We start from the raw sequence: 72,089 nt of genomic DNA, 5'->3' as shown, positions 1-72,089 counted from the left end.
AAAGGCAGATCTGGGCATGTTTATGTTGATCTCAAGGAATGGCTACGGGTTTTAAGTAGAAACTTCCAGGGAGTGTCAACGGGCTTGTTTAACTAGATCAAAAGACACTATATACATCCAGGCTGTGGAAAAGGCATGTCTTCAAAATCTTAAGAACAGTTAAGGGTTATTAAGTTTGAAAATTCACAGAATGTTGATGGGAGTGTTGAACTTAAGGACACTATGGGTATCCTGATTGTCAAAAGGGAGTACCTGCAATACCTTTGGAAAGGTAAAGGCTATTAAGTTGATGTTTTAAGGAAATATCAACTGGGATGTTGAAGTGAATCAAAGGCACCCCTTTCGCATCCAGATTTGAACCCAAGACATCCTTTTGCAATATCTTAGGAATAGATAGCTGAAAATTTCAAGGAATATTGAGGGGGGATGGTGAACTAAGTCAACAGAATCTGTATGTATTCAGGTTGTTAAAAAAAAGTGTAATGTCTCAGGAACGAGAAGAGTATTAAGTCCAAATTTTCAAGGAATGGTGAGGGGGACACAAAAATAAACCCTAAGATACTACTTGCATCCATGTTGTCAAAAGGTTAATGCATCTGTTACTACCACTGTTGAACAAATCAAAAGGTGTTAAGCACATTTAGGTTGTCAAAAGGGCTTATTTTTGAAACCTCAGGTATTTAAAAAAAAAGAAGAAAAAAGGAGGAAAGTCCCTGCCAGTGGAACAGAAGGAAAAAAAAAGTGAAAATATTTTGGCTGAGACCTCCGCTCAGCTGTCCTAAGTACATAAATAGAAAAATAAGCCTTAAAAAACGGTGAGGGAGCAACTGGTTAAGAAATCCAATATTGAATGACAGTTCAAGGTCGTAGACGTATAATTCTCTGGGAACATTTCAGTTCGTTTTCTTTGAAAATTTTTATGTACGTTTTGTCACTACATGTCCTTTATATTACCTTAAATCGGAGCTTGGAGCAATTTAAAATATAAGGATTTTCCATCCTTGTGATGATCCATGAAAAAAAATTCGTTTGATGTAGATTGTGGCTGTTGATCTAGACTCTTGTGGAGAACTTTACAGGTTCCCAATTGTAAAAAAAACTCCTGGCAGAGCCGTTCTTTATTAAGGTGGGACCTGAACGTGTCAGTTGAAGTCTGCAGAAACTGTTTCCTCAAACAGTTGGTTCCACAGATTGATGACTCTTTGGCTGAAGAAATGACTTCTATGTCTACTCATGGAACGCTGCATGAGAAGCTTCATGAAATGTCCTCTAGTACCATAATGCAGAGGCTGTGCAAAAAGACCGGAAGGGTGATTTTAGAAAAAATTTTTTGGCTTAAAATAATGTCACCCCTTTTCCTTCGGTATGTCAGTGTCGGCAGCTTCAAACGACGTAGTCTTTCTTCGTATGAAAATTTATTCATGCTGCTAACCATCTTTGTGGCACGACGCTGGACATCCTTAGGCAACTTCTCATTTATTTTTTTATGGCACTTGGTATTAACCAAGTGACATATAGCAGTCGCCAATTCTGTCGGTCTGTCTGTCTGTCGGTCCCGGTTTTGCTACTTTAGGCACTTCCAGGCAAGCTAGGACGATGAAATTTGGCAAGCGTATCAGGGACCGGACCAGATTAAATTAAAAATAGTCGTTTTTCCGATTTGACCATCTGGGGGGGAGTGGGGGCCCGGTTAATTCGCAAAAAAATAGAAAAAATGAAGTATTTTTAACTTATCAGCGGGTGATTGGATCTTAATGAAATTTAATGTTTGGAATGATATTGTGCCTTAGAGCTCTTATTTTAAATCCCGACCGGATCTGATGACATTGGGGGGAGTTGGAGGGGGAAAATCTAAAGTCCCGGTTTTTCTACGTTAGGCACTTCCAGGTAAGCTAGGACGATGAAATTTTGCAAGCGTATCAGGGACCGGACCAGATTAAATTAGAAATAGTCGTTTTCCCGATTTGACCATCCGGAGGGGGGGAGTGGGGGCCCGGTTAATTCGCACAAAATAGAAAAAATGAAGTATTTTTAACTTATCAGCGGGTGATTGGATCTTAATGAAATTTAATGTTTGGAATGATATTGTGTCTCAGAGCTCTTATTTTAAATCCCGACCGGATCTGATGACGAGTTGGAGGGGGAAAACCTAAAGTCCCGGTTTTTCTACGTTAGGCACTTCCAGGCAAGCTAGGACGATGAAATTTGGCAAGCGTATCAGGGACCGAACCAGATTAAATTAGAAATAGTCGTTTTCCCGATTTGACCATCTGGGGGGGAGTGGGGGCCGGTTAATTCGGAAAAAATAGAAAAAATGAAGTATTTTTAACTTATGAGCGGGTGATTGGATCTTAATGAAATTTGATGTTTGGAATGATATTGTGTCTCAGAGCTCTTATTTTAAATCCCGACTGGGTCTGATGACATTGGGAGGAGTTGGAGGGGGGGAAACCTAAAATCTTGGAAAACACTTATAGTGGAGGGATCGGGATGAAACTTGATGGGAAAAATAAGCGCAAGTCCCAGATACATGATTGACATAATTGGAACTGATTTGCTCTCTTTGGGGTAGTTGGGGGGGGGGAGTAATTCTTAAAAATTAGAAAAATTAGGTATTTTCAACTTACAAACGGGTTATCGGATCTCAATGAAATTTGATGTTTAGAAGGATATCGTGTCTTAGAGCTCTTATTTTAAATCCCGACCGGATCTGGTGATGGGGGCGGGGAGCTGGGAAGGGGAAACCTAAAACTTGGAAAACACTTAGAGTGGAGGGATCGGGATGAAACATTGTGGGAAAAATAAACAAAAGTCCTAGATAGATGATTGACATAAACGGAACGGATCCGCTCTCTTTTGGGTAGTGGGGGGGGGGGGTATTTCTGAAAAATAAAAAAAATGAGGTATTTTTAACTTACGAACGGGTGATCGGATCTCAATGAAATTTGATATTTAGAAGGATATCGTGGCTCAGAGCTCTTATTTTAAACCCGACCAGATCTGGTGACATAGGGGGGGAGGGAGTTGGGAGGGAGAAACCTAAAAATTGGAAAACACTTAGAGTGGAGGGATCGGGATTAAACTTGGTGGAAAAAAACACGAGTCCTAGATACATGATTGACATAACCAGAACGGATCCGCTCTCTTTGGGGTAGTTGGGGGGGGGGGGTTAATTCTGAAAAATTAGAAAAAATGAGGTATTTTTAACTTACAAACGGGCGATTGGATCTCCATGAAATTTGATTTTTAGAAGGATATCGTGTCTCAGAGCTCTTATTTTAAATCCCGACCGGATCTGGTGACATTGGGGGAAGTTTGGGGTGGGGAAACCTAAAATGATGGAAAACGCTTAGATTGGAGGGATTGGGATGAAACTTGGTTGGAAAAATAACCAGAAGTCTTGCATACGTGATTCACATAATTGGAACGGATCCGCTCAATTGCGGGGGGGGGGGTAATTCTGAAAAATTAGAAAAATGACGTATTTTTAACTTACGAAGGAGTGATCGGATCTCCATGAAACTTCATATTTACAAGGACCTCGTAAGGACCTGAGGTATTTGTAACTTACGAAAGGGTGACCACATCTTAATGAAATTTGATATTTAGAAGGATCTTGTGCTTTAAAGTTCTAATTTTAAATTCTGACCAGATCCTTTGACATTCGGGGGAGTTGGAGGGGGGAATCGGAATTCTTGGAAAACATGAAAATTGGAGTATTTATATCTTACGAATAGATGATCGGATCGTAATGAAATTTGATTTTTAGAAGGAATTCATGTCTCAGAGCTCTTATTTCAAATCCCGACCTGATCTTTTGACATTGTGGGGATTTGGAGAGGGAAATCTTGGGAAAACACTTGGAGTGTAGGAATCGGGATGAAGCTTGGTGGATAGAATAAACAAATGTCCTTGATACGTGATTGACAGAATCGTACTGGGTTCGCTCTCTTTGGGGGAGTTGGGGGGAGGGGTTCAGTGATTTGGCGAGTTCGGTGCTTCTGGACGTGATAGGGCGATGAAAATTGGTTGGCGTGTCAGGGAGCTGCACAATTTGACTTGATAAAGTCGTTTTCCCAGATTCGACCATCTGGGGGGCAAAAGGGAGAGGAAAAATTAGAAAAAATTAGGTATTTATAACTTACGAGTGGGTGATCGGATCTTAATGAATTTTGATATTTAGAAGGACTTTGTGACTCAGAGCTCTTATTTTAAATCTTGGCCGGCATTAAGCCTCTTATTTTCCTTTTTAAATCAATCTATTGATTCATAGAATTTTGTTAGAGCTCATACCATATGATCTCTTGGCTCTTAGCTCTTCTCGCCTCGTCACAAGTGCCATATGAGCTCTTAGCTCTTGTTTTATTTAAAAATTTTAACCTTTTAATCTGTTTAAAACTTTTTAATACGTATATGAAAGGGGCTTTTCCTCCTCAACGCCTCGCTCTTTACGCTAAAGTTTGACTCTTACTCTTAACTCTATTTTTAAAACAGTAAGAAACTTTAGCGTAAAGAGCGGGGCGTTAAGGAGGAAAAGCCCGTTTCATATACGGAGTAATTTCTGTTCGTTTTAAGTTTTAATGTTGCTCATTACATTTATAAAAAAAATCGTTTTTTTATTTAATTTCCGGACGTTTTTGAATTAATGTATGATTTGATTTTGGCTCTCCGCACATAAATAATTAAAACGAAATTTGCATATTAATTAATTGCAACTAATCGGAAGATTTTGAGAAAAAGGAGCGAGGGAGGAGGACTAGTTGCCCTCCGATTTTTGGGTTACTTAAAAAAGCAACTAGAACCTTTAATTTTTTCAAACCTTTTCATTGGTAAAAAATATACGTAACTTGCGAATTAACTTACGTAACGAACTTCTATATTCGTATATTTTTATTTCGTTTATGAAGGGGTTCAACCGTCGTCGATACCTCGCTTTTTACACTAAAGCTGAAATCTTGTCCCAATTCCTTAAGAATGACCTCTAAATCACAAAGGCAGTAGAATAAATAATTGAAATTACTAAAAATACTTTAGCGTAAAGAGTGAGGTATAACGAGGAGGTAAACCCCTCATATGCGTAATAATTTTTGTTCCTTTTAAGTTTTAATGCTGCTCCTTACTTTCAGTAGAAAAAACTTTTCTTATTTTTTCTCCTTGTTTTTTTTTTTAAATAATGCTAGAGTATCCTGTGCCCCCTTCATTAAACTTTTCTTCCCCATGAGATGTTTCTCCATGGAAATATACTCCCACATAACCCCCTCCCTCAACACTTCCCCCTTAACGAAAAAAATACCCCTGAAAACGTCTGTAAACTTCCCAGTAATCATTAGTATATGTAAACACAGGTCAAAGTTTGCAACTTGCAGCCCCTCTCACGGGGACTGCAGGGGAGTAAATCGTCCCTAAAGACATAGTTACTAGGTTTTTCGACTACGGTGAATAAAATGAATATCCCAGAATTTTGATCCGGTGACTTTTGGAAAAAAAATGAACGTAGGAGGCGCCCTAGGTGCCCTCCAACTTTTTAGTCACTTAAAAGGGGCACTAGAACTATTAATTTCCGTTAGAATGAGCCCTTTCGTGACATTCTAGAACTACTCAGTCGATACGATCCCCCTGGGAAAAAAAAAACAAAAAAAAATAAAAATAAACACGCATCCGTTATCTGGCTTCTGGGAAAAAAAAATATGCGAAATTCCACATTTTTGTAGATAGGATCTTGTAACTTCAACAATAAGGTTCTCTGATACACTGTATCTGATGGTGTAATTTTCGTTAAGATTGTGTGACTTTTAGGGGGTGTTTCCCTCTATTTTCTAAAATGAGGCAAATTTCCTCAGGTTCGTAACTTTTGATAGGTATAACTGATCTTGATGAAACTTGTATATTTAAAATCAGCATTAAAATGCTTTTGATATAATTATTGGTATCATTATTTTATTTTTATATTTATTTTTTAGTTTTGGTTAGTATTCAGCCGGGTCACTCATTTCTATAGTTCGTTACCACAGATTGTTAGATAACCAGTTTGGATATCGGCTCCGAGTAGGTTGTCAGAATGAGCATCGTGCATTATTTTCTTTGCTCCTTGAAAACTCTTCTAAGGGACTCTTTGTCCTTTAGATATAACCAAAGCTTTCGATAGTGTATGTTATAGTCAGCTTTTTTCTGCTCTTCATGGTTGTGGTTTTACCGGTTACAGTGCTTTTTCGTTACTGGTACTCTAATCCTTTTCTTCGACTTAAACCGGCTCAAGCTATTATTATTAAAGTGAAAAGAGGTTTAAGGCAAGGTGGAGTTTTATGTCCGACCCTATTCAAATTTTGTGTTTCAGTAGTTCTGGCAAAGATATCGGCTACATATATGTCTCTGATTTTTCTGATGTTCCATATCTTGCTGATGACCTGCCTCTTATAAGCCATACCAAAACTGGTCCTTCTATCATGGTTTCACATGTTGCTACTTCTTTTTCGGATATAGGACTTCCTCGTAATGTTGATAAATGTGAATTTCTTTCTTTTAACAACAATTCTAGTACTCCTCTTCGTTGTTGTGGCTTTACTATCCGTCTCGTAGATTATCTTCGGTGGTTTGGTGTTTCTATTACTAACACTCTTCCAAGCTTAGGCCAGCGCACAGTCTCTGATATTAATAAGAAAACCCAATTAGGATACACTAAGATTGCTGCCCATAGAGGTAAATAAGATAAACATTTTGTAAATTTTTGTTGTGTCTTCCTCCTTGGACGAAAAACCAGGTTCTTATTAACAAATTTTTTGCTCCTGATATTACAGTAACATTGGAAGCACTACACAGAAAACTTTCCAATTCCGCTTGCATCCGTATTTGTTCGCACCACAGTTTATCATTTTTCTTCAGTCGTAAGTTTATTTTTTGTTTTTCCCTCTTTTGCTACTCCCCGTTTTTTAGTATAGAGTGTGTTAAAAATTAAATAATGATAACAGTAAAGACAGCTAACTTCCATATTTCTCTACATTACTGCGATATTAGATTCTGATTTTTTTTTCTTCAGTTTTATTTTTTTATTTTGTACATGTTACTCTGTATTTAGGTTCCATGTAATTTCTATGTTGATTTCCATTGTATTTGTATATGGTTTCCTTTGTATTACTCCACGTATTATACCTTTGTATAATGTGGGTCAAAAATAAATAATAAGAGTAGCATTTGTGGTAACAGTAGCAATGGTAGTGGCAGTAACAGTAACAATCGAAATAAGAGTAGTAGTAGTTTTTGAAGCCGCTAGGAGTTACAACCACAAATGCAAGCAGTTGCAGTCAGAAGTAGTCATTGTCGCAAATAGTCGCAAGCAGTCATAGTCTCAAATAGTCACACTCGCAAGCAGTCGCAGTCAGAAGTAGTACAAACTAAAGGCAATGCTACAGCATAGTCTGGGATTCATCCGAGTCAATATTGCCTCTTAAAAGCGGTCATATAGCAGTGACAACACTCCCGAAAGTATGGGGAATAACTTCTTTTTATTTTTTTTTTTTTCAGTTTTTAGTTACAATAAAAAAAGGCACTTTTAAATCTAAGAGGGCCATTTTTTCTATTTTTCAAATAACAATAGCAAAATAGAATACTTATCAGAAGGTGGGGAATGACGGACCCCCCCCCCAGTTCTATAAAGTACATAATTACTATTCATGCTAAGTTCATCAAGAGTCCTGCTCGATGCCTAGGAACACCCACCGTCCTATCAAATAAATAAGCCTAAATTCTACACCATCTAGTTTCAGGTTTTCTATTTCAAGGAGAAGATTTCCGCAACTCCTGACGAATTCCAATCAGTCATTTATAATATGAACAAGTTAATTGTGTTTCAACGCTGTAACATTCCATTTCAATTTGAATATTATTTAAATTGGAATAATAGATACTGAAGATCAAAAATAGTTCCAACTCAAATATCTAAGCTAAAAATAAAACGACGAAAAAAGATGAAAGGTAAAAAATCTAAATTTTCAGCAAAGCTAATTCTTAAAAGCAAATTCTTATGCAATTTCCTTTTGAAAATAACCACTGGATGCGGTATTGACGGTTTGTACCTCATACTCAAAACCATTTTTTTTTTTGTTTTTTTTTATCTTAAGTTTTTTCCTTAGAATGGAGCTACAGATAAAAAAAATTATTAGCCCTTAAAAATCCTTGGAATTTATAGCAGCAAAACTAAAATATAAGACTATTTGATTTTTAATGTACAAATAATCTTCGTCAGTGTTGCCATATCAGATCGTAATAATCAATGAGCGAAATTAATTCATTAAATTTGACAACTCTTTTCGTCAAAAAATTCAAACATTGATATAATATTTTCGTTTTTTTTTAATCAGAAGCTTTTTTTCTTAAAATCAAGTTCAAAAGTGCTAATGTACAGAGGACATCAAGATAAAAACTTTTACCCCCTCCCCCCTGGGTACCTGGAACAAAATTACTGTTCATGCTAAGTTCATCAAGATTCCTGCTCAATGCCTAGGTAAACCCACCGTCCTATCAAATAAATAAGCCTAAATTCTGCACCATCTAGTTTTAGGTTTTCTATTTCAAGGAGAAGATTTCCGCAACTCCTGACGAATTCCATTTCAAAATGTATAGATCAGTCATTTATAATATGAACAAGTTAATTGTCTTTCAACGCTGTAACATTCCATTTCAATTTAAATATTATTTAAATTGGAATAATAGACACTGAAGATCAAAAACAGTTCCAACACAAATATTTAAGCTAAAAATAAAACGACGAAAAAAGATGAAAGGTAAAAAATCTAAGTTTTCAGCAAAGCTAATTAGAAGACCAACAATTGCACATAAAGCAAATTACTATCTAAGAGATACATGTAAAAATGGATACAATCAGTCAGAATTTAAGAGCGATGGGTAGTGCAAAGCTTTTTAATTGAAGTTTCAGACCAATCATATTAAGGGGGTCAACCCCCTCCCCAGTATTCCGTATTGTGTTAGGTATTTTAATCTCATGAATGTAAATCTGTATTTAAAAACAAATAATGTTTACTTGTGGTAAATAATGAGAGTTTTAACATGCATAGCCATAGTACATTCCACATATATAAATAGACATGAGGGCGCCTAATGGCGTACACAGTCAAGCCTTACCGTAATGAGTTTTTTCGGTTATTTTCAATAATTTGAAACAGTGGCTCATCTTTAAAGCCAGAATAAAATAAAAATAAACAAAACAAGAGCCAAGAGCTCATATGGCAATTGTAACGAAAACAGAAGAGCCAACAGCTTCTTCCCACTAAGTTTCATTATGATCTCTCAGCCCTAAGCGTTTTCCAAGATTTTCTGTTTCTTCCTCCAACTCCCCCCCCCAATGTCACCGGATCCGGTCGGGATTTAAAATATGAGCTCTGAGACACGAGGTCCTTCTAAACATCAAATTTAATTAAAATCCGGAAACCCCTTCGTACGTTAAAAATACTTTACTTTTTTTCTTATATTTTCGAACTAATCGTCCTTCAACTCCTTCAAATGGTCAAATCGGGGTAGTAATTATTTATAATTTAATCTGGGCGGGTCCCTCATATGCCTTTCAACTCTTAGCGATCGCTATATTGATCACGTATTAAGTTTCAGATCTTCTTCATGTAAAAATTAGGGTGGTCCGAGATTCGAACCAGAGACCTCTCGTACCCTAAGCAAGAATCATACCCCAGAACACAAGCCATACTTAAGAAGAACAATCATTTGTTTTATCGACAAATAAGATTCTTTTCAACTATCTTGTTCAATCGCTCCCCCCTCAAGATCGTCGAATTGAGGAAGAGATTATTTCAAATTTAATCAAATCTTGTCCCTGATACGCCTGCCAACATTCAACGTCCTAGCTTATCTGGAAGTGCCCAAACTGGTATATCCCCTCAAACTACCCCAAAGAGAGCGGATCCGTTCCAGTTATGTCAATAACGTATCTAGGACATGTGCTTATTCTTCCCGCGACGTTTCATCCCAATCTCTACACTAAACGTTATCCAAGATTTCCGGTTTCCTCCTCAAACTCCCCCCAACATCTCCGAATCCGGTCGGGATTTTAAATAAGAACTCTGAAACACGAAGTCCTTCAAAATAAAATTTTCGTCAGATCTGATCAGCCGTTCGTAAGTTCAAAATACATCATTTTTTCAAATTTACCAAAATACCTACCCCCCACGACACCAACACCCCAAAAGATAGACAATTCGGTCTGGTTATGTCAATAATGTATCTAGGATTTGTGCTTATTCTTCCCACTAAGTATCACCACGATCTCTCCACTCTAAGCGTTTTCCAAGATTTCCATTTTCCTCGTCCAACTCCCCCCAATGTCACCAGATCCGGTCAGGATTTAAAACAGGAGCTCTGAGACACAAGGTTCTACTAGATATTAAATTTCATTAAGATCCTATCACCCGTTCGTAAGTTAAAAATAGCTCATTTTTTTTTTTAATTTTTCCAAATTACCGAATTGGGTGCCTCCCAACTCTGCCAAAGAGAGCAGACGCGGTCCAGGTATGTCAATAACGGATCTAAGACATGTATTTTTTTCCACTAAGTTTCATCCCGATCTCTACACTATAAGCGTTTCCCAAGATTTCCAGTCCCCCCCCCAACTCCTCCCAATGACACTATATCCGGCCGGTATTTAAAATAAGAGGTCTGAGTTACGAGTTCCTTCTAAATATCGAATTTCATTAAGATCTGATAACTCGTTCGTAAGTTGAAAGTACCTTATTTTTCTAATTTTCCCGAACTAACATCCCCCTCTCACTCCACAAAAGAGAGCAGATCCGGTCCAGTTATGTCGATCAAGCATCTAGGAATTGTGTTTGTTTTCGCCGATCTCTCCAAGTTTCATTCCGATCTCTCCGGTCTAATTGTTTTCCAACGTTTCAGGTTTCCCCCTCCAACTCCCCCACAGGTCACCGGATCAGATCGGGATTTAAAATGAGAGCTGTGAGACACGATATCCTTCTAAATATCAAATTGTATTAAGATCTAATCACCCGTTCGTAAGATGGAATGCCTAATTTTTTCAAATTTTTCCAAATGAACCATCCTCGCACCCCCCCAGATGGTCGAATCAGGAAAACAACTATTTCTAATTTAATCTGGTTTGGTCCCTAATACGCCTGCCAAATTTATTCATCCTGGCTTATCTAGGAGTTACCAAACTAGTAAACCCAAGGCAGACAGACAGACAGATCGACAGAATTTGCGATCGCTATTTGTCACTTGTTAAATACCAAGTGCGATAAAAAAAATGAAAGGAGATCTGTAATTCTACATTACTGTCTCTGTACACTAAAGCAAAAGCAAAATAACAAAGGTTATGGGCAATAAAAACTTGCAAAAAAAACGCCCTTCAATATAAGCAGCTTTAAGCAAAAACATATGCTTATGGATAATACAATTATCGTTCAGCTAGAGACAAAACTAAACTACGCTTATTGCTAGACTAATTGTATTGTGGTAGCGAAACTTCGGTTAGGTCTTTATTTTTTTTTTCCACTTATTTATGTTTATGAGGAAAAAGTGATGAGGCTCTAACCTCAACGGTTTTTTATGAAAAGTATGGGGCTCCTGCTGGATAGATGAATACGGCATTACATTTTGTAGGGCTGTGTAATTCTTAATTGGGGCTAAAAAGGATGGTTTCCAAGTGGTAAGATCAATTAAAACAGGTAAGAATGTTGGCTATATTTTCAGGTTAAATTTATGCTAAAATCTAAGTATGTTAATAATCAGTAGTGATTCTCTCGCCCTATCACCAGAATATTACCTAAGATAAAATAGAACATTTTATAGATCCTAAAAATGAGTTTTCTTTTCAAATACTTGATGGCTTCCAGAACCCCATCTCTTACCGTCATCAATGTTCATTAGACAAGATGAAATGCATCAGCCAATAACTGTGTTCCTTACTGGTACCTACCGATCTGCATCTCAAAGATGAACATCAAAATAGGTGCACAAACCTACATTTAGAAAGAGGTAGATACATCTCGGAAGAAGTACGCTACCCTAATAAGCCTGAAAGTGTAAAAAATAAGGCATCTCACCTGAAAAAAAGTTCTTTTTTCTCTTCCCACGTCAAATTTAAATTGGCAGATGCTACAAACATCTTTATTTTGAAAAACCAGACATTGTTCTAGGCAAGATTTGTGAATCTTGCCCACAGAACCTGCACAATTGCAAGGGCTAATAAGCGCTTCCGTGGTACCTGGAAAAAATTCTTTGTACACTGTCTAATATCTTTATCAGTAGTTTTGACCATTCCAAAGAATTATAGGACATTCAATATTTTAGGAATATATTATATTAGGAAAATATATTATACAGTATATTGGAAAAAATGCATGCAAACAGCATACGTTTCAGGAGTATCACAGGACATCTTACAGAGGAGTGTGGATAAAGATCTTCATTAGCTCTTATAAGCTGTATTATTTACAAGAGTTTTGTTTATCAACCTAAATATTCGATTTTGTGAAACAAAATCTGGAAACAACCTATACATACCATCTTCTGAACTGAACACTGTAACAAAAATGCCTTACTTCAATAGGTTCAGAAATCCGTTATTTGATTTTGGTATATAGCCTAGGGCTATACCAGTGCACAAGGGGGACATTTGTAATGCTATTCAGCTGGAATTAACGATTAAAGTCAGATGAGTAGAATTTTCATGAATCTAACAAAGTAAGAATTTTGTTGTCATAATGTTCAGTTCCAAGGAATGACTGTTACCTAAAGCCTTTTATGCTGGTTTCAGATATTGTGATTAAATAAAAAAAAAGTTTTTTTTTTTAACTGAAAGTAAGGAGCGACATTAAAACTTAAACGAACAGAAATTACTTCGCATATGAAAGGGGCTGCTTCCCCATAAACGCCCCGCTTTTTACGCTAAAGTTTGACTCTTTCTCTCAACTCTTCTTTTTAAAACAGTATAAACCCCCTACTCTTTACTCTAAAGTTTGACTCTTTCTCTCAACTCTTCTTTTTAAAACAGTAAAACCTTTAGCGTAGAGAGCGGGGCGTTTATGAGGAAGCAGCCCCTTTCATATACGAAGTAATTTCTGTTCGTTTTAAGTTTTAATGTCGCTCTTTACTTTCAGTTACAAAAACTTGTTTTTTTAAATTTAAATTCTGAACGTTTTTGAATCAATGCGTTTTGATTTTGGCTCTCCGCAGAGGAATAATTAAAACGAAATTTGCATATTTATTTTTTTGGGCTAAATGGCTTTCTCATAATTTTGATCGAATGGTTTTGAGAAAAAAAGAGCGGGGAAGGAAGCCTAGTTGCCCTCCGATTTTTTGGTAATTAAAAAGGCAACTAGAAATTTTAATTTTTCCTCGATGGAAAGTTCCCCCGGCCTATCCCCCTCTTCCCAACCTCTCCCCCAATCAAAACATCCCCCTGAAAATTCTTGTACACTTCCCAATAACCATTACTATATGTAAGCACTGGTTAAAGTTTGTAACTTGTAGCCCCTCCCACGGAGACTGTGAGGGAGTAAGTCGTCCCCAAAGACATAGTTATAAGGTTTTTCAACTACGCTGAATAAAATGGCTATCTCAGTATTTTGATCCGTTGACTTTGGGAAAATAATTAGCGTGGGAGGGGGCCTAGGTGCCCTCCAGTGTTTTTGGTCACTTAAAAAGGGCACTAGAACTTTTCATTTCCATTAGAATGAGCCCTCTCGCAATATTCTACGACAACTGGGTCGATACGATCACCCCTGAAAAAAAAAACAAAAAAAAAAAAAACAAAAACACGCATCCGTGATCTGCCTTCCTGCAAAAAATACAAAATTCCACATTTTTGTAGATAGAAGCTTGAAACTTCTACAGTGGGGTTCTCTGATACGCTGAATCTGATGGTGTGATTTTCGTTAAGATTCTATGACTTTTAGGGGTTGTTTCCCCGTATTTTCTAAAATAACGCAAATTTTCTCAGGCTCGTGGCCTAACTGTTGATGGGTAAGACTAAACTTGATAAAACTTATATATTTAAAATCAGCATTAAAATGTGATTTTTTAATGTAGATATTGGTATCAAAATTCCTTTTTTAGGGTTTTGGTTACTATTGAACCGGGTCACTCCTTACTACAGTTCGTTACCACGAACTGTTTGATTCAGCTAATTCTTGCACAAGCCTTTATTAAAAATTTATCTAAAAAACTTTGGACTCCATTTTTTCTTTGGCATTTTATCAAGAAGAATCCTCTCCTCCACCTACTGAGTCACAATCTAGGGTGAGATACACCCTGTAGTCCAACATCTAATCAACATTTTTTCAGTTGTGAAGTTTGCCCAGTGTGAAATATCTGATACATCATCTATAGCCTAGGTGAGATACCACCTAAGCATTTGGAGCATTGCAATTCAAACAAGAGCTAAGAGCTCATATGGCACTTGTGACGAGGCAAGAAGAGCTAAGAGCCAAGAACTCATATGGTATGAGCTCTAACAAAAATTGTAAGAACCAATAGATTGATTTAAAAGGAAAATCAGAGGCTTACTACCGGTCGGGATTTAAAATAAGAGCTCTGAGTCACGATATCCTTCTAAATATCAAAATTCATTAAGATCTGATCACGCACTCGTAAGTTAGAAATACCTCATTTTTCCAAATTTTTCCTCTCCCTTTAGCCCCCCAGATGGTAGAATCTGGGAAAACGACTTTATCAAGTCAATTTGTGCAGCTCCCTGACACGCCTACCAATTTTCATCGTCTTAGCACGTCCAAAAGTACCACACTCGCCAAAGCACCGAACCCCTCCCCCCAACTCCCCCAAATCCAGTACGGTTACGGCAATCACGTATCTACGACATTTGCTTATTCTATCCACCAAGCTTCATCCCGATTCCTCCACTTTAAGCGTTTTCCATGATTTCCAGTTTCCCCCTCTAACTCCCCTAATGTCAACAGATCTGGTCGGGACTTGAAATAAGAGCTCTGTTCTAAATATCAAATTTCATTAAGATCCTGTCATCTGTTCAGAACTTAAAAGTACCTAAATTTTCTAATTCTTCCAAATTAACACACACACACCCCCCCCCCCCAGCTCCTCCAAAGAGAACAGATTCGTTCCAATTATGTCAATCACGTATCTAGAATTTGTGCTCATTCTTCCCATCAAGTTTCATCTCGATCTTTCCACTATAAGCGTTTTCCAAGATTTCTGTTTCCCTCCTCCAACCCCATATGTCCCCGGATCCAATTCGAGTCGAAAATGAAGCATCTAAGACATACGATCCTTTTACATATCAAGTTTCATTAAGATCCGATCACCTATTAGTAATATAAAAATACCCCAATTTTCACGTTTTCTAAGAATTCCGGTCAATGTCACAGGATTTGGTCGAAATTTAAAATAATAGCTTTAAGGCACAAGATTCTACAACATATCAAATTTCATTAGGATCTGGTCACCTGTTCGTAAGCTACAAATACCTCATTTTTCAGAATTACCCCCCCCCCCAACTCCACCTAAGAGAGCGGATCCAGTCCGGTTTTGTCATTAACGTAATCTCATACTTGTTTTTATTCTTTCCCTCCAGTTTCATCCTGATCTCTCCGCTTTAAGTCTTTCTAAGATTTCCGCCAACCTCCACCCCCACCCCCAACTCCCCGCTCCAATGACGCTGAATCCAGTTGAGATTCAAAATAATAGATCTAAGTTACGAGGTCCTTTTAAATATGAAGTTTCACGAAGATTCGATCACTCCTTCATCAGTTAAAAATACGTCATTTTTTTCCAATTTCTCAGAATTACCCCCCCCCCCCCCAATAGATCGGATTCGTTCCAATTATGTCAATCACGTATCTAAGACTTCTTCTTATTTTTCCAACCAAGTTTCATCCCGATCCCTCCAATATAAGCTTTTCCAGGATTTTAGGCTCCCCCAAACTTCCCCCAAAGTCACCAGGTCCGGTCAGGATTTAAAGAAAGAGCTTTGAGACACGATAACCTTCCAAATATCAAATTTAATTGAGATCCGATCACCCGTTTGTAAGTTAAGAATCCCTCATTTTTGCTATTTTTCAGAATTAACACCCCCCCCCCCAACTACCCCAAAGAGAGCGGATCCGTTCCAGTTATGTCAACCATGTATCCAGGACTTGTACTTATTTTTCCCACCAAGTTTCATCCCGATTCCTCCACTCTAAGTGTTTTCCAAGATTTTAGGCTTCCCCCTCCCAACCCCCCTCCCCTCCCCAATGTCACCAGATCCAGTCAGGATTTTAAATTAGAGCTCTGAGACACGATATCCTTCCAAACATCGAATTTCATGATTATCTGATCAACTATTCTAAGTTAAAAATACTTCATTTTTTCTATTTTTTCCGAATTAACCGACCTCCCACTACCTCCCCCTCCCAGATGGTCAAATCGGGAAAATTACTATTTCTAATTTAATCTGGTCCGGTCTCTGAAAGTTTTTAATGTATCTAAAATATCTATGCTTCATGTCGCAAGTTTAATTTACTTGTGTACTGATTCTTTAGTACCACTTGGATTAAGACAGCTTAATATGTTTCAAACGGCTTCAGAATATCGTTTTTACCCAACAACCTTGTCTGAAAATAATTTGCTCATATTAAAAATGTACCACAGCCATAGAGGTGCACTGTCATTGCGACCTGTTGGTGTAGAGGTGTGGAACATGTTGCCCAACTATGAAAAGGAATCTATTTCGCTAAATTCGTTCCGATTTTTTTTTTTTTTTTTTTTTTTTTTTTTTTTTTTTTTTATCTTATTGAGTAGGTGAAAGTTGTTTGTTTAATTTTTTCCGTTTAATGTTTGGTGAATAAGGCATATGCGATCATCTTGTGAAGTTATTTATTTTCTGTCATACATAGAATACTCTTATGTTGCCCAAATCAAACAGGTCGTGGTAAAGACTGTAGTAAGGAGCAACCGGGCTCAACAGTAGCCGAAACTCTAAAAACAGAATTTTGATACCAATAGTTACATCAAAAGAATCATGTTTTTATGTTGATTTTAAATATATATGTTTCATCAATTTTAGTCTTACGCATCAAAAGTTACAAGCCTGTGAAAATTAACCATATTTTAGAAAATAAGGGAGAAAACATATTAAAGTCATAGAATTTGAACGAAAATCACACCATCAGATTCAGCGCATCAGATAATCCTACTGCAGAAGTTTCAAGCTCCTATCTAAAAAAATGTGGAAATTCGTAATTTTTGCTATAAGACAGATCACGGATGCGTGCTTACTTGATTTTTTTTTCAGAGGTGATCGTATCCACCCATTGGTCCTAGAATTTCGTGAGAGAGCTCATTCTAACGGAAATCAACGGTTCTATTGCCCCTTTTGCGCGACCAAGAAAATTGGAGGGTTCCTAGGACCCCGCCTGCACTAAATTTTTTCCCAAAGTTACCGGATCAAAATTTTGAGGAAGTTATTTTGTTCAGCATAGTCGAAAACCCTAATAGCTATGTCTTTGGGGACGATTTAATGCCCCACAGTACCCGGGGGAGGGACGGCAAGTCACAAACTTTGACCCTTTTTTACATATAGTAATGATTATTGGGAAGTGTACAGATGTTTTCAGGGGGACTTTTTCGCGCTGGGGGGGGGGGGTAGGGAGTTATATGGGAAGATCTTAACATGGAGGAATTTATCATGAAGGAAAAAAATTCCATAAAGGAGGCACAGGATTTTCTAGAATTATTTAAAAAAAAGAACAATAAGAGAATAAATGAAAAAAAAGTTTTTCAAGCTGGAGGTAAGGAGCAGCATCAAAACTTAAGACGAACAGAAATTATTACGTATATAAGAAGTTTGTTTCATTCTCGATACCTCTCTCCTTACGCTAAAGTATTTTAGGAATTCCATCTATTCATTCTACGGCCTTTGTGACTCAGGGGTCATTCTTATAGAATTGGGGCAAAATTCAAGCTTTAGTGCAAAGAGCGATGTATGGACGAGGGGGCAAAACCCCTCATATAAGTAATAAAATATACAAATATAGAAGCTCGTTACATAAGTTAATTCGTAATTTATGTATATTTATTACTAAAAAAACGTTCATAAAAAAAAATAAAAAGTTCTAGTAGCCTTTTTAACCAACCAAAAACTGGAGGGCAACGGTGCCTCCTCCCCCCCCACCTATTTTTTTTTTTACCAAAATCGTCAGATCAAAACTATAAGAAAGCCATTTAGACAAAAAAAATTAATATGCAAATTCCGTTTTAATTATTCATTTGCGGTGAGCCAAAATCAAAACATGCATTAATTCAACTGAAAGTAAGGAGTGACATTAAAACTTAAAACAAACAGGAATTATTCGGTATATGAAAGGGGTTGTCCCCTCCTCAACGTCCCACTCTTTACGCTAAAGTTTTATTGTTTTAAAAAGTAGAGTTGTGAAAGAGTCAAACTTTAGCCTAAAGAGCGGGGCGTGTAGGAGGGGAAAGCCCCTTTCATAAACAGAATAATTTATGTTCGTTTTAAGCTTTAATGTTGCTCCTTACTTTCAGATGAAAAAAAACTTTTTGTTTTTATTTTAAATAGAGAAGAATTTAGGACTTGTGTTTATTTTTCCCGCCATGTTTCATCCCGATCCCTCCACTCTAAGTGTTTTCCAAGTTTTAGGTTTCCCCCTCCCAACTCCCCGCCCCCATCACCAGATCCGGTCGGGATTTAAAATAAGTGCTCTAAGACACGATATCCTTCTAAACATCAAATTTCATTGAGATCCGATCACCCGTTCGTAAGTTGATAATACCTCATTTTTCTAATTTTTAAGGATTACTCCCCCCCCCAACTACCCCAAAGAGAGCAAATCAGTTCCGATTATGTCAATCATGTATCTGGGACTTGCACTTATTTTTCCCATCAAGTTTCATCCCGATCCCTCCACTCTAAGTGTTTTCCAAGATTTTAGGTTCACCCCCCTCCAACTCCCCCCAATGTCATCAGACCCAGTCGGGATTGAAAATAAGAGCTCTGAGACACAATATCATTCCAAACATCAAATTTCATTAAGATCCAATCACCCGCTGATAAGTTAAAAATACTTCATTTTTTCTATTTTTTCCGAATTAACCGGCCCCCACCCCCCCCCCCAGATGGTCAAATCGGGAAAACGACTATTTCTAATTTAATCTGGTCCCGTCCCTGATACGCTTGCCAAATTTCATCGTCCTAGCTTACCTGGAAGTGCCTAAAGTAGAAAAACCGGGACTTTAGGTTTTCCCCCTCCAACTCCCCCCAATGTCATCAGATCCGGTCGGGATTTAAAGTAAGAGCTCTGAGACACAATATCATTCCAAACATCAAATTTCATTAAGATCCAATCACCCACTGATAAGTTAAAAATACTTCATTTTTTCTTTTTTTTTGCGAATTAACCGGGCCCCCACTCCCCCCCCCCAGATGGTCAAATCGGGAAAACGACTATTTCTAATTTAATCTGGTCCGGTCCCTGATACGCTTGCCAAATTTCATCGTCCTAGCTTACCTGGAAGTGCCTAAAGTAGCAAAACCGGGACCGACAGACCGACAGAATTGGCGACTGCTATATGTCACTTGGTTAATACCAAGTGCCATAAAAATGTGCTGGGACTTACTGAAGTTTTTACTCCGATTGTTAATTTCACATTAAGCACCCGATTAGGCCTTAACTCATTTCGCTTTTGCTTTGTGTGTTTTTATAGATTTCCTTGATCTAAATAGATAAAGTTGTGACACAAAAAAGATAATATATATTGGGTTATATTATTGAAAAAAATTGGCTTTTGCTCCACCCCATCCTACAGATTAAAATTTTAGATTCACATAACATGTGAGCACTCCCTAAAATTCACAATATGACCACCTTATCCATTCCAGGGATGTTTTATACCCTTAATTTGAAGAGGCTGAGCATTCATTGTTCTTTTTAATTTGTTTTAATGTTACACTGTAAAAAAAGACTGTTAAATACGAACTCAAACTTTTTTGCATGCTGACCAATGACCAGCGTTGCATAGGCACCGATCTCATAATTTACTGCTTTTGGTCAGGAGTACAATGCATAATTGGATCGTCTGTCTGACGGTTCCCGTGTCCCCTCCACCAGATTTCCCCAGGTTTATAAGAAATTTTACCCCCCTCCCCATTTCCGCTCTTTCCCACCAACATAATGTATGAAATTCCCTTCCCCCCACACTTCATAAAAATTTTGGGTTGATCCCCTTAGCCATTTTAACAATTTTGCAGATATCATAGTTGTAACCAGATTGGGATGGACATAAGGTCTTTATGGACTCAGCTATATGGTTTATATTACGAGTTTACCTTTGCGAAACTTTAGCAGTTGTTCATGTAAGTGACAATCCTGAATAGTTCCAAGCCAATTGGACACATGGGACCTAACATATCCTATTTTGACTAAAATGAGTCTGTTTACAGCAGACAGTTGGTGTACTTAAGGTACCTTAGGCATGACGAGGGGCCAGGGTGACTTAAGATGTAGACTCACTACATACTTCAACCCCCTATGCACTGGTGTACGACCAGTGTAAATGGAGGTACCTTGAAGCACATTGTGCCTTGGGGAATGTCCAAGAAGCCTTTCAACCATTACTGACTTCTGAAAAGCCACAAGAAGAATTACCTTTGCGTTTTTTCTAATCGAGTTTTTCAAGTTTTCACGACTATTCCTTCCATAAAATGCGGTCGAGGAAAAAATCCACAGCAACCACAAAAAGAAACTACAAGTTGATGACACATCTCATCAGATTTCGTCATTTTCAAAGGTCAAACTGTGACAAGAAATGAAGGAATTTATGTTATTGAGATAGAATTTAAGGCCATTTTCAAGGGTTTCAAAACGAAGTCGCCAGTGCTATGTTACTTATTTTGGAGTTTTTACGTATATCTGAAGTATTTAGAGTATTTTAAGTCAGTTAATTTAATTTTTGTATGTAAAAAGTAGTATTTTGATACTAAAGTTGCCCAGTTTAGAGCTAGAGCACAACTTTTGCACTTTACACTCAGTGTGTCTGATGACGCAGTGTCTCTTTCCTTTTATCCTTGTCAATGATTTAAACAAGCTCATTGCAACTGCTGTCAGAGTCAAATCCATTGAAAAAGCAGTTGCATAATAAAGGGTGATGTATCATCAGCTTATAATTCCTTTTTCTTGTTATGTTTAGTGTGAATTTTTTCCTCGCCCACTTTATAAAGAAGGAACAGTCGTGAAAACTTGAAACTCGATTAGAAAAAAGGCAAAGGTAATTTTTCTAGTGGCTTTTCAGAAGTCATTAATGGTTGAAAGGCTTCTTGATTCCCCAAGGCACAATGTGCTTCAAGGTACCTCCATGTACACTGGTCGTACACCAGTGCGTAGGGGGTTGAAGTATGTAGTGAGACTACATCTTAAGTCAACTTGGCCCCTTGTCATGCCTAAGGTATCTAAAGTACACTAACTGTCTGCTGTACAAAGAATTATTTTAGTCTAAAAAGGATATATTAGGTCCCATGTGTCCATCTGGCTTCGCAAAGGTAAACTCGTAATAGAAACCATATAGATGAGTCTATCAAAAGACATTATGTCCATCCTAATATTTTGGTGAATGTTTTTAATGGCTAGTCTTGTCAGTTTAGAGCTCTTCGCTAGTATTTCCTCTTCTATTCATCCCAAAATCGTCAGAACAATATGAACCCTAATAAAGATGCATGTTGTATGTGCTTCAAACAAAGTATATGAGTCAAAATACTCCCTAAAGAACAAATAATTACGTGTTTGTTATTTTCGTATTTGATAGGTGATTGCTAAATTCTTAGGGTTTCAAGCTGTGGTAGATTTCAAATTTTTTTTTTTTTTTAGTCTTGAGATTTTCATATATTCAATTCAAAGTCTAAATCTCGATATGTCTGAGGAGAACAAAAATAAAATTTTTAAATTGGATTCAGATTTAGCATTAAGTAAGAGAATTGTGCCAGTAGAAATTTAGATTTATATACAACAAATCATGGAAATATGAATCGATGGCATGCATCAAAAGAAATATAAAAATCCTCAGCAGTATATACAGTAGTTTAGACGATTTAATGGACAAATATATGTAACCCCTATACAGAAACATAACTATATTATGTGACAGGTTGGTATTGAGAAGGTGGTAAATTCTGAAGTAATACTGTAGTTGCCTTCCATTTCTGTGGTTAACTCAAGTTGTGTGAATTTCCACTTTTTAAGTAAATGGTTTAAAAAAAGAATCGATGCCATTCCACTGATACAAACTGAGAATTTAGAGACCCATCTATACCAACGAGATAAAAGATAAATAAACACATAATTATTGGCCTTCTTTTATAAACAATAATTTCGAAAATCTGTTCTTCTTAAATGTATGCTCTGACCTTTGAAGGAGCATTTCAACTCATATACTTAGTTTCAAGTATATACTTATACGAGTCTTTATTAAAGTTCTAAAGAGTTTGAGTTTTATTTAATGTTTTAGGATGAACAGAGGAGGTGATACGTCATATAATGCAGAGCATTAATTAGATAAAATTAGGCAGTAAAATGGCCACCATTTTCTCACCAAAATCCAAATCTTAAATTTATAATTTTACATTTACTTTCTATTATACAAATCACTTTTGAAAAAAATCAGTTATAAAAACCATCCTGCTTTGCAAAAAAAGCAAACCCAAAAAACCAAAACCGACAGTCAAAAATAGTAATAATATCAGTTTATTCGCCTTAGTGCCATAGCAAGACTCTAAAACAAATTTTTCAGTAAAAAGAAGTGAATGTTGTGCTTTTTAACCCTATTGTGACAGCACAATCCTGAAATTTCCTTTCGACAGCCTAAAGAAGTTAGGATCTTAAATTTACCCTCCTTAAAAATGATTTTTAAAGGATCTTAAAAATTTGAAACTTATTTAAAAAAAATCAACCATTAAAACCAATTACAGAAGAAATTACTTTCATTTTAACCCAAACCAGACCCAGCAGTACAAACTACCAAGACCAAGTCCCAAACTACAGTCAAGTAAAAGGATCTTCATGAATTTTGATATTTAGAAGGACATTGTGACTCAGAGCTCTTATTTTAAATCCCGACCGGCATTAAGCCTCTGATTTTCCTTTTAAATCAATCCATTAGTTCTTAAATTTTGTTAGAGCTCATACCATATGAGCTCGGGGCTCTTAGCTCTTGTTTATATATATATATATATATATATAGAATATTTTTCACGGTGGAACTGAAGAATGTGATTTACAATTTACCAAGCTTTATATCCATAGACCTTTTATATGGATACACCAACAACCTTTTTGGATTTTAAAAGCAAAACTGTTAATTGACCTAAAATAAATGTGTAGTTGAAAAACCAGTCAGGGTCATCAAGGGCCAAGATTTGGCCCCAAGGATAAGTTTATTCTTAACCCTTCTCCTCCTGCCTCTTTTAAGGAATATGATTCTGAGCAGTGGCTCAGTATATGGCAAGCAAAGGATTGCATGTAACCCACCCCTGACATATCCTGCAATCAAGAAGGCAGGGGCTAAAAGTTTGGCAGGTGGAAGTGGCAAAGCACGTAGGTACAGTAATTTCCTTCCAAAAGAAATTTTAAACACATCTCTTTGATGTTTCAATACCCTTCTAGTCATGAAGAAAGAAAAAGAACAAGAGGTAAGAGCTCATTTGGCACTTATGACAAGGTTGGAAGAGCTGAGAGCTAATATGGTATGAGCTCTAGCAAATTTCTAAGAATCAATAGATTGCTTTAAAAGGAAAATCAGAGGCTTAATGCCAGTTGGGATTTAAAGTAAGAGCTCTAAATCACAAGGTCCTTCTAAATATCAAAATTCATCAAGATCCAATCACCCATTTGTGTGAACAACAGTATTTCCTATGAAGGTATTTTGTAGTATCTATATCCCCTCCTTGTCCCTCTAGATGGAAGTGACCTTTAAAAAACTTGTTTTACAACAGTAAAACCTTACAAAACTGATCTTCTGGTTAAATCCAGTTCCAAAAATTATAGAGGTACATAGACTATCAACAAGTCCTTTCCCCTCTTTGACTTCTTCCTCAGAACAAGAGCTCATATGGTATGAGCTCTTGCAAAATTCAAAGAATCAATAGATTGCTTTAAAAGGAAAATCAGAGGCTTAATTCCAGTTGGGATTTACAATAAGAGCTCTGAGTCACAAGGTCCTTCCAAATATCAAAATTCTTGAAGATCCCATCACCCACTAGTAAGTTAAAAATACCTCAAATTTTTCTAATTTCTCCTCTCCCTTCAGCCCCCTAGATGGTCGAGTCGGGGAAAACGACTTTATCAAATCAATTTGTACAGCTCCTGACACGCCTAGCAGTTTTCATTGTCTTAGCACATCCAGAAGCACCAAACTTGCCAAAGCACTGAACCGCACCGCCTAACTCCCCCAAAGAGAGTGGATCCAGTCTGGTTCCATAAATCACGTATGTACAACATTTAAAAGCGTTTTCCATTATTTCCAATTTCCCCCTCCAACTCTCCCCAATGTCAACAGATCTGGTTGGGATTAGAAATAAGAGCTCTGACACATGAGTTCCTTCTAAATATCAAATTTCATTAACATCTGTTCACCCTTTCTTAAGTTAAAAATACCTCAATTTTTCTAATTTTTCCAAATTAACAATGCCCAGCACCCCTAAAGAGAACAAATCCGTACCAATTAAGGCAATCTTGTATCCATAATTTGTGCTTATTCTTCCCATCAAGTTTTGTCCCAGTCTCTCCACTCAAAGCGTTTTCCACATTTCCGGTTTCCAAGATTTCTGTTTCCTCCCTCCAAGAGTTCTAAAGCACACAATATCCTTCTAGATATCAAATTTCATTAAGATCTGATCAACCGTTTGTAAGTTACAAATATCTTATTTTTCTAATTACACCCCCCCCCCCCCAACTCCACCAAGGGGAGCGGATCTGGTCTGATTATGTCAGTAACCTATCTTGGACTTGTGCTTATTCTTTGCATCAAGTTTCATCCTGATCTCTCTGCTTTAAGCGTTTTTGATGATTTCTGGTACCCCCCCCCCCCCTAATGACACTGGATCTGGTCAGGATTTAAAATTAGAGATCTGAGTTTTTAGGTTCTTCTAAACATGAAGTTTCATTAAGATACAATCACTCTTTGGTAGGTTAAAATTATCTCATTTTCTTATTTTTTTGAATTAAAAACTCACCCAAACAGAGCAGATCTGTTCCAATTATGTCAATCCTGTAACTAGGACTTGTGCTTATTTTTCCCACAACGTTTCATCCCAATCTCTCCACTCAATGCATTTTCCCAGATTTTCGGTTCTGCCCCCCCCCCCCTTCCTCTTCACCGGATCTGGTCGGGATTTAATATAAGAGCTCTGAGACACAATATCCTTCCAAACTTCAAATTTCATTAAGACCCAATCTCTCTTTCTTAAGTTAAAAATACCTCAGTTTTTCTAATTTTTCAGAATTAACACTCCCCTCCCAAACAGATTAGATCCGTTCTAGTTATATCAATAACGTATCAAGGACTTCTGCTTATTTTTCCCATCAAGTTTCAATCTGATCTCTCCACTCTTTAAGTATTTTCAAAGATTTTAGGTTCCCCCTCCAACTCCCCCCAATGTCACCAGACCTCGTCGGGTTTTAAAATAAGAGCTCTGAGACATGATATCATTCCACACATCAAATTTAATTAAGATCCCATCACCCGTTTGTAAGTTAAAAATACTTCATTTTTCTATTTATTCTGAATTAACCAGCCCCCACCCCCCCCCCCAGATGATCAAATCGGGAAAATGACTATTTCTAATTTAATCTGGTCTGGTCCCTTAAACGCCTGACAAATTTCATTGTCCTAGCTTACCTGGAAGTGCCTAAAGTAGCAAAACCACTACAGACCAACAGACGGACTGACAGAACCTGCAATTGCTATGTCACTTGGTTAATACCAAGTGCCATAAAAACTAGCTATAGGAAGCACTATTATCCTCCAGTTAGCAAACAATGAGTGCACACATTTATATACATTATTATTGATTGCAGGAAGTGCAGGTACCTGAACTGCCTGTCTCCAGCAGTTTAAGGCCACTAGGCCAGCTGGTACTAATACACCTCTTCCTACTCACTCTTGCTCTCTTCTCCACATCATGCTTTAATAATTACTAAACAATTTGTGTCTTCTTGAGAATATCAATAGAAGCCTTAAATATCTTACAAACCATATGCCAAGGCAGGTTTGGATTCAGGGTAGCTGTTTAAGTATTAGGAATCTTAACCAAAAACAGAAATGCTTAAGAGAAATAGTCTCCTCACTCAGGGCCTGGCAATCAAATAATAGATGCTGAATTGTTTCTTGTGTTGAGAAGCAGACACAACATAAAGGCGAATGATGTAGTTTCCAATGAAATAACAAGTATTTAGTCTAGTATGAAACAGGGACAAAAATAATTTAATGCAATTAACATTAGATCTTTACCTGATAATATTATAATGAAAAAAGAAATCACCAATGCAACAGAACAAACACAAAAAAAAGACAGAAAGAGAAAAGGAAGACTGTTTTCCTACATTAGTAATTAATATAGATCAGTATTTGAATTGCCTTAACCCTACTCATCCACACAATTACATAGGTCAAACAGCAGAGCTCATATGGCACTGATGATGAGTCGAGAAGACCTAAGAGCCAAGAGATCATATGGTATGAGCTCTAACAAAATTCTATGAATCAATAGATTGATTTAAAAAGGAAAATAAGAGGCTTAATGCCGGTCAGGATTTAAAATAAGAGCTCTGAGTCACAATGTCCTTCTAAATATCAAAATTCATTAAGATCCAATCACCCACTTGCAAGTTATAGTTACCCATTTTTTTCTAATTTTTCCTCTCCCTTTATTCCCCCCAGATGGTCGAATCTGGAAAACGACTTTATCAAGTCAAATTGTGCAGCTCCCTAACACGCCTACCAATTTTCATTGTCCTAGCACATGCAGAAGCACCAAACTCGCCAAATCACTGAACCCTCCCCCCAAATCCTCCAAAGAGAGCAAATCCAGTACGATTCTGTCCATCAAGTATCAAGAACACTTGTTTATTCTATCCACCAAGCTTCATCCCAATTCCTCCACTCCAAGTGTTTTTTCCAAGATTTCCCCCTCCAACTCCCCCCAATGTAAAAGATCTGGTCTGGATTTGAAATAAGAGCTTTGAAACATGAATTCCTTCTAAAAATCAAATTTCATTAAGATCCAATCATCTTTTTGTAAGATAAAAATACCCCAATTTTCACGTTTTCTAAGAATTCCGGTTTCCCCTCCAACTCCCCCCAATGTCACAGGATCTGGTAAGAATTTAAAATTAGAACTTTAAAGCACAGGATCCTTCTAGATATCAAATTTCATTAAGATCTGGTCACCCTTTTGTAAGTTACAAATACCTCAATTTTCAAAATTACCCCCCCCCCAATTCCACCAAAGAGAGCAGATCCGGTCCAGTTAAGTCAGTCACGTATCTTAGACAGGTTTCTATTCTTCCCATCCAGTTTCATCCTGATCTCACCGCTTTTAGTATTTTCTAAGATTTCCGGTCCCCCAACCGCCCCCCCCCAATTATGCTTGATCCGGTTGAGATTTAAAATAAGAGATCTGAGTTACGAGGTCCTTCTAAATATGAAGTTTCATGAAGATCCAATCACTCCTTTGTAAGTTAAAAATACGTCATTTTTTCTTATTTTTCAGAATTAACCCCCCCCCCCCAATAGAGCAGATCCATTCCAATTATGTAAATCATGTATGTAAGACTTCTGCTTATTTTTCCCACCAAGTTTCATCCTGATCCCTCCAATCTAAGTGTTTTTTGCATGATTTTAGGTTCCTTCACCCCAAACTTCCCCCAATGTTACTAGATCTGGTCAGGATTTAAAATAAGAGCTTTGAGACACAATATCCTTCAAAATATCAAATTCCATTGAGATCCAATCACCCATTTGTAAGTTAAAAATACCTCATTTTTTCTAATTTTTCAGAATTAACCCCTCCCCCAACTACCCCAAAGAGAGCGGATCCGTTCCAGTTATGTCAATCATGTATCTAGGACTTGTGCTTATTTTTCCCACGAAGTTTCATCCTGATCCCTCCACTCTTAAGTGTTCTCCATGTTTTAGGTTTCCCCCTCCCAACTCCCCCCCCCCAATGTCACCCAATCCAGTTGGGATTTAAAATAAGAGCTCTGAGACATGATATCCTTCTAAATATCAAATTTCATTGAGATCCAATCAGCCATTTGTAAGTTAAAAATACCTCATTTTTTCTGATTTTTCAGAATTAACCCCTCCCCCAACTACCCCAAAGAGAGCGGATCCATTCCATTTATGTCAATCATGTTTCTAGGACTTGTGTTTATTTTTCCCACCAAGTTTCATCCTGATCCCTCCACTCTATGTGTTTTCCAAGTTTTACATTTCCCCCCCCCCCAACTTCCCCCAATGTTGCCAGATCCAGTTGGGATTTAAAATAAGAGTTCTAAGACACGGTATCCTTCTAAATGTCAAATTTCATTGAGATCCAATCACCTGTTTGTAAGTTAAAAATACCTCATTTTTTCTAATTTTTCAGAATTACCCTCCCCCCCCCAACTACCCCAAAGAGAGCACATCTGTTCTGATTATGTCAATCATGTATCTGGGACTTGTGCTTATTTTTCCCATCAAGTTTCATCCCAATCCCTCCACTCTAAGTGTTTTCCAAGATTTTAGGTTTCCCCCCTCCAACTCCCCCCAATGTCATCAGATCCGGCCGGGATTTAGCATGAGAGCTCTGAGACACAATATCATTCCAAACATCAAACTTCATTAAGATCCCATGACCCACTCATAAGTTAAAAATACTTCATTTTTTCCAAATAAACTGGTCCCCCACTCCCCCCCCCCCAGATGGTCAAATTGGGAAAATGACCATTTCTAATTTAATCTGGTCTGGTCCCTGATACACTTGCCAAATTTCACTGTCCTAGCTTACCTGGAAGTGCCTAAAGTAGCAAAACCAAAACCAACAGACAGACCAATAGAATTTTGTGATTGCTATATGTCACTTGGTTAATACCAAGTGCCATAAAAAAAAGACAAATAATTCAGAGGCAGCAACCCAACACAAGGGCTCATCAGGAGAATACACACTTGCCTATAGGGTTTCAGCACTTTAAATTCCCTACCCAGGCAAGTGGCATGCCTACCATAAATTCCCTATGGTATCCCCATATTAGGTATCACCCCCAAAATATATGCCTATGAAAAAAACAAAGGTACAACAACCAAGTAACCCCAAAACAAGCTTTTCATACCTTAATTCTGGCTCTTGTGTATTTAAGTTACCAATTCACAATCAATATTAAAACTAAATAATTATTCACTATGTCAAACCTTTGGCCAGGCCTTTTTGACCCTGGATTCATTGCTAAAAGTTCTATATTCCTAACCCGTCATCTTTCCAAGATGGCAAAAAGTAGCTGAATTAGAATTTTCCTGAGACATTGAATGGTTCCTTCAAATTTAATTGCCAATATGTTTCTTGGTAAAATTCTAGTTAATTGACTTTCTGCTATATCAGAAAGGGTTTAGGTTAGGAAAATGAAACTTTCAGGGATGAATCTAGTGTCCCAGGAAGGTATTTTAAAGTATTCAGCTCCACTCTTTCTCCCTAAAAAGGGCCCTGAAATTTAATATTAGTGGTTTTGCAGAAGGAAATACCATATAACAGAAATTGCATTTTCAGAACTAAAGGCAGAGAAAAAGCAACTAGGCTAGTAACTGAAAATTCAGGTAAAATGTTTTGTTAAAATTTCAATAGGTGTAGACCTGTCATGCTGGCAAATTTCAGGGCCCTCTAGAGGGAGAAGGATTGGGGGTGGGTACTTTAAAATACCTTCCCGGGACATACTTTACCCTTTAGACCTATCCCTGAAAGTTTCATTTTCCTAACCTAAACCCTTTCAGAGATAGCAAGAAGTCAATTAACTAAAATTTTACCAAAATTCTAATTAATTGACTTCTTGCTATCTTGGTAAGGGTTTAGGTTGGGAAAAATGCAACTTTCAGGGATGGGTCTACAGAGTATGTCCTGGGAAATTGTTTTAATTTACCCACCTTCACTCTTTCTCCCTCTAGAGGGCCCTGAAATTTGCCTACATGATAGGTCTATATTTACTGAAATTTTGATAAAACAACGTTCTCATTACTGGTATTTCCTTCTGCAAAACCACTAATATAAATCTTCGACTATTCTGTTTTCTTAGTATCACTAAATTATAAATGTTTCACTTACAAACAAGATGGTTACTGATAATTGTAAAATTTTTCCATAGCTCACTGCTCCAATAGGTTTAAGGATGATGAGTTAAATTTTAATGAAGAATTGATTGTGAGGCTGTCAAATTAGCCACCGAAAATTAAGCGAATGCTATAGTACATTCAGAAGGCAGAACACAAAGTGCTATATAAAAAAAAAAATGAAAAGTAAGAACCTGAAACTTACATCCGTAAGCTAAGGGATGTAAAAATTTCAATGAAAAAAATCATAAATAAATCTTTCATTTGTTAATATATATCTGATTGTTGTTTTTCTCCCTATCCCACAACCTTTTATAGGTCTTTTAAGCCCACACTGTCATTGAAGATTTTTAAATACTTTATTACATATACTAACAGAAAAACAAACTATATGGCACAAAAGTGGCTTTCATTAAAAAGTAAGGAAATTTTCTTATCGCATTTATGTAGCAGAAATAAAATGCATGGTATAAACAAATATATATATATATATATATATATATATATATATATATATATATATATATATATATATATATATATATATATATATATATATATATATATAGACAAATTTTTGCAATGAAGTTGGGAAAGGCTCCTTTTTCTTCTTTTTTAAAGACTTAGTTTAGGTAGTTAGTTTGTTCAACCCTTAGACGTATTGATTTATGACAGACTGAAAACAAGAGGTTTTTTTTGCAAGTTCCTTGGGGTTTTTTAAAATTATTTCTTTTTTTTATTTCCAACAAAAATAAAGTTTAGGTTTTTGAAAAGTTAATAATGTTCAAGAGTTCATAAATGAGATGTGAGATGAATCAAACCTATTTGTGATATCTCATTGCGTCTCAGTATATTGAAAATTAAGCCATATGAGAGACGCGTAGACATTTAAATGATCAACTAAAGTTTATAATAGAAATGTCGATGTCAAGAATTTTGGGGGACTCATTGCATGTTCCTATTAAAATACCCCCCAAAAAAAAATATTCTTTACGTCAAAATATCAGCTATTTGGTATTGAATAGTTCATACTTTATTGAAATTTCGCTTCAATGAATGCTTTCAAAGATAATTTTTCAAATAACGCCTCAGTTACGGTTCCACTTAGTTTGTTATTTACGTGAATTTTTTACCCTTTCAATTGGTTTTGTCTTATTTCACACTTAATCTTCAAGACATCTTGTTTTGTATTTCCCTTAGCAAATACTAAGAAAATGGAATAATTATGTAAGAATCTTTATTAAAACAACACTAACCTTACACCAGTAGCACATACGTTTTTTAAATAATGCTGGTAAATCCGGCACCCGTTCATGGAAAATCTCTTCCCACGTGAAAAATTCCTCCATGGAAAGATCTTCCCACTTAACCTTCTCCCACAAACCCCCCTCCACCAGAAAAAAATCCCCCTGAAAACGTCTGTATGCTTCCCAATGACCAAAACTATATGTAAACAATGGATATAGTTCATAACTTGCTGTCCTCCCCCCGGGTACTGTGAGGATTAAGTCATCCTCAAATAAATAGTTACTAGATTTTTTGACTGTTTTGAACGAAATGGCTGTCTCAAAATTTTGATCCGGTGACTTAGGGAAAAATGAGCGTTTGGAGGGGACCTAGTTGCCCTCCAATTTTTTGGTCATTTAAAAAGGCTACTAGAACTTTTAATTTCCGTTAGAATGAGCCCTCTCATAACATTCTAGGACCAATGGTTCGACACGATCATCCCTGGGGGAAAAAAAAAACCGAATGAACATGTATCTCAGACCTATCTTCTGGCAAGAAATTCAAAATTCCACATTTTTGCAGATAGGAGCTTGAATCCTTTAAAGTCGGGTTCTCTGGTACGCTGAATCTGATGGTGTGGTTTTCATTAAGATTCTATGACTTTTGTATTGTATCAGATTAACGACGCTTCTTGACTACTAAGGTCCCTGTGTCGGCCCTGCTGTGCATTGCTACAGCATGATTCGATCTCTGGGTCCCGTATTACCAAGCTAAGGTCAAACCCACTGCGCCACCACAGGAATCTATGACTTTTAGATGGGTGTTTCCCCTTTTTCGAAAAAAAGGCAAATTTTCTGAGGCTTATGACTTTTGATGAGTTACACTAAAATTGATAAAACTTATATATTTAAAATCAGTGTAAAAATCCAATTCTTTTGATGTATCTATTTAGAGTTTCGGACACTATTGAGCCAGGTCGCTCCTTACTTACAGTTTGTTACCACGAACTGTTTCATTTAGTTTCCGATGTTTCTAATTGCAGACGCCAATCATATGACAACATCTGGAATATGTCTGGTATTCAGGCTCATATCTAAGAGGTTGACCCTCTGGCAAATAAAGTAACATACTCTGTATATTCTCTAAAATTTAATAGGATATTGTGCAGGAGAACAATGCACAAAGGCGGTTTCATTTTTTGGATTACTGCAGGAATTTTTCAATTCCTTCAGTGCCTCAACAGACAGACTGGTCATTTTAAAACAGAAATGTATATTACGATTGCAAAATCTATCCAAGACTTGATTTTCTGCTCATCATGATGCCTTTCAAGTTGTTAATGAAAACACAGAAGGCATTTTGGAGAGCTTAAATGAAATTGCTAATATCACTGCAGATTATTATGTAGTATAAACTGAGACCCTCATCAAGAAATGAAGCTAGTATTTGAAAAAAGTTGGTTTTCCTTGAGACTACTTTCATCGCAATTTTACAAGGTGTCATACTTGAAAGGTTCAGTAGGGTGAACATAAAACTACAGTCTGAAACCAGAGAATTAGGGCAGGTTATTATGTAGTTTAACGCTCTTTGTGATTTTCATTAAGAAATAACACAAAATTTGGATGGCTAGAATGTGAAGCCCACCGTATAAAAAGCGGGGTAGCATAGTAGCAATTCTACGTGGTAGTTTTCATGGCCTAGTAAAATTTGTTGGCAGATTTGGTCTGAAAATACCATTGCTTCGACCATCCCCGAATTTTTGAGGATTTCCCCAAAAATCTGTCTTCTCTGAAAACAAAATCGGTTCCCCGAAAATTCTTTTTCGTTCAAGATTGCCACTCCAGCGATTTATCTACTAGTGACAATTCATCCCTAGTAACTATCACTCAACTTGATATAACTTTTTCACTACTTCCGATAGTTTTTGTCTCAATTATTTACTACACACCAAAACTCAAATATATATCATTGAATTACCGACCTTTCTTCCTGTAAGTGGTTTCTTCCTTCCTGTGGTGTAATTCTGAGCATTGAAGCAAAGAGGGTTATTTTAGAAAGCTTGACCGTGGGTTTGAATTTTATTTTTGTTATAAGCCTAGGGTTGAGCTTGTAATTAAGATAACATGTTAAGAAAACAAATCTTACTTCATAATATTCAGGATAATCTTAGTTTATATATTATGTAGGGGGGGGGGGGGGTGCACCTTATCTCCACTATTTTCCTTGTATTTCCAGTTTCCTATTGCATTTTCAAATATTTGTGTCTATTCTCTAAGTCATGAAAATTGTTTATAAACAAACAACCAACCGCAATCTAACTAATCTAACCTAACAACCTAATTTATAAGTATTTGTCAATTAATATGCTTTTGTGAGAATTATTAGAAGGCACTGATGGTGTTTAATTGCATGCACAGATTATTTGAAAATAAAAAATGGATTTGCATCTATGTTTATTTTTCAAAATTTTGTTAAAAGAGAATTGTGCAACAGCAAAAGAAGCTGAGATAAAAGTCTGCCCCTTGCAAAATGTGTTAACTAGGAATATTCTGCATATCATGAAGTAAGAATTGTCTTTTTGACATATTTCCTTAAACACTGGCAAAACTCCAGGCTTGTACCTTGTTTACTTTAGCGATTCTGTTCAATTTTCAAAGATCTGAAGTTTTAACAGAGTTGTTTGAAAAATTATTCTATATGAAAAAGGGAAAGCATGGTACCTTTGCTGAGAGGGGGGATTTCATGATAAATTTGGAGATATTTACATTATCACCTATAAATTAAATGATTATGCAACTCGGGAACTTTTTTTTATACTCTTTCAAAATATAACCGTCGTTTTACTCAGAAATTATATGGACCCTTTAAGATGATATCTTTTTCGCTTATTTTCTGCTATATAGTTTGAGTCTTATTTTCTTTTACTCTAGATTTCGGGCACAATATATTAATCTTAAATACATAATAATTGAATACGTGATAGATTAAAGGGTACATATGCATTATACCGCCAACACTCAATTTTACGCAGTGTAAAACTCGAGAGCAAGTCATTTTTATTTGTCTGTAATAAGAAACAATTAGCTCCGGCTCAGTGGAAAACAAGTGGCAGATGACGAAATACATTAAAATTATATAATTTGGGCTATTTATTTGTACACCAATCAGGGGGTGGGGTTATATTACCTTAGGTCAGATTACCCCCCCCCCCTAATGTACAAACATAAAGCCCAAATTTGTGTCCATGGTATTGTATTTTCATCATGATTTGGAATTTTTCTTTAGGATTAACCTAACTTCACTTGTTGAGTGTTGGCAATGTAATGCATAAAGATCAATGAAATGATCTTTTGTCAGGACTCTTCCACCATTTATTAAATTGTTGAATTTCCCTTCATTTGGTATATAATTATTAAGTACTTTTCTTTTTTCCTTGGGAATATAACGTTTTATACTGAAATATATTCCCCTCGCCATTGCTATTCTGGTATCCTCCACCCTGCAATACTTTTGTGTGCGTCCATACTTGATTGAGTGGCTCGACTGTAGTCTAGGATCTTTTTACGGTCTATGAAAGTTGATAAGTGAATAAAATTTTATGGTACAGATATTCTACTAAATTAGGCCATTGCGAATTTTTTATTTACCTAGCCCTACCTCCACAACGCTTAATACTTGAGCAATTATTAACCCTGCATGGAGGCTAACCCTGGGATAAAACAATAAAATTAAAAAGTATAACGGAATTGGACGCCTAAGTTTCTAGTCAAATCACTCAACCCACCCCGAGCCAAAGCATTGGAGGTACCAGAACTCAAAATTCACACAAAAAGTTTTGTTCCGCCAAATTTTTAACCTTCTTTCTGATTTCTTTTTTTTTCTCGTAAATATACCATCCATATAACACTGCTACAAAATGAAAATCATCCCTGAATAAAACTCAAAAGGGAAGGAAAATCATCTCAAAATTCACTGTATTCCAGGACATTGCAATATTTACCCAGTTTTGCACTAAGATACTCAGCCATGGAAATACGAAAAGCGTTAAATGTCAAATTGGTCAAACCGATGTTATATATCGATCCGACTAATATACGATACGCCCAATCGATTGGTTTAAGCAAAGTGCATATTATCTCTTTTATTCTCAAGTTTTGCAAACCAAAAGCGTTAAGTCCAGGTCTCCCCCACAGTCAAAAGTATAATGTCTTTTGAATAATCGACGGTTTAAAAGGCGTTTTATATTTTTTTGGCTAATCTTTTAACATTTTGGAAAATGTCATAAATATCTTTTGTATTTCCACGACCTTACTGTATATTTCTTTTGAAGGATTATCTAAATTCTTCTTCAATAATTTTATTAGGCTCTTAAAAATTTCCTCTAGCCTTCTCATGCAAGCCTAGATACTCAAAAAACATCCCAAACTTTTTGGGGTTAGGATGCTCATCCATAGACGAGAATCTATCGTCAACGCAAAAGTACTGTATACACTATTATTTGGTTTAAAAATTAAACGCATGAAAATGATGTATTTTCGCAAAAGAAAAGACACAATTTTAGATATCAGAACGAGCAGAAATCGAATCCTCTAAGTTAACAATCTTAAATCAAACAGACTACATTGAATGAAGAATTCCAGCACAAAACGAAACGGAAAAGGCCATTAATATGAATTACGCAACTCTCATTTAACTACCCCGAACAATTAGTGGCATTGGCTCTTTAATGAATACACAATATATTTTCAACTGAAAATAATTCTTTCCCCGATGGTTTTTCCACATATTTGAAAGAATAAATTATTTTAGTCATTTTATAATTATTATTACTTCGCCATCAGTGAGCATATAGATACGATAAACCCTGGCAGTGGGGTTTTTCAACAAGCAAGATCGCCTTTCCTACTTTTTCAGGTTCACTCTATATATAAAAAAGGCCTACCTACATTTTTAAGTTTAGCATTAATCAGCAAATATAAAATGGGGGGCCCAGAAATAGGTCTGTCGAAACTGTTTTTGAAACATAGCCACAAAATCAGTTTTTCTTTATGGCATCCCCTTCTTAAAATAGGATGTTTAATATTGTAAGTATACAACAGTTGTTCATGTATAATAAGTGATCTTCATTAATTGTTTTGGTAAACGTCGTTATGTATTTATTTTAATTTTCTCTATCTTGTACTCCATCCCTATGAACTATCCCTAGCTCTAAGAACAACAAGTAGTTTGCAAGAATACAAAGAAACAATATTTTACTGATTCAATTTATATTAAAATGCTGGAAAAAAATGGTCTTGAATGTTGAGCCAGGAAGAGGTTTTTTGGCAGGAACAGAGGCCATATAATTGCAGAGCTGCAATGAGCGGTAAATTCGTTAGGAGAAGGATGAGCGAAAAAGAAAATTGATTTAAAAAAATTTGAGGGTTCTATTTTTTTAAAGTAAAATATGAAAAAAGGAGAGAAAGAAAAGTATAAGTGAATTTTACTTAGATTCCATTTAACTTAAGGTTTAGAACCCTTGAATTTTTATTTTTTAAACTTTTAAATTATAAGAAACCCGTTCTGTTGCACTGTCTTTCTATGTCAAAATAAGCGCTATGACACAAAAAGACGAATGCAACAGATAATTACCGGCTTATACAGAGAATGTTCCGAAATTTACTGCCCTGCTACTTCGTTACCTAGAAAAGAAGAGGAAAGTCAATCATTTGCAGACAATAGATATCTCTTTCTGACCTAAAAAATTTATAAAAGGATAAATATTGAAGACTGGCCAAATATATTACAAGAGAGAGAACCTCAAGATGGTTGGGATGTCTGTCAAGACCTTTTTTCTTCACAGGCACTTATGCTTGCTAATGACAAATCCTTTTAGACTTTCCCGGAACGTTTTGTGATGTAGGAAAAGCACAGACACAAATGTGTTCCTTAAAATTGAATTAGTCAATACAAGAGAGATGCTTAAATTTGAAAATGTATATAAAAGCTTTAACAAAGTTGATCCACACGATACTTCAAGAATTTTTGTATAGTTATGGATCATTAAGCACCAGGTATTAAAAGATAAGGTCGTGAGTCATGGTACAGGCGGGTGGGGGGGAGGATGTCTCAAAGAGTGCATGTTAATGCCAAAACTATATAACTCTCAATTAACCCACAGATGACAATAGTAGAGTGGGTGCGGTTGAAAGAAATAAACACTATTCTGTACTTCTTTGTACATAGAAATAGCGAGATACAGAGAAATAGCTATAGCATAGTCGTGCCCAGAATTCGGTCTGCAGCAAAAGGAGGGGATTGCTATAGTAAAAAAAGTGGAAGGTAAGTAATACATAAGGTTGAATTGAATCAGTACCTAGGCAGGGGCGGGGGAAGGAGAAGCATAGATGAGTTATTTTTGAGTTATATAGTCCGTTGATTTTTGAATTAAAATGGAATAGGCGTGGTCGTCAAGTCATGGCTAATTGTATAAAAAGCCAAGACATATAGTCAAATTGAGTGAGAAGAACAACCTGGCATTAATTCCCCCCTTATTAGGATTGTTGGCGTCGTGGGCGTCAAGTCATTTTATGTCAGCTCATGATTGTGATTATGACTATGATATGATTATGATTAGGTGATAATGATTATGATTATGAGCAAGTCAGCTTATGATTGCAGATGAATGCTTACATTTGAAACCCTTTTTAGTACAAAGTTGAAGAAAAAAAGACTGGCTTACTGATGTTAGCAAGGTTTTGTGTCATTTCGATGCAGTTGAAATCCATCCAAACATTGACATTGCCTTAAAAATGAACGTTAGTGCGCCTGCCGCAAACTGCAAAGGAGAAAAATCCTTCTCTGCTCATTATTGGACAAAGTACAACTTCGACATAAAGGGGTCGCCCACCACCACAATACCTTGCTCTCTAAGCGAAAGTTTGACTTATTTTTCCAATTTTTTAAAAATGGGACAAAGGGACCATTTAGTTGACTAGGAAGCCTTATTGAAAGCGCTAAAAGCATTAGCGTAAAGAGCAAAGTATTGAGGAAAGGGGCATTCTTAATATACAGAATATTTTGTTTCCGTGTTGAGTTTTAATGTTGCTAATAACTCTCAGTTAAAAAGACTTTGTTTTTCATTTAACTAAGGCTAAGAGCAGTAAGATGAAAACTTACGATGTATATGAATATTCAGGTGATCAAAAGGACATATCGGCAATGTCATAGCAACGGCTAATTGAATTAAGTTGAAACATAAAGAACTTGATAAGACGGCTATTCAAACCAAAAGGCAATATGTTAATACTACATAATAATACTTGAAATATCTGGGATCAAATGCTAAACATTTTCATAATCAAGCAATTGTAGTAGTCTAAGGATATCAATATTTCAATATTTATGTAAGATATCTATATACCCAAAGACCTCATTTTGTGTCTTCAATTGTACAGGTAGGAAGTCATTGAACATTTGTAGGATAGGCAGGGATCGGAAACGAGTCGTCTATTTTCTAAGGTCAATTTGCATGACTTGGAGATCTTATTCCTGGGGCTTTATTTATTGTCACTTAAAGGCACAATTTTCAATCTTTTCAACTGTTTTGGTTAAAATGGATCCCTCAAATATTGCAATCCTATGACGTGTGGAGACTGGGGTGGAGGACTGAACGATTTCAAATTGTTCTTTGATTGGCGTTGACCCTTTAAAGTGTACTAGGACTTGTAATTGTGATGTCTCATTGCGATGGAATGAGCCAACCTCGAAGTTTCTATGACCATTCATTCTATACAATGAGTCCAGAAAAACAGGAGATGCATTGCTGTTTACTAAAATCAACACTACCACATTGACTTAGTAAAGCCAAATACCGATTCCTCTATAGTGGACAAATATTCCTAGCACGCTGATATCCATAATGGTTTATTATTGTCATTTTTTTCCCAAAGGCACTTCATATGGAAGGGGTGGTCTTATAGACTTTGGAGGGAGTTGATTCAATTGGAAACTGAAAATAATTTTTCCTTGTGCCCTTTTTAAGAGCCAAAAATGATCAGAGGGCAACTAGCCCCCCCACGCCCTTTTCCACCAAAAGCTTCTGTTAAAAGTTTTTTGGGTCGACATGACCCCCTATATGTGTCAAAAATGATCAGAGGGCATCTATCCCCCATACACACACATACACCCTCTTTTCCCTAAAAGCATCTGATCGAGATTTTTAGATAGACAGTTTGTTTGAAATAGCTCAACAATCAAATAACAAAAACTTCGGGGTCAACATACAACACCCCCAGAATCCAAGGGAAGGGTTGTAACTTATGCTCCAGAGGCATATAAGGTTTTCATGGAAGAGGTGGTTGTATAAACTTAAGAGGGGACTCGAATGATTAGAAATTGAAAGTTATAATTCCCCTTTAAAGATTTAATTGTTATCCGATAGCAACTAGCCCCTTCCCACGGAGCTTGGGGGAAGGGTTGTAACTTATGCCCCTGGGACACATAAGGTTTTTATGAAGGAGGCGATCGGTGGTCGTATAGACTTCAGAGGTTACTTAAAGGATCAAATATTGAAAGTTCTAGTTTCTTTTTTAAGAGGCAAAAGTGATCCGATGGCAACTAGCCTCCCCGCCCCCACCAACCCTAAGGCCATAAAGCTCCAATGTTTTTTTTTTGTCAGAGGCACTTCAAATTGAAGGGACGGTCGTATAAACTTGGGGGCTCATTTTATTGGAAATTGAAAGTTTTTAGTTACCTTTTCAAGCATCGAAAGTGATCAGTTGGCATCTACCCCCCCCCCTCACTCTCTTTTCTCGAAATGTATTCAATCAAAATTTTGAGGTAGCAATATTGTTTGAAAAAGTCCAGCGATCGGATAACAAAAACTTTGGGGTCAACATACCCCTCCCCCTAAAGCCCGGGGGAAGGGTTGTAACTTATGCTTCAGGGGAATATAAGGTTTTTATGGAAGAGATTAAATAAAAAAATAAATAGTTTTTTTTAACTGAAAGTAAGGAGCTACATTAAAACTTAAACGAACAGAAATAACTCCGTAAACGAAATGGGCTTTCCCCTCCTCAACGCCTCGCTCTTTACGCTAAAGTTTTTAATTGTTTTAAGAAGTAGAACAGTGGCAAAGAGTCAAACTTTAGCGTAAAGATCGAGGGATTGCGGAGGGGAAAACCCATTTCATATACGGAGTAATTTCTGTTCGTTTTAAGTTTTAATGTCGCTCCTTACTTTCAGTTAAAAAAACTAGTTTTTATTATTATTTATGAATTTTTTTTATTATCTCTAACTTTTCAAGAATCGAAAGTGATGAGTTGGCATCTACCCCCCCCCCTTCACACACACTCTCTTTTCTCGAAATTTATTCAATCAAAATTTTGAGATAGCCATCTTGTTTGAAAAAGTCCAACGATCGGATAACAAAACTTTGAGGCCAACATACCCCTCTCCCCAAAGCCCAGGGGAAGGGTTGTAACTTATGCTCCAGGGGCATATAAGGTTTTTACGGAAAAGATAAGAATCGAAATTGATAATTTTCAAGAATCGAAAGTGATCAGTTGGCATCTACCCCCCCTCCCCCTCACACACACCCTCTATTCTCGAAATGTATTCAATCAAAATTTTGAAATAGCCATCTTGCTTGAAAAAGTCCAACGATCGGATAACAAAAACTTTGGGATCAACATACCCCTCCCCCGAAAGTAAGGGTTGTAACTTATGCTCCAGGGTCATATAAGGTTTTTATGGAAGAGATGAACTTCGGAAGGGACTCAAATTACTAAAAATTGAAAGTAATAGCTTCGTTTTTGAGAGTCCAAGGTGATCCGATGGCAACTAGCCCCCACCCCTCCCCAACAACCCTCCTTTTCCCAAATGTATCCGATTGAATTTTTGAGATATTCAAGAGAATATTGAGAGGTAAGAGTTGTAAATCATACCCGGGGCATACAAAATTTTTATAAAAGGAATGGTCGTATAAACTTCGGAGGAGGCTCATTCTGCTGGAAATTGTGAGTTCTGTATCCTTTTTCAAGAGTCAAAAGGACCAGAGGGCAACTAACCCTCCTGCCCTCTTTACCTCAAATCTGTCCGAAAAATTTTATTAGATAGTGATTTTGTTAAAATAAGTCAAAAGATCAGATAACAAGTGTCCCTCCCCCCAAAAAAATTATTAACGATGTTTTATCTCTAAAATTATGGGATCTCACTCCTGGCCCTCCATGACCTGATTCCATCCCCCCAAAAAACAACACAGGCTTATTAACGATATTTTATTCCAAAACTTATGGGGGCTGACCCAAAAACCTCCACGGCTCGATACCCCTACCCCGAAAGAATATCAATGACAGATCATGGGAGCTGATTCGTGGACCTCACTCCATGGACCCGCCCCCTCTAAAAATAAATATTAACAGCATTTTATTCCAAAAACCATGTGAATTTAGTTTAATCTTATTAGCTTTTTCCAAAACTTAGCTCTTTTCAAGACACCTATATTCTTCCCTACAAACAAGAGTTTGGCTAATGCCTATTTCCCTAACGGTATAAGACCTACTGCGCATTTAGCGCTTTACTAAAACGAATTATATTACAAATTCTTTCTTTTGTACGTATTACAACATTGAAAATAAAATATGAATAGCGATGAAACCAGGTCAGGATTTAACAATAGGTCCACTAGGGCCTACAGCTTTCATCATCCCCAAAGTGTTGGGAATTTTCCCGAAAATTTTGCAAAAACAGAGCAGCAAAAACGTTTCAGCCTAGAAGCGTCAAAGCTTTAAATCCGGCTCTGAAAGAGAAAATAAAAAAAACAAGTTTTTTTAACTGAAAGTAAGGAGCGACATTAAAACTTAAAACGAACAGAAATTACTTCGTATATGAAAGAGGCTGCTTCCTCATCAACGCCCCGCTCTTTACGCTAAAGTTTGACTCTGTCTCTCAATTCTTCTTTTTAAAACAGTAAAAAACTTTAGCGTAAAGAGCGGGGCGTTGATGAGGAAGCAGCCTCTTTCATATACGAAGTAATTTCTGTTCGTTTTAAGTTTTAATGTCGCTCCTTACTTTCAGTTAAAAAAACTTGTTTTTTCTATTTAATTTCTGAACGTTTTTGAATCAATGCATGTTTTGATTTTGGCTCTCCGCAGAGGAATAATTAAAACGAAATTTGCATTTTTTTTTTTTTTTTTGGCTAAACGGCTTTCTCATAATTTTGATCGAATGATTTTGAGAAAAAAAGAGCGGGGGAGGAAGCCTAGTTGCCCTCCGATTTTTTGGTTAATTAAAAAGGTTTTTTACGAATATTTTTATTAGTAAAAGATTTACGTAACTTATAAATTAGCTTACGTAAAGAACTTTTGTATTCTCATATTTTTATTACATATATGAGGGGGTTCGCCCCCTTGTCAGATCCTCGCTCTTTACACTAAAGCTTAAATTTTGTCCCAATTCATTAAGAATGACCCCAGAATCACAAAAGCCGTAGAATAAATAGTTGAAATTACTAAAAATACTTTAACGTAAAGAGCGAGGTATTAGGAGGAGGTGAGCCCCTCAAATGGGTAATAATTTCTGTTTGTTTTATGTTTTAATGCTGTTCCTTGCTTCCAGCTGAAAGAACTTTTTCATATTTATTTTTTCATAGTCTTTTTAAATAATGCTAGTAAATCCTGCGCTCCCTTCATGGAGATTTTCTTCCCCCATGACAAATTATCGATGGAAAGTTCCCCCAGCATATCCTCCTCTTCTCAACCCCTCCCCCAACCAAAACAAATCCTCCTGAAAACGCCTTTACACTTCCCAATAACCATTACTATATGTAAGCATTGGTCAAAGTTTGTAACTTGTTGCCCCTCCCATGGGGACTGTGGGGGAGTAAGTCGTCCCCAAAGACATAGTTATAAGGTTTTTCGACTACGCTGAATAAAATGGCTATCTCAGAATTTTGATCCGTTGACTTTGGTAAAATAATTAGCGTGGGAGGGGGCCTAGGTGCCCTCCAATTTTTTTGGTCACTTAAAAAGGGCACTAGAACTTTTCATTTCCGTTAGAATGAGCCCTCTTGCAACATTCTAGGACAACTGGGTCGATACGATCACCCCTGGGGAAAAAAAAAACAAAAAAAAAAAAACAAAAAAACAAATAAACACGCATCCGTGATCTGCCTTCTGGCAAAAATACAAAATTCCACATTTTTGTAGATAGGAGCTTGAAACTTCTACAGTAGGGTTCTCTGATACGCTGAATCTGATGGTGTGATTTTCGTTAAGATTCTATGACTTCTAGGGGGCGTTTCCCCCTATTTTCTAAAATAACGCAAATTTTCTCAGGCTCGTAACTTTTGATGGGTAAGACTAAACTTGATGAAACTTATATATTTAACATCAGCATTAAAATGCGATTCGTTTGATGTAGGTATTGGTATCAAAATTCCATTTTTTAGAGTTTTGGTTACTATTGAGCCGGGTCGCTCCTTACTACAGTTCGTTACCACGAACGTTTTGACAAAATCTTGAGCTGGTGAGCTTTCAGCAATTAATATGATTATATGTCAAATATGCAGTCTAATTTTATTTGTTCTTGCCAAGACTGTTAATTTATTTTAGAATATTTTTTAAATAGGGAATTTAGAAAAAAAACTTGAAAGTTTGGCAATTAAAAACGAACAAAAAGGAATTAAAAAAAAATTCCGAAACTAAAGTTTTTTTAAGAAAAGTAAAGGCCATATTAAACTTAAGATCAGAAGAAATAGAAACCTGCAATAAATCAAAGTCAAAACGACCAGAAGTTACCATTAAAAAAATAAATAAAATCCAAAACGAACAGAAATTAAATAAACAATCAACGCCAACAAACATACAATAGATACTTAAATCAAGCTTAAAACGAGCAAAAATATTTTGCTACTTAGTCATAAATAAAACCCAAAACAAACAGAAATTAAATAAACAATCAATGCAAACAAACATACAATAGATACTAATATAAATGAATAAATAAATCTTAAAACGAGTGAAACTTAAATTGAACATGAAAATCAAGCTTGAGACGAACAAAAAACAGTACAAATAAGAGCTTGAGTATCGCCTTCTCTCACTGTAAAAGTCTAAAACCTACTGCGTCTTTGGCGCTTTACTGAAAACTTGTGTCTTGAACAGTCTTGGATATACAAATAAAATCAAACTGAATATTTGATATATAATTATATTAATTGTTGAAAGATCATCATTTAAAGATTTTATTTCGCTGTAATTTTTATTTTCATTTTGAATGCTGTAATAAATGGGAAAAAAATACCACTAATATAATTCGTTAATTATATTTAATTAATTTTTGTTTTGTTTTTTATTCCAAAAAGTTTAAAGTTTTAAAAATTCCTTATTTCAAAACTTTCTTTCAACATCAAACGTTCATCAAAGTATCAAAACTAGAATCAAAGTAACAATATCAAAATAAAAATAACAGAGTAAAGAAAGCATCAAAGTAAACAAGGTATCAAAGTATCAATAAGCAGCATACATAACTTACAGACTTTGCAATGAAAATCGAAGTTTTCTCGCAAATCATTAAATTTAAGTATTAAAGTAAACAACGCCGCCTCCAGGCCCTGGGGGGTTTCCCAACATTAGAACTTTTGTTATCTGACCTTTTACCTATTTTTAACAATATGGCAATCTCAAAATTTTTATCTGATTCATTTTGGGAAAAAGAAGAACGTGAGCGGCTAGTTGCCTTCCGATCTATTTTGACCCTAAAAAAGTGAAATAGAATTTTCATTTTCCAAACAAATGAGCCCTCTCTGAAGTTATACGAGCATCCCTTTCATAAGAACATATATGCCCCCTACACATAACTTAAATGCCTGCCCAGGACTCCTAAAAATTGTACCTAAAAAATTGTAATTCAAAAATGGCAGCCTCAAAATTTTATGTGACGCATTTGGGGAAAAATCACACTTTTGTCTCTTAAAAAATGAAATAGAACTTTCGATTTCCAATCAAATGGGCCCTCTCTGAAGTTTATTGGTGCATCCCTTCCATAAGAACCATACATGCCCCCGGACATAAGGTACAACGCCTGCCCCTGGACCTTAGGGGGTTGTGTCGACACCGAGGTTTTGTTATCTGAACTTTGAACTAATTTTAACAATGTGGCTATCTCACAATTTTAATCTGATGCATTTGGGATTTAGAGCGTGGGAGGGGAGGGTAGCTGCCCTCCGATCACTTTTGGCTCATAAAAAGTGAACTCGAACTTTCGATTTCCAATCAAATGAGCCCTCTCTGAAGTTTATACAAGCATCATTTTCATAAGAACCATATACGCCCTAGGGTATAACTTACAATGCATATCCCTAGGCCCTGGGGGTTGTGTTGACACCAAAGTTTTTGTTAACTGACTTTTGAACTATTTTTTTTTTAAATAGCTATCTCAAAACTTGTATCCGATGCATTTGGGGGAAAAGGGCGTGAGAGGGGCGGGGCTAGTTGCCCTCCGATCTCTTTTGACTCTTAAAAAGTGAACTAGAACTTTCACATAGCTATCTGAACATTTTTATTAGATGGGTTTAGAGAAAAAAGGGCGTGAGGGGGCAAGCTGCCCTCGGATCTCTTTTGATTCTAAAAAAGTGATCTAGAACTTTCAATTTCGAATCAAATGAGCCTTCTCTGAAGTTTATACAAACATGACTTTCATGATAACCGTATACACCCCAAGAGGATAATTTACAATGCCTGCACTCGTGCCGTGGAGGGTTATTTCGACACCAGAAATTTTTCTATCTAATCTTTGAATAGTTTTTAACAAAATAGCTTTCTCAAAATTTTATCTGACGCATTTGGGGGAAAGGGGGCTTGGGAGGGGGCTACCAGCCGTCTGATCACTTTTCACTCTTAAAAAGTGAACTAGAACTTTCAATTTACAATCAAAGGAGCTCTCTCTGAAGTTTATACAAGCATCCTTCCCATAAAAACCTTATATGCCCCCAGTGCAGAACTTAAAACGACTAACCCTAGGCACTGGGGAGCTGTGTCGACACGGAGGTTTTTGTTATCTGACTCTTTAACTATTTTTATCTAATACATTTGGAGAAAAAAGACATATGAGGGGGGGGGGGGGGTTAGTTGCCCTCTGATATGTGTTTTTTTTTCCTAGCGTGGGGAGTCTATGTTGAATTGTTTTTGCTGTAAATTTATTTGTTGAATACATAGATTGATTGATTGATCTCTCTTGAATCTAAAAAAGTAAACTAGAACTTTTAATTTCCAATCAAACGAGTATTCCTTCTATAAGAACCAAATTTACCTCCAGGGCATAGCTTACAACGCCTTCCCCTGGGCCCTGAGGGATTGTGTTGACCTGGAGTTTTGTGTTATATGGTCTTTGAACTATTTTTAACAAAATAGTTACCTCAAAATTTTTATAGGATGTATTTGGGGAAAAAGGGCGGAGGGGAGGCTAGTTGCACGCTGATCCCTTTTGACTCTATAAAGGGCACTAGAACTCTCGATTTTCAATCGAATGAGCCCCCTTTAAAGTTTATACGACGACACCTTCTATATGATGTGTGCCGCTGGAAAAAAAGTAAAACATTGGAGCCATATGACCTTTACTATAGACAATGCTATAGCGTTGCCTCTGATCATAGGCTCCCAATTAATTCCGGCAAATTCCCACTCAGGCATTTCTAAATCCTGATGCCCTCTCCTTTTGACATTGAAATGAAATGAAAGTATAAATGAAAAACTATTTCCTTTAAAAAACTTCATTTTCGGAAAGTTTTTTTTTTAATTAATAATAGTTTGAACAGGAATAAATACTTTTATTAGACAGTGAAAACAATGTCAAAATTTCTGGATATTTTGATCACTGTGTTTGTGATTTAACCATAGGATTTAACCATATTTGAACTGTTATATGTACGTCATGGAAAGGCAGTGTGATCTTCGAAAATACTTACCACTGAAGTTTGAGCTCAGTAATTTGCCTAATCAGTTCAATTCCTTCATCTCTATGATTTTTCCACAAGGTAAATATGGTATACAATTCTACAGCAGTGTCCTTTACTTTTCTTGAATTCCCAGTTAGATTGCCATGACGAGGTGAATTCATCTTCTACATGGACTGTTCCTGTTGCTAGAAAAGCAAATTGTTTCGAATTAGCACTGTTTTTTTTTTTTTTAATTTTGTACTATTAACGAGATATTAATTACATAAGGTCTAAGCAATCACACATAATGTCAAATTGTATGGTTCATTGGGGAATAAAAAAAATATCCATCAAAAATCGAAAACGAAGCCAAGAGAGCTATTTTTATAGGATTGTTTAGCTCCATATTATAGAGCTAATTACTCCATTTGTAGATACTGCAAAAGTAGATTTAAGATACAAGTAACTTTTTTCCCCTCTGGAGCTGAATCTTATATTTCTTTCAGGATGTTAAGCATAACAGTAGTTAAAAATAAAACTTCAAAAGATTATCTTTGGCAATGTTTCATCCTTTATTTATAATATGTGTACTAGGCATCTAAAACACCTAGTCAAATAATAAAAAAAAACAAGAGCTAAGACCTCATGTGGCACTTGTGACGAGGCAAGAAGAGCTAAGAGCCAAGAGATCATATGGTATGAGCTCTAACAAAATTCTATGAATAGATTGATTTAAAAGGAAAATAAGAGGCTTAATGCCGGTCAGGATTTAAAATAAGGGCTCTGAGTAACGATGTCCTTCTAAATATTAAAATTCATTAAGATCCGATCACCCACTCGTAAGTTGTAAATACCTAATTTTTTCTAATTTTTCCTCTCCCTTTAGCCCCCCAGATGGTCGAATCTGAAAAAACGACTTTATCAACTCAATTTGTGCAGGTCCCTGACACGCCTACCGATTTTAATCGTCCTAGCACGTCCAGAAGCACCTGACTCGCCAAATCACTAAACCCCTGCCCCCAACTCCCCCAAAGAGAGTGAATCCAGTACGGTTCCGTCAATCACGTATCAAGGACATTTGCTTATTCTATCCACCAAGCTCCATCCCGATTCCTCCACTCCAAGTATTTTCCAAGATTTCCCCCTCCAACTCCCCCCAATGGCAAAAGATCTGGTCGGGATTTGAAATAAGAGCTCTGAGACATGAATTCCTTCTAAATATCAAATTTCATTAAGATCTGATCACCTATTCGTAAGATAAAAATACCCCAATTTTCCCACAATTCCGGTTTCCCCCTCCAATCCTCCAATGTCACGGAATCTGGTCGGAATTTAAAAATAGAGCTTTAAAGCACAAGATCCTTCTACATATCAAATTTCATTAAGATCTGGTCACCCTTTCGTAAATTACAAATACCTCAATTTTTAAAATTACTCCCCCCCCCCAACTCCACCAAAGAGAGCAGATCCGGTCCGGTTATGTCAGTCACGTATCTTAGACAGGTTTTTATTCTTCCCATCCACTTTCATTTTGATCTCACCGTTTTAAGTATTTTCTAAAATTTCCGGTCCCCCCAACTGCCCCCCCAATTATGCTGGATCCGGTTGAGATTTAAAATAAGAGATCTGAGTTACGACTTCCTTCTAAATATAAAGTTTCATGAAGATCCGATCACTCCTTCGTAAGTTAAAAATACGTCGCTTTTTCTAGTTTTTCAGAATTAACCCCCCCCCCCCAATAGAGCGGATCCATTCCAATTCTGTAAATCATGTATCTAAGACTTCTGCATATTTTTCCCACCAAGCTTCATCCCGAACCCTCCAATCTAAGCGTTTTCCATGATTTTAGGTTCCCCCACCCCAAATTCCCCCCCAATGTCACCAGATCCGGTCGGGATTGAAAATATGAGCTTTGAGACACGATATCCTTCTAAATATCAAATTTCATTGAGATCCGATCACCCGTTCGTAAGTTAAAAATACCGCATTTTTTCTAATTTTTCAGAATTAACCCCCCCCCCCCAACTACCCCAAAGAGAGCGGATCCGTTCCGGTTATGTCAATCATGTATCTAGGACTTGTGCTTATTTTTCCCACCAAGTTTCATCCCGATCCCTCCACTCTAAGTGTTTTCCAAGTTATAGGTTTCCCCCTCCCAACTCTCCCCCCAATGTCACCAGATCCGGTCGGAATCTAAAATAAGAGCTCTGAGACACGATATCCTTCTAAATAACAAATTTCATTGAGATCCGATCACCCGTTCGTAAGTTAAAAATACCTCATTTTTTCCAATTTTTCAGAATTACCCCCCCCCCCCCCCCAACTACCCCAAAGAGAGCAGATCCGTTCCGGTTATGTCAATCATGTATCTAGGACTTGTGCTTATTTTCCCCACCAAGTTTCATCCTGATCCCTCTACTATAAGTGTTTTCCAAGTTTAAGTTATAGGCTATATGTGAAAAAATTCCATGGAGGGGGGGGGGGCCCTCATATACAAATATTAGATGTGTTTTTAGCATTGAGTCATGACGTAAGTTTTAGCAGAGCCTATTCAATACTGTCAACTAGCTTCGTTCTGAAGTTTTTTTTTTTCCTTTCCATTTGGATCTTGTTGCTTCAGGGATTTACCAAAAATAGCCATTTTTGTCCCCATTTCTATGGCAAACCACTATTGTATTTGTGCACTGCAATCCATTTTTCCTAGGGACTCACAATAGTTTTCCCTTAATTGCTCTTGTGAATTGCGGTCCCCTTGGTTCAACAACTTAAGGAGACAAACCAAACCTGGCAAAGAGCTAATGGATGTAAACTTTAAGCACTTGGAGAAAAATATTGTACCTTTTCTTTGGAACCAAATTTCTTGGTGCCATATGCCCCCACACTAAAACATTTTGTTTATTAGGACCTCTCTGGCCAAGAGATTCACAACTTTAAGTTTCAAGCTGGTCAGGAAAAAAAACGTTTTTTAGCCATTTTTTGGGCCCATTTCAAGCATGCATTTAATTATTTCAGACAATGTATTTAACAATGTATGCACCAATGAGTTGCAAACTCCTTATCCCTAGATTTCATAAATACCTTTTTATAGTAATTTCATTAGACTTTTTTTTGCTAATTTGAGAGCACCCCCCCACCACCAACATTTTCGTGAATTGTTACCATTGGAACAAACCAAGAAGCAATCCATTGGCCAACTATTAAGCTAATTTAACACTGTTTACAAATAGAATGCCTCAATTTTAGTCAACCAGTTGGCAAGGTTAAAACCTTCTTCATAAATAGGAGAGAATTTAATAAACAACTAGTTAGTAAATAAAATTAAGTATTTGAGGAGGGTAATGAATCTAGAGTCTCAATAATCCTCTGGGGAGGTATTATAAAGTGATTATTTCTACCTCTTCCCTGTCCAAAGGGCATTGACCTTCAATGGCCTTCTATGATCTATATATTAAAAAGTGAAACCTTGAGAAATAGATATACAGCTCAAATGAAGAAAATATTTAATAGATTTGAAAGTCGAATTGTTAAAGAGATTAAAAAAAATCCTTGAAATAGTTTAAAATCCTGAAAAAAATGATAAGGAATTAAAACAACAAAAATCCAAAACACAAGAACCATTGAAAAAGAGACTGGAAACCCTAAATTAAGGCAGAATTTTTTATTGGTAGAAACTTAGATAGGCATAGACCTGTTATCTATCAGTCTCCTAAGCTTAGAAATAAGGAAAGGGCAGAGATAGTGGCTTGAAAACATTTTCTCAGTGTATATTTTAGGCACTTGATTCATCCCTGAAAGTTTCATTCACCTACTTCAGTTACTTTCCAAGACAGCAAGAAGCCCCTCAGCTGGATTTTATCTCAATTTATGAGGGGCAGGGGGAGAGGTAAACTTGCTTCTCATAGATTTCCAATGATCCCTTTTTTATTGAGATTTTCTTCAAAAAGTTGGGAGCTATAAAGTGTCCCTAGATTTTTGCAAAATGTGTTTTGCCCTCCATCCTCTACATCTTTATGAATTGATTTCACTTGCAACAATTTTGATGAAATACTCCATGGAGATTTAGAGTAAATTTAAACTTGAGCATTTAATTTTGCTGTTTCATGTAATTAAAGATTTAGGGAAGAAAGTGAAAGCACCACTTGATGCTTCTTTTATACTCTTTCTAAACATCATGCTTGCTTCTGGGGCAAATTCCAATTTGAATCCTTAAATAGCTCTATGTTTCAGTGCCCTGCTAGCAACAAAGAAAAAAACAAGCAGAACAAAAAAGGGAAAAACATCAATGTTACCTATTCGAACATGTGATTTTCCTTGCTTTTCAAGGTTGGGGCCGTAAATTCCCTGTTCAAGGTTTTCAAACATTTTGTACTTTTGGTAGCAAGGGGTAGCAAGCTCTTTTTTGAAATATCTTAAAATTTTAACTTGTGGTTATTATGTGCTGTTTTAAGTCCATTTAATTGACCAAAAACAATTTGCCCCAGAAGTGATAATTACATCTGGAAAGAGCATAAAACAAAGGCATCCAATAATACATTCATTTTCTTTCTAGCTAAATTCAATTAAAAAGTATAGATTTACCAGGTTAAAATCAGAACACTGGATAAAATCATTCATTCAGATTAGCCTAGTATCTATTAAATTTTGCCAGCTACTTAGATACTTACACAGTAAATATAAGTGTGTTTTGACAGCAGACTAATTAGTTAATTGAAAATTATGTATACAGCCTATTCATACCTTACAGTAAGACTATTTATATTTATAAAGACTAAGCTAGTTGGATAGACTAAGGGTTGTATAGTTGGATAGGGGAGAGATGCTGTTTTGAACAGCCCAGCTTTTATACACAGGGTATAACAAACACTTGACACCCTAGCATGAATTCATGGAATTTTCGAAAGTAAGATGAAATGTGTGAATCACTAAGATCAGTTGGCTGTTACGTGGCTGAAATAGCCCCAACAATGGGACCAAAGCAGACAAGTGTAGGGCCAATCAAAATGACAAAATATTTCAGACATTTATTCAAACAGCAATATTTAAAGTACAAAAACAACAGAGTTCAGCTAAACAAACACTTCATTCATTTGACATTGTAGGTGGAAAGGTCATATCCCAATACTAGGTCTTTTACTGATCAATCTGTTCCACCTGTGAAGTGAGGGACTGTGAGCCAATATCTGTCAAATCTACCTCAGCTTTATCAACTTGTTCAGGAAAATTAAATTTGTGACCACTTCTGTATAAAAAAAAAAAAAATCACTAGAGCACATTCATTTTTAGTTTGTTCTATTTCTCCTAAATACAAAAAATAGCAGAATTTTCCTTTTTCCAAACAGAGAACTTCACCAAAACAAAATCTCCAGAACTGTATTCAATATTCATTTTGAGACTCACTATGAATGCAAATGACTCATTAGTCTTCAACCCCCCCCCCAAGAAAGACCCCTTTTCTTTCTTTTTATTAGAAGATGGGAGAAGATAGGAACATTCGTTTCTTCAAAACTTTCCTTTTGTTTGTGCTTCAAGCTCATTTGTAAGGAGTGTTTGCAAGGATTCTGGTCCTATCACATTTTATAACATCCTCAACAGAAATTCAGTAGTAAATTTGGGATATAAATGGCGCTTTTGAAATTTGTACATCTTCATAAACAGATATTCTTTGCCCAGAATGTTTTTGAAGCCAAGAAATGTAAGACTCTTTGACAAATTATTTCAAAGGACTATAAAATGACATATCCATCAATTGAAGGCAATGTGAGAAGATGGATCCCTTTTTCCTTTCAAAATTGAAATATGGCTTTCATTATTGTCATGCAGCATTACAAAAGGATTTTCTAAAGTTGCATTGACCTACATCAGGAAATGTTGAATAGACAAGTAAAAAGTGTCTGCTGTCATCCAGCCACTTTGATGGGCAACACCAACACATTTAGGGAGGCTGTCTTCAAATACCTTTCAGGCAAAACGTCCACAAATCCAGTGCTAACCTTAGCAGAAAAAGATGAAACAGACAACATGCACAATTAAAATCTTCTTTTTTGGTCGCTGAGGGGTGAAAGTAGATGCTTGCAATCTATCCAGAATAGCTCCAAGACTTGATTGGAATCACCCTAGACAGACGAAAGAAAATTAAATCACAACTATGGTCTAGCCTGTTAGCCAATGAACATGTAAATTGTCCCATACAGAATACAAATAGAAGCCTACACACCTGTAAGAATACAGAATTGTAGCTCTTAATTAATGAAAATATACAGTACCAACCTGCTATGTTCTAATTTCTAGCAAGAGCTAAAAAACTTCAGAAGTTGTTCAAAGTTATCAGGCTTTTGAAACTGATTTGGAACTTATGTCTTTTTTGTGCAATATGGAAACCATCTACAAATGAATTTTTGCATGCAACAAACTGAACATAATATGGCCAAAAATCAAAGATTTGGTTTTGCCTCCATGATCCCCTTCTCTCCTGTAGTTAAAATAAATGGTAAAGTTTCTGATTAATTCACTAATGAGATAGCTAAGAAATATTCATACCTTTATAATCACAATTTCATCTGGAATTAGAACATAACAAGAATACCTGAAGGAAATGAACTTCTGTTTACCTGTAAATTGAATTGGTGACAAAATTAATAATCATGGGAAATATACAATATAGGCTATATGTAAGGGTAAGGTTACAAATGTTAGGTCAAAATTAAATTCTTAAAATGACTATTATATTTAGGATAGAATGAAAAAAGGCATCAAATGGTATGCTGTCTTTAGTGAAATTCTGGTTTAACTACTTTTTGCTATCTTGGAAATGGATTAGGTTAGGAAAATGAAACTTTCAATGATGAATCCAGGGCAAAAAAGCATAATATGGGAAGGTATTGCCAAGCTTCTATTTTAACCCTCTTCAGATTTCAAAGTCTTAGAAATTTCACTACTTGACAGGTCTCAAGCCTACCTATTAATATTTTCAAAAAACAGAATTTACCTTAATTTTCAGTTGTTAGTTACTTTTTCTCTAGTTTTAACTCTGAAATGCAATTCCTATTATTTGAGAAGTTATTTAAGCTACATTAATGGATTTTTTTTTCATTTCAGAAGAAGGTCTATTTTACAATGTTTCATTTATATAACACAAAGATTTTAAAGGTCACTACCCTCTAGAGGGGGAATGAGTGGAGACAGGTGTACCAAAAGCCCTCCTAGAACATATTATAGTCTGTAGACTCATTCCTGAAATTTTCATTTTCCCAACCTAGCCCCTGGTAAATGTTTAGTTTAGAACACTTAGAAATGCTAACTCTAGAAGCACATCCATTTTATAGCTTTCTAAAATCCATCTTTTAGTGTTCTAAAATCCCCCTTTAACAAACTAAAAATGCATAGAGTAGGAAGGGTTTTGAAGCTGAGAGAAATGTTGGGGTTGTACAATATGAATGAAATTATATTTTAAATACTATTTCCAATCACCACTGCTAATTTTTGTATAGTAGCAAGTTGAAAGATAATTGAAAAACTTATGTATTCATTAATGGTAATTATCCCACTTTTACTTATGAGTTCAAACTACCCAACAAACCCATGAATCAGAGAAATTAGTTAAATGTGATGTTTATGCTCTGTTGCTTTTAAGGAATGCCTTTTGATGCAATAGTAATTACACAGTTTTTCACCTCAAGATTAAACTTGTTTTAAAAGATTCTTTGGCTATGGGAAGACTTTGGTGAAACAAATTTGGTTAAAAAGTGATTCTTGTGAGAGAATATTACCTATAGCAAAGCAAATTAGCCCATGAGCCCTGAAGGCAGCAGGTTGAGGTCTCTATTCAGATAGGTTGAATTATTAGTTCATATGTATGACCTAGTTTTTGTTTACTTTTTCAGGCTTCAGGCCAAATAGTTATACAATAAATATAGAATACAAACCTCACCCTGCTGCCTGTGGGGCTCATTGACTAATTTGCTTTACTCTATAGTTAATATTCACTTTCAAGAATCACTATTCAACCAAACTTGTTTCACATAACTCTTCCCATAGCCTAAGAATCTTTTAAAACAAGTTTAATCTTGAGGTGAAAAACAGTGTGATCACCATTGCATCAGAAGGCTTTCATTAAAATCAACAGAGCATAAATATCACATTTAACCAATTGCTCTGATTCATAGGTTTCATGGGTAGTTTGAACTCAAAAGTGAAAGTGGGATAATTATCATAATTGGCATGTAAGTTTTTTTAATTACCTTTTTACTTACTACTATACACAAATTAGCAGTGATGACTGGAAATAGTATTTGAAATATAATTTCATTTATATGGTGTAACCCCAACATTCCCCTCAGCTTCAAAACCCTAACAACTTTATGCATTTTCAGTTTGCCCCATGGAGGAGAAGGGTCAACCAGAAATGGATGTACTTCTAGAATTAGCATTTCTAAGTGCTCTAAACTGGAAACTATGCTGCTTTGCAGTATAGATTCCAGTTTAAAGGATTTAGAACAAAACTAAACATTTACCTAACCCCTTTCCAAGACAGCAAAAAGTAACTAAATTATAATATTACCCTTACTTTAATTGTAGGTCACTTAGGTGAACTAATCAATATTTACCTTGCATTCTCCATTAATCACTTCTTTCATCAGCCCTATTCAACAATTCGTCAAAACAACAGAAGGCATTCAGTTTATGGCCTACATGCAATTCCAGAATATGTATTTTATTTGCACATTAATGGTTGGGATAAAAATTTTTCGACCAAAATGAATGTTATATTTGGGTTCGGGATGAAATTCTAACTCTAAAGATATTTTCATTTCTTAGCTATCTCGTCAGCGAGTTTGGAAATTTGCCAAGTCGGCTACATTAGAGGCTTTAGATTTCTATCGTTTTATAAGCCCTAGCTAATTTTTTTTTTGTTTATTCCTTCCGACCAACGATATATTCATACGATCGTTTCTCAATTTAAAAAATAATCATGCAAACTATTTTCAATTTTTTTGCGCAAAACATGTAGGCTTTGATAGATGTCAATCCTTAAAGTTAACAACATTATCAAAACCTCTGCAAATATGTCATTAACATTTCGTAAGCTAAAATCAATATTTTATCTTTTATTTCCTTTCCTAAAGAAAACGAAGTAGACTCACCTATGTTGAAATAATGCTATTGCCCCCATGTTTTTTGGCTGAACACTTAGATATGATAGAACCAACAAACCCATCAGGAGCATTGTTTTTGTCTATGGGTGTTTTATATTCTCTATTGATGCGATTCTTTTGACGCAAAAAGGGCTCAAACGTAGCGGATGCAGGAAAATTGTTAATATGTTTACTCACAAACGGTTCACTGCAGTCGTTGAAGCGCTAAAAAATAAAGTGAGATATTAAAAAAGCTTAGGCATAGGAATTGGCAAAATCACGCTCTAGAAGACAAGAAAATTGGTTAAAGAGTTAACCTGTAATAGCCAGGGCAATCTATGCCGGATGAAAAACATAATTCTTGTCTTCTTTACTCATTTCCCTGGAAATATCCTCCCAGGCCTCGCGTATTAAAATCTTCTATTGAAAGAAAAAGATTATCATGTTATTTGTCTAGTATTAATGAAAGACTTTTTATAAATATGTATAGTTTTTCAGTTACTTGCAATTTATGGTTCAACAAAGCTTTCAATTCAGAATTAAATAAATAAAAAAAGGTTTTTTTAACTGAAATTATGGAACGACATTAAAACTTAAAAGGAACAGAAATTATTTCGTATATGAAAGGGCTGTCCCCTCCTCAATCCCCCGCTGTTTACGCTAAAGTTTGATTCTTTCTTACAACTCTACTTTTTAAAACAATAAAACACTTCTGTATATCTTAATTAGTTCGAATGAAAGTTCTAATAAAGTAAAAATTGGAAATTATTCTATATATTAAAGGGGCTTTCCCCTCATCAATGCTCCGTTCTTTATGCTAAAGTTTGACTCTTTCTCACAATTTTACTTATAAAACAATAAAAACACTTCAGCGTATAGAACAGGGCTATGGGGAGGGGACAGCCCCTTTCTTATGCTGAATAATTTCCAACGTAACCTACTTGGCAAAGAGTAGCTTCACCCAGGCACGTACTCAGGAATTTTTTTCGGTGGCGGGGGGGGGGGGCAAAACCTTCGAAACAGCAGATATAAAGTAGCATTTTTTTTTATTATTTAGTAATCCAAAAAGCACGTATATCGGAAAATTCAGATTAACTTTAATGTGTAGTATTGTAGCAAATGGGGGGAAGAAGACTGAAGACTCAAAAGTACGTTTTAGGCTCAGGTTATGTTCATAGCGATTTAGAACCAGTGATTAATCTATTATATCCCACCGAAAGGGAAATTTTAGGGTTAACAGTGCAATGTGGGTGCTGTGAGGGGTAGTTCTTCTATTGCAAAAACGTAAATTTTAATGAAGAATGATAGTTTCCAAAGTTAATCCATTAAAAGCTGTACTTTATCCTGAGAAGGGGGGATAAACGCCCTAATACCACGGATAATTCTATTTTGCTGTGGAAAGTAAACTCTCTTTACCAAAAAAAATAACAGTACAATTGCTAATTACTTCAAAGAGGGTAAAAAGTTAGACAGAAAATGGGTTAATAATTGGGCAGTGACTTGACCGGATAATTACATGCTGTAAAATCCCCCCAAAAAGGCTTCACACATGTACCTAGATTCTTAATAAATATCCAACTTTTGCCAGAAATCCCAAGAAACCATGGTGAAATTAAATATTTCAGAATTTTTCAGTGGGGGGCCGAAGGCCCCCCCCTACCTACGTGCCAGGCTTCACCCTTTCACTGTTATTCAGAAAGGGTCTTCCTATTTTAGTTTTGTATTTTATCAGTTTTATTCTGCACTGAGGACGGTCAAGCGGAGGTTTTGACCGAAATATTTGCAAAATTTTTCAATTTTTTTACTGGCTGTTTATTGCCCTCATTTTCTTCTTTTCTTCGCAATTTTACCACACAAGCCAGTGTGGTCTTAGAACTTATTAAAGTTTCTTTTTTACCCCTCCTCCCAAAAAAACTTTGTTGGAAAATACTCTTTGGTTGGCTTTTTGTTGGGAAACACGGAAAGGATTACCGACATGATCTTTAAAACAATCAGACATTAGTCTTTTTCAAATGAAAGCGCACAAGAAACATTTTTCACCCGGGATCCTCCACAAGAAAGTTTCTGGGTGGAATTTTCAGCTAAAATGGAATCATCTTGGAGAAATTTCCCTGGGGGGGGAGTATTTTTACTTGAAAGGAGCTTTCCACTGTGTATTTTTCAGTGGGGAAGGAATTTTTCATGGAGAGCCAAATTTTCCGGTTTTATATGATAACGATTTGGAATTAAATTTTTTTTAACTGAAAGTAAAGAGCAGCATCAAAACTTAAAAGGGACAGAAATTATTACGTATGTTTTAGTTTAGTTTATATAGCATACATATATAGTTTAGTATTGTTCTGTATATAGTATACGAATACTTTAGCATGCATATACTTTTAATTAATCGTAAGATTTTGCTTTTTGCCCCAATTCTTTAAGAGCGACTCTTGAAACAGAATGGCCGTTTGATAAGAATAATAATCTTTTTTTCAATCATTAGTTATGAAAGAATGTCGGTGGGTGCAGATTGGGGACAGGGGATCGTGCCTGAAACCACCTTGAGGGAGCCGGATTTTCCGGCATAATCTGATTAACAATCAGAAATTAAAATTTACAAAAAGATTTCAACTGGAAGATTAAAATAATAACCGAAATTCTAAAAAAACTGATATTTATTATTAATAGGTACATCAAACGAATAAAAAGTGACGGGCCTAACAAAATTCAACCGATTTCTGAAATTGAGGGGAATACCAAAAATTGAAGGAATCTTAATGAAACTCACATGATCAGATTGAGTGTACCAGAGAACCTTGCTGTAGAAGTTCCAAGCTCCCATCTGTAAAAACGTGGAATTTTGCTATTTTTGCCAAAAGACAGATCACGGATGCGTGTTTATTTGTTATATAAACACGGTATTAAAATTGAGGAAGCTTTATTAAAAGCGCTAAAAGCATTAGCACAAAGAGCAAAGTATTGAGGAATGGTGCAATGTTAATATATAGAATATTTTGTTTCCGTGTTTAGTTTTCATGTTGCTAATAACTTTCAGTTAAAAAAACTTTTTTGTTTTTTAATTTAGCTAAGGTTAAGAGCAGTAAGATGAAAATTTACTGAGTATATGAATATACAGGTTATCAAAAGGACATATCGGCAATGTCATAGCAACGGCTAATTGAATTAAGTTAAAACACACAGGACTTGATAAGACGGCTGTTCAACTAACCAAAAGACAATATGTTAATACTACAGCAGCTAATAGTAGTAGTGCTACTACTATTTTTGCTACTATTACAAGTATGATTATGGGTATGAAGGTGAAATTTGCAAGGAATTTCGAGGAGGTAAAGTGAGCGAAATTTCAACACATCGTTTGCATGCACGTTGCCAAAAGGCCGAGTCAGCAATATCTTAGGAACCTTCTCAAGACCGGAACATAATTTCTGCTTTACAGCAAACAAAATACATTTAAAATGCTTTCACTTTGTTAACTTTTATAAATCAAAATTATCAAGACTTACGTATATTATATATTATTATATATAGGACTTGTTATTAATTTATATTAAACTGATAATTCTCGTCCATTTGTGTAATTGATCAAAAGCTACAAACTGGAGAAAAATTTCTAGCCGTCAGAAAGAAGGGGGAAATCTTCTCGAAATTAAAGATTTTAATGAAAATTACACCGCGAGTTTTGGCATTTAAGAGATCACTACTGTAGAAGTTTCAAGCTTCTATCTACTAAAACCTAAAAGAAAATGTTTATCTCTAAAAGATATAATATTAATGACCCTCACCCTAATAGATGATATTCAATTTTGCAGAAGCAGCAAAGAGCAACAAGAAAACCAGAAAGCAGCACGCAAACCAAGAAACGTTTTTGGAACTATAAAACACAGTCATTCCGACAAGCCTGGTTCCAAGTTTATTGGATCCAGTAATTTATTGGGTCCTCTGCTACATTACTCTCGCCCATTCTAAGACAAATTATTGATATGAAACATATTTGTTTGACCCCGTTTTTGGTCATTAAAAAGGTCTTAATTCTTTGATGCCAAAATCCCACCAATATCTTTTAATGGTCTTTTTTTTTTTTTTTTTTTTAATAGAGTTCAAGGGCATGCTACAAGACACTCGTAGTTCTCCACTAAGTTTCTGTGTAGTTCATCTCAAAAATAGTTGATATTTTTCTATTGTATTTTCAATAGTGTTTCCTTCTCAAAAATTGGCGCACGTCTTCTAAAAAGTACCTAGAAATACCCATTAAAACACACCGAATTTTACAACTTTGAACGCTTATTCGTCAAACAGGGGCTATCGCCAACATAAAAGCACTGTATATACAAACTCAATGTCCTTTCAAAAAAGAAAATCAAACAAGTTAAAATAATTTATGAAAATTTTTAATAAAAAATAATTAATAATAAAATGTCAATAAAAAAATGGCCATAAAATGTTATTTGTTGACTCAGGAAGCGGTTTCTTGGCAGAGGAGCAGAGGCCATAGAAGAAGCAGAAGTGCTTGGATGAGCAGTAAATTCGTTTAGTGATGGATGAGCAAAAGTGAAGCGAATATTAAGCCAAATCATTCTTTAGTAACGGAGCATTCTGAATATACTGGAGCATTGTGAATAGAGCATCTGTAGGGGCATTGTGATGAATTTAAATCCAAAGTAGTCTATACTGTTGTCCTGTGATTGTGTTTAAGCACCATCTATAACTCAAATCACGGAATAACAGTTAATAGACAGTTAATAGATCTGAAAGAGAACAAGAAACAATGAAAATCTTGAAGCGAAGAGTTCAAAAAAAGAATAAATAACGTCTAATAAAGAATAGACAAATAAAAAGAATAAATGATGAAGAATAAACGAATAACGAATAGCCCCCCCAGATGGTCGAATCTGGGAAAACTACTTTATCAAATCAATTTGTCAAGCTCCCAGACAAGCCTACCAATTTTCATCGTCCTAGCACGTCCAGAAGCACCCAACTCGCCAAATCACTGGACCCCTCCCCCCAACTCCCCCAAAGAGAGCGAATCCAGTACGGTTACGTCAATCACGTATCAAGAACATTTGCTTATTCAATTCACCAAGCTTCCTCCCGATTCCTCCACTCCAAGTGTTTTCCAAGATTTCCCCCTCCAACTCCCCCCAATGTCAAAAGATCTGATCGGGATTTGAAATAAGAGCTCTGAGACATGAATTCATACTAAATATCAAATTTCATTAAGATCCGATCACCTATTCGTAAGATTAAAATACCCCAAATTTTACGTTTTCCAAGAATTCCAGTTTCCCCTCCAACTCCCCCCAATGTCACAGGATCTTGTCGGATTTTAAAATTAGAGCTTTAAAGCACAATATCATTCTAAATATCAAATTTCATTAAGATCTGGTCACCCTTTCGTAAGTTACAAATACCTCAATTTTCAAAATTACCCCCCCCCCCAACTTAACCAAAGAGAGTAGATCTGGTCCGGTTATATCAGTCGAGCATCTTAGACAAGTTTTTATTCTTCCCATCCAGTTTCATCCTGATCTTTCCGCTTTAAGTATTTTCTAAGACTTCCGGCCCCCCAGCTGTCCCCTCCCAAATAACGCTGGATCCGGTTAAGATTTAAAATAAGAGATCTAAGTTACGAGGTCCTTCAAAATATGAAGTTTCATGAAGATCCGATCACTCCTTCGTAAGTTAAAAATAGGTCATTTTTTCTAATTTTTCAGAATTAACCCACCACCCCCAAATAGAGCGGATCCGTTCCAATTCTGTAAATCACGTATCTAAGACTTGTGCTTATTTTTCCCACCAAGTTTCATCCCAATCCCTCCAATCTAAGCGTTTTCCATGATTTTAGGTTCCACCACCCCAGACTCCCCCCAATGTCACCAGATCCGGTCGGGATTTAAAATAAGAGCTTTGACACACGATATCCTTCTAAATATCAAATTTCATTGAGATCCTATCGCCTGTTCCTAAGTTAAAAATACCTAATTTTTTCTAATTTTTCAGAATTAACCCCCCCCCAACTACCCCAAAGAGAGCGAATGCTTTCCGGTTATGTCAATCATGTATCTAGGACTTGTGCTTATTTTTACCACCAAGTTTCATCCCCATCCCTCTGGTTAATACCAAGTGCCATAAAAATGAAGTTTCAATTTTCAATCAAACGAGGTTTTTTTTCTGAATTTTATACGAGCATCCTTCCATAATAACCAAATATTCACACAGGTCATAACTTACAAAGCCTAACCCACCCTATCCCAGCTCTGAGGGGTTGTATCGAACCCAGGGTTTTTGCTATCTAATCTTTGAATTTCTTTTAACAAAATGGCAATCTCAAAATGATTAATCCCCCCCCATATATATATATATATATATATATATATATATATATATATATATATATATATATATATCCATCCATAGGGGGCTAGTTGCCTTTTAATCATTTAGAATCTTAAAGGGCACTAAAACTTTCGATTTCCAACCAAATGAGCTCCCTCCGAAGTTTACACGACCAACCCTTCCCTATGAAGTGCTTCAGGGTGTTTGTGGCCTTTACTTTAGGCAAACGCTATAGCGTTGCCTCTGACAGGAGTTTTAATATTACTATTTTCAATAGCAAATTATAAACAGAACTAAGTCATGTGGCATTTTTAGCCAGCCCCAAACATGAACAAGAATCTTTCATTACTTTCATAACAAGAGCCAAAAGCTCATATGGCACTTGTCACGAGGTCGGAAAATCCAAGAGCTTCTTCCCACCAAGTTTCACTACGATCTTTCCACTCTTACCGTTTTCCAAGATTTCCGGTTTCCCCTTCCAACTCCCCCAAATGTTACTGGAACCGGTCGAGATTTGGAATAAGAGCTCTGAGAGACGAGATACCTCTAAATATCATATTTCATTAAGATCCGATAGACCCTTCGTAGATTAAAAATACCTCATTTTTTCTAATTTTTCTGAATTAACCGTCCTTTCACTCTCCCCTGATGTTCGAATCGGGGAAGCGACTATTTCTAATTTAATCTGTTCGGGCCCCTGATGCCACTTTCAGCGATCACTATATTCATCATGTATCTAGTTCCGGATCTTCTTAATTAAAATTGGGTGGTCCGGGATTAGAACCTGAGACCTCTCGCACCCTAAGCGAGAATCATATCCCTAGACCAGGGCTTCTTAAACTATGGGTCGCTACCCCATTTGGGGTCGCGTAGCAAAATTATGGGGTCGCGAGTGATAAAAATACAATTTAACAAAAAATGTTTTTTAACTTGTAAAATTATTGTTATAAAGAAAATTAACAATCATCGTAGATAAATATATTATAAAATCTTCTGGTTCGGAAAGACTGTTTATACCAGTATTTCTATTCCGATCATTATATTATCTTGTATAAATTTACTATGAATCAGAGGATGTTACAGACATTTTTAAAAATGTAATTTATTTTTTCAGTCTCTTAAAACCTAAACAATCCTGATAAATATTATCAACAAAATTTCTAAGTGTTATTTCGAGGAAAAAATATAAACATTTCGTGTTATTTGCATTTAGCCATTGTATGATTGTGAACGAAGTACATGTTATTCCGAATTAGTCAGTTAAACCCTTTCTCGACCGATGGGACCTTACAGTCCCGGCATGTAAACATCCTTTGGGCGCTTCTTAATTGATTGATAGCACCAGAATTGGACGATATGCTTCAGGATGCTGTTAAGGTCATAAATTTTATTAAGAGCCATGCCCTTAACAGTCGCTTATTTTCAAATCTTTGTAAGGAAACGGATTCCAACTACACAACTTTGTAATTACATGCAGAAGTAAGATGGTTGTCAAGAGGTCAAAGTTTAAAAAGATTATTATTATTAAAGGACGAGATCGAAATATTTTTAACTGAACGAAAATGTGAATTTGCTTTTTTTTTTTTCAAAATGACTTGTGGCTATCCAAGCTGTGTTATTTGTCAGATATTTTTGCGAAATTAAACGATCTTCACTTGTCTCTTCAAGGAAAAAATTGCGATATATTTACTCCAACGATAAAATGGAAAGTTTTATTTAAAAGATCAGCATTAAAGCAGGGTCGAAAAGAATTCGTTTGAAATGTTTTCCAGTGTCGACAATTTTAAAATTGAGAAAATTTATCGTAAAACTTTTATTGCAAAAACTATTGTAGGTCACATAAAAGCGCTAAAAATACAGTTCCGGACATATTTTATATTAAATATTGATTTACAAAAAATAGTTTGGATTCAAAAGCCGTTTTGGATTGGCTTAAGTGAGATTGATCATCTGCCACTTAAAGCTCAAGAGGAATTTGCTGAGCTTTCGTGTGACTCAAACTTAATACTACAATTCCAGAAAAAAAGCCCTTGATTGAATCCTGGATCGGAACTACAACTGAGTTTCCCACAATTGCCGATATGGCGTTAAATGTACTTTTCCCATTCAACACCACATATTTATTTAAAGTTACTTTCTCAGCTTTAACACACATTAAATCCCAATATCGTTCAGCGATAAAAAATGTTGAAGAGGTCTTACGTCCAGCAGTTTCAAACACTACACCAAGATTTGATTTGTTATGCAATAAAAAAACAGGCAGATCCATCTTATTAAATTTTTAACGTAAACTTTAATTTAATATTTACCACGCAACTACTTGGACATATTCGAGAGAATTAAGACAATCAGAATCCACTTTTGTTTTTGAAACTATAATAAAAACATTTCTATAACATTTTGTGCAAATTTCAATTTTAGATTTTTATATGTTTCAAATCAAATTCTAAATTTATATATTTTCATATGCATATGTATATTGTTACCTAATAAATATATCATCCAAAAATAGTAATTTATTTTTCTTTTATATATGTTGGGGTCGTTAAGAAATTCGAAATCATGACTGGGGTCGGGAATTACAAAAGTTTAAGAAGCCCTGCTCTAAGCTGTTCCTGAGCTATAGCTGCTACATGCTTTTAATTGCCTGCATCCAAAGTCGTGTTTCAATTTAGTTCACTAACCTCTTTAACATTCTCTCAATGTTTCACTGTAATACCCAGAACTTAAGTAGTAATAGTAGTAGTCCTGATAGTAGTACTTGTAGCAGGTGTTGTAAGTAGTTGTAGTACTGTGCACATTTTTTGTTTTGCTAGTTCAACATCCCCCTTAACATTTCCTGAAAGTTTCAACTTATTACCCTTAGCCTCAGTAGGAGTAGGTGTCGTAATAATAGTAATAGTAGCAGCATGTACAGAGTGCCTTTTGGGTAGTTTAACGTCCCTCTCAACACGCAGTAAACGTTTCTGCTTAATACTCTAAACTATTCCTGAGAAATTGGTGATAGATCCTTTTGGCAACCTGAATACAAAGTGTGTTTTAATTTGAATTTTCACCTTAATACCCTTAATTTTAGTAGAAGTAGTAGTCATAGCAGTCGTAATAGTAGCAATACTGCTAAGACGCACATAGTATCTTCTGGTTAGTTCAATATCACTCTCCACATGCCCTTGGTCAAATAACCATTCTCCTTAATAGTCCCTTAAAGTTTAAACTTAATAGCCTTAGTCACTCCTGAGTCTCCTCCGTTTGACAACCTGTATAAACATAATATGGTTTAATTTAGTTTAAAACTCTCATTATTCTCTGAAAGATTCACTTGAATCTACTTGGTCTTTTTGAACATCAAAGGTCAAACATACCCTCTTACAAAATAACAAATATATATAAACAATAAGCAAACTGCGTAACTCTGGGTGATTGACATTTACAGTCTCCTCCGTTTGACAACCTGTATAAACATAATATGGTTTAATTTAGTTTAAAACTCTCATTATTCTCTGAAAGCTTCACTTGAATCTACTTGGTCTTTTTGAACATCAAAGGTCAAACATACCCTCTTACAAAATAACAAATATATATAAACAATTAGCAAACTGCGTAACTCTGGGTGATTGACATTTACAACATCCCTAGAGACATAGTTACTGAGCTTTTCGACTATGCTGATTAAAAAGGCTATCTTAAAATTTCAAGTGGATGGATTTGGAGAATTAACGGGCTTGAGAGGGGGCGGGGGACTGCTAGCCCTCTAATCCCTTTTGCCTCTTAAAAAGGGCATAAAAACTTTTAATTTTTAATCGAATCAGCTCCTTTAAAAAGTTTTTATGATATCGGTATCTATGAAAGCGCTGTACTTCCTATTATATTAATTATATGCCCCTTTAAAACCTTTATGCTTATAGTTTTTTCGTTTAATTGAGATTCCCCCTAAGTGTCCCCTAAATGTTCCACCTTAAGACCATTAGCCTCTGTAAACTGAAAAGCTGTGTGGTCTAAGAAATTATTTAGTTCAAAATCCACCACAACATACCCTGAAAGATCCAACTTGATAATGTAAGTCGTGCCTGAGGTATTTCAGTTAAATCATTTTGTCAATCTATATGCTCATAGTTCCTTTAGATTGAGTTCAATATCCTCCTAAGCATTCCTTAAAAGCTTCACCTTAATACCCTTAGCTCACGCTGCAGTAATAGTTGTAGTAGTAGTAGTAGTAGCATTAGTAGCAGTATGAGCGTTCTTAAGCCCAACTGGCCAGCCATGACAAAAAACAAAACAAAGAGGAGGTAAAACTCAATGAAAAGACAACAAGCAAGACTGCGGCCAGTAGAGAGAAAAGACGAAAGACAAAAAACGCGGATGTTTCGCCTGTATGCAAACTAGGCGTCCTCAGCACAAGAGAAACAAAGGCAAAAAGAACAAGAGCTAAGAGCTCATATGGCAGTTGTGTTGAGGCAAGAAGAGCTCAGAGCCAAGAGCTCATATGGTATGAGCTCTAACAAAATTCTAAGAATCAATAGATTGATTGAAAAGGAAAATCAGATGCTTAATGCCGGTCGGGATTTAAGATAAGACCTCTGAGTCACGATGTCCTTCTAAATATCAAAATTCATTAAGATCCGATCACCCACTCGTAAGTTATAAATACCTAATTTTTTCTAGTTTTTCCTCTCCCTTTAGCCCCCCAGATGGTCGAATCTCGGAAAACGACTTCATCCAGTCAATTTGTGCAGCTCCCTGACACGCCTACCAATTTTCATCGTCCTACCACGTCCAGAAGCACCAAACTCGCCAAATCACTGAGCCCCTCCCCCCAACTCCACCAAAGAGAGCAAATCCAGTATGGTTACGTCAATCACGTATCAAGGACATTTGCTTATTCAATTCACCAAGCTTCCTCCCGATTCCTCCGCTCCAAGTGTTTTCCAAGATTTCCCCCTCCAACTCCCCCCAATGTCAAAAGATCTGGTCGGGATTTGAAATAAGGGCTCTGAGACATGAATTCCTTTTAAATATCAAATTTCATTAAGATCCGATCACTTATTCGTAAGATAAAAATATCCCAATTTTCACAATTTCCAAGAATTCCTGTTTCCCCCTCCAACTCCCCCCAATGTAACAGGATCTGGTCGGAATTTAAAATTCCAGCTTTAAAGCACAAGATCCTTCTAAATATCAAATTTCATTAAGATCTGGTCACCCTTTCGTAGGTTACAAATACCTCAATTTTCAGAATTACCCCCCCCCCCCAACTTCCCCAAAGAGAGCAGATCCGGTCCGGTCATGTCAGTCACGTATCTTAGACAGGTTTTTATTCTTCCCATCCAGTTTCATCCTGATCTCTCCGCTTTAAGTATTTTCTAAGATTTCACGCCCCCCCCCCAACTGCCCCCCCCCCCCGATGACGCTGGGTCCGGTTGAGATTTAAAATAATAGATCTGAGTTACGAGGTCCTTCTAAATATGAAGTTTCATGAAGATCCGATCGCTCCTCCGTAAGTTAAAAATACGTCATTTTTTTTAATTTTTCAGAATTAACCCCCCTCCTTCCAATAGAACAGATACGTTCCAATTATATAAATCACGTATCCAAGACTTCTGCTCATTTTTCCCACTAAGTTTCATCCTGATCCCTCCAATCTAAGCGTTTTCCATGATTTTAGGTTCCCCCCGCCCCAAACTCCCCCTAATGTCACCAGATCTGGTCGGGATTTAAAATAAGAGGCTTGAGACACGATATCCTTCTAAAGATCAAATTTCATTGAGATCCGATCACCCGTTCGTAAGTTAAAAATACCTCATTTTTTTCTAATTTTTCAGAATTAACCCCAACTACCCCACTAGCCCAAAGATAGCGGATACGTTCCGGTTATGTCAATCATGCATCTAAGACTTGTGCTAATTTTTCCCACCAAGTTTCATCCCGATCCATCCACTCTAAGTGTTTTCCGAGAATTTAGGTTTCCGCCTCCCCCCCCCCAATGTCACCAGATCTGGTCGGGATTTAAAATAACAGCTCTTAGACACGATATCCTTTCAATCATCAAACTTCATTAAGATCTGATCAACCGTTCGTAAGTTAAAAATTTTTCAATTTTTCTATTTTTTTGCGAATTAACGAGCCCCTCCACTCCCCCCCCCAGATGGTCAAATCGGGAAAACGACTATTTTTAATTTAATCTGGTCCGGTCCCTGATACGCCTGCCAAATTTCATCGTCCTAGCTTACCTGGAAGTGCCTAAAGTAGCAAAACCGGGACCGACAAACAGACCGAAAGGCCGACAGAATTTGCGATTGCTATATGTCACTTGGCTAATAACAAGTGCCACAAAAAACACAACTAAACAAATAAAACCACCACAAATATTAATAAATACAATTGCCACAACTGATCCACGTAGGGAAAAGAGGTTATTAGAGTTACTTTAATGAGAACATCAAAGCAACTGAGGAAAAATTATGAAAATTGAAACTTTGTTTCATTTCCACGGTTTTCTATTCTGGTTTCCATGGCCTTTGATTTATCCTAGTTTTCATATGAGAATTGTTCATACAAAAATAATTTAAGTTGGCAATTGACCTTGAGAATTTTTTTTAATACTCTTGGAGAAAAAATTTATAAAAATCAAAATCACCGGAAACTTTTACTGTGAAACTAAATATAAATAAAGCAATCAAAAGAATGCACTGGCCTAATTCAACATATACAGCGTTCCCGCTTCTGATGTTCCATTTTCACGATAATAGCAGTATTTGCCCTATCAAACTTTACCTAATCTTTCTAACCTTGTCCAAATATACAACCCAAATTAGGCTATATATTTCCCATTAGATTCAGCGAATCAGAGAATCCTTCTGTGGAGGTTTCAAGCTCATATCTGTTGAATTTTGTATTTTTACCAGAAGAAAAATAACGGATACGTGTTTGTTTTTTTAATTTGTTTTTTATCCCCCGAGGTAATCGTATCAACGCACTGGTCTTAGAATATCAGAAGAGGGCTCATTCGAATGGAAATTAAATGTAGTAGTGCCCTTTTAAAGTGACCATAGAAATTGGGGGGCAACTAGCCCCCCTCCCACGGTTTCGCAACAGGATTCACAAGAGGATTATTTTGCAACCGAATAGTTAACTTAGTTTCAATTTTCATATTTTTTCCCAAGTTACTTTGATGTTCTCATTGAAATAACTCTAATAGCTTCTTTTCCTTATGTGGATCAGCTGCGACAACTGTATTCACTAATATTGGTGGTGGTTCTATTTATTTTTAGTTCAATTTTTTTATCTGTGTTTCTCTTGTGCTGAGGACCTAGTTTGCTTACAGGCGAAATATACGCGTTGATGTTTGCTTACAGGCGAAATATCCGCGTTGATTTTAGTCTTTCATATTATCTCTTCACTGGCCGCAGTCTCGTTTGTCGTCTTTTCATTGAGTTTTACCTCTCTTTGTTGTTTTTTAGTAGTAGTTAGTTAGTTTTGATGCTTAGGATTATGACAATTATACACTGAGGAAGTTCCTGGACTTCAGGTAGCTGTCCCCCCTCCCGACCCCGAATAGAAATCCAAAATACACAGAGCACACAACAAGCCCTGTAAGTTTCAACTTCACACACCAGGATGTTCCTAAGATATTGCTAATACACCATTTTGACAACCTGCATGCAGACGGTGTGTTACAATTCAGTTTTACTTACCCTGTTAATATTCCCTGAAATTTTCACTTTCATCCCCTTAGGCATAGTTGTAAGAGTAGTCATATCATTAGTAATAGGAGTACTAGTTGTATTACTAGTAGTATTAACGTAATAGCACTAGTATTAGTGGTAACAGCAGTATTATCATATTGTCTTTTGGTCAGTTGAACATCTCCCTTTCAACGCCCTAGAAGTTTCAACAAAATGCAAATAAACCGTTGCTATAATATTGCCGATACGGCCTTTTGATAACATGTATATCCACAGCATTAATTTAGTTCAAATTCCCCTAAAAACTCCCTGAAATTCCCATTTAATACTCCTAAACTTGTTAGTAGTAGCAGTAGAAGTAGTAGTTGGACTAGTTAGTAGTAGCAGTGGTAGTAGTATTAGTATTAGGGTGCACATATTACCCTTTTGTCGATAGATCTTTTCCTTTATACATTCTCTGAAACGTCCAACTTAATACTGCAATTCATGCCTGAGATACACCTTTATGGCAATCTGCGTGCACATAGTGTGTTTTGATTAAGTTAAAATTTCCCCTTAATATTCTCTCATAATTTTCACATTCATACCCTTAGCCTTAATATTTCTAGTATCATAGTAGTAGGAGCAGCAGTAGTATGCACATGTTGCCTTTTGGTCAGTTGGACACTCTCCCCATGATGCCCCCTAGTGATGCAATAGACTTTATATTTTAACCTTAGAGAAGGGGACAGGGGGAAGGGGGCTATGATTATTTAATTAATTTCTGTTCGTTTTGGGTTTTATTTGTTCTTTAACAGTAAAAGATTTTTTTTGATTTAGGTTTGACTTGCATGTTCAATTTAACTTTCAGCCGTTTTAAGATTCATTTATTAATTTATATGGTACCTGTTGTATGTTTTTGCTATGATTGTTTATTTAATTTCTGTTTGTTTTTGGTTTCATTTATTCTTTAATATTTTAGTAGTAGTAGTATTAATTTATTAATCAAAGGAAATCACACAGACAAAATCAATCGGTAGCACACCAAAAGCGTTGCTTGCGAGGATGTGTTACTAACAAAAAAAAACAAAAATAGAAGAAAAAAAAAAGAACAAAAACAAAAAAACAATGAGTTAATCTAAAATGAGCAGAAAGGTGAAACCGTGTACCGAGAAAAAAAAATTACATAAATAATTCATACACAATCAAACAACATAATATCATGATCCCGAAGCAAAAAAAAAGAAAACAAAAAAAAAAACAATAAACAATTATTTTCAATACTAAATCAATCAATCTCAATCTATTTCAAAGGTATACCTACCAAGAAACCCCACACGCAGCACAGCTTTAAATTCATTAATGGGCAATTCTTTAATACTTGGAACAAGCTTATTCCATAGCTTAGCCCCTCTATAAATAATTGAAAAAGCAGTCCTACTTGAAACTAGGCGAGGAACCTCA

At 36.1% G+C, this 72,089-nt stretch overlaps 1 protein-coding gene and 1 long non-coding RNA gene across 2 annotated transcripts in view; both read right to left on the bottom strand.

Moving 5' to 3' along the window:
- LOC136029646 (fasciclin-2-like) overlaps positions 1–6,073 on the bottom strand; it is an 83,369-nt gene extending 77,296 nt beyond the window's left edge. Inside the window, exon 1 of the mRNA XM_065708147.1 lies at positions 6,007–6,073. Coding sequence (XP_065564219.1) covers positions 6,007–6,073 — 67 coding nt within the window. The remainder of the gene's footprint in view (positions 1–6,006) is intronic.
- Positions 6,074–36,816: 30,743 nt separating this feature from the next.
- On the bottom strand, positions 36,817–54,904 carry LOC136029062 (uncharacterized). Its single transcript, XR_010617964.1, has 3 exons — positions 53,765–54,904; positions 47,528–47,703; positions 36,817–37,262 (listed from the first exon to the last, which is right to left on the bottom strand). It is a non-coding gene; the product is annotated as an uncharacterized LOC136029062 (long non-coding RNA).
- Positions 54,905–72,089: the final 17,185 nt, after the last annotated feature.

Source organism: Artemia franciscana, chromosome 7 (assembly GCF_032884065.1).
Source record: "Artemia franciscana chromosome 7, ASM3288406v1, whole genome shotgun sequence".
NCBI lineage: Eukaryota > Metazoa > Arthropoda > Branchiopoda > Anostraca > Artemiidae > Artemia > Artemia franciscana.
Note: the sequence above shows the minus strand (reverse complement) of the source record. Positions and strands in the feature narration are given on the sequence as shown.